This window comes from Aythya fuligula, chromosome 1 (assembly GCF_009819795.1).
Source record: "Aythya fuligula isolate bAytFul2 chromosome 1, bAytFul2.pri, whole genome shotgun sequence".
In the NCBI taxonomy this organism is placed as follows: domain Eukaryota; kingdom Metazoa; phylum Chordata; class Aves; order Anseriformes; family Anatidae; genus Aythya; species Aythya fuligula.
This window is the reverse complement of record NC_045559.1, coordinates 33,732,038-33,804,126: the sequence shown is the minus strand read 5'-3', so window position 1 is coordinate 33,804,126 and position 72,089 is coordinate 33,732,038. Positions and strand designations below refer to the sequence as shown.

At 38.5% G+C, this 72,089-nt stretch overlaps 1 protein-coding gene across 1 annotated transcript; it reads left to right on the top strand.

Moving 5' to 3' along the window:
- Positions 1–19,957: 19,957 nt before the first annotated feature.
- Positions 19,958–63,222, top strand: LRIG3 (leucine rich repeats and immunoglobulin like domains 3; the record flags this gene model as incomplete). Its single annotated transcript, XM_032206923.1, is given in 25 exon segments — positions 19,958–20,064; positions 27,523–27,594; positions 27,820–27,894; positions 42,455–42,589; positions 43,227–43,370; positions 45,717–45,738; positions 45,740–45,812; positions 45,815–45,860; positions 46,171–46,306; positions 46,663–46,672; positions 46,738–46,879; positions 48,099–48,179; positions 48,855–48,926; positions 49,331–49,402; positions 51,747–51,874; positions 51,877–51,909; positions 55,468–55,788; positions 56,345–56,626; positions 57,237–57,292; positions 57,294–57,690; positions 57,903–58,061; positions 59,102–59,245; positions 59,329–59,604; positions 62,518–62,718; positions 62,721–63,222. Coding segments are annotated over 25 exon segments (3,225 nt in total), but the record flags the coding sequence as incomplete, so codon positions are not given.
- Positions 63,223–72,089: the final 8,867 nt, after the last annotated feature.

Below are 72,089 nucleotides of genomic sequence, written 5' to 3'. Positions count from 1 at the left end.
AAAGCAGACTGGGGGAAAATTAGTGTTCTCTATTTAGAAATCAGATTCCAGTTAGACAGTGAGACACTGAAAGCCATGAATTACAGAATCATGGAATGAATGTACTGCCCAGAAGAAAAAATGAAAGGAGACTCTGCTAATATACCTTTTCAGATGCTGTAATTACCTGTGAGAAACTGAGGCAACTAATTATGCAGTATAAAAACACCTAGGGACACAAGAAGAGAACATAGGAAAAGTATTAGTCCCAATGTGCATGATATGTACCTACAGAACAACTAGAACTGAACTGTCCAGAGCAGCACTAAAACCTAATGAAACTCCCAGGCCATGTTCTCTAGAGAAGTATGAGTGGGGTGTGGTGCCTCACTGCAAGCACTGGTAACCATTTCAAAGAAAACACTACATGCTGTAAGACTAAGCACAGTTCATGTTACTGAAACACTATTGTATTGCAAGGATAAGGAAGAACTCAGTAACAGCATTCCTAGTGACAGAGGCACACATCAAAGCATGCCTTCTGAAGTTAAGTATTCTGCCAGCTCTATGAAATAGAAAATATGTGCAAAATGCAATTCCCTTTTTTCTCTTTTGAGAGTAGTGAGGATGGCAGACAGTAGGAGAGTTCATACTCCAGAGCTAGCCATATGTCAAGGAGAAAATGCCTCAGGAAGTTAGTCTCTATTATAGACAAAGCTACAAGATGGACTTCTGTTTGAAAGGGAGGGATAAAGCAGCAGTTCCAGAGTGTTGTGGTTTAACCTGGTTGACAGCTAAACACCACAGAGCCGTTCGCTCACTCTCCCCCCTCCCTCTCTGGGATGGGGGAGAGAAATAGGAAAGTAAAGCCTGTGAGTTGAGATAAAGACAGTTTATTAAGACAGGAAAATAATAATAACAATAATAATAACAACGATGATAATACTACTACTAATAATAATGCGTACAAAACAAGTGATGCACAATGCAATTGCTCACCACCTGCTGACCAATGCCCAGCCTAACCCCAAGCAGTCCAGCTCCCTTCCCCTGGCTAGCCACCCCTATATATTGTTTAGCATGACGTCAGATGGTATGGAATACCCCTTTGGCCAGTTTGGGTCAGCTATCCCGTCCCAGCTCTTGCTGCACCCCCAGCTTGCCTGTTGACAGGACAGAGTGAGAAGTTGAAATGTCCTTGGGTTGGTGTAAGCACTGCTCTGCAACAATTAAAACATCAGTGTGTGTTATCAGCACTCTTCTCATCCTAAGCCAAAACATAGCATTCTACCAGCTACTAGGAAGAAAATAACTCTGTCCTAACTGAAACCAGGACACAGAGGATTTGGCAGTTGGCACAAATGCATTCATCGCATGTAGAGGAAAGGATGTTTGAGATGAGCTGGAGGAACAGCTACTTCACAAGCAGAAATGCTAAATTAGTAGCATACGTGGTTCTGTAAAAAATATTCATAGTCCATCAGTCAACAACAACAAAAAATGAGATCTGTAATACATTTTTTCATTATAAAAAATTACAGAAATTACAAGATAGCAACAGATTAGCACTCCATTTACTAGGAAGTGGGCTGAATGGAAGGCAAAACTGAGGTCACAGCCAAAACGTCTGTGACACCTATAAAGCCTGTCAACAAGTTGCTCTGATTGTGCTGAGACCGCTAACATCATGCTGACCAAGAGCTTCTTATTGCTTCTTTGCACTACTCTATCATCATTTCTACTTGTGTGCATGGATTCTCAGCTTACACATAAATTCACACAGGGACTCCCTTTTTGATCTTTGGAAGATGTGTGGCAAACCTGACTTGTTGAGACAACAGGCCTCCATGCCCTGCAGTAGAGCACAAATCAGTCAGTGTCAATTGGGAAGTTAAGCACAACTAATCATGGAAAAGGTGCTTTGAAAGCAAATGAAGACAGAGCTGCAAGACATCCTAGAGTGTCACAGTAGTTATCAACCATACAAGAAGGGGCCTTAAAAAAGGATGCATCAGAGAACAACGTTTCCGTTTCACACTCTAACAGAAGAATGAATGACAGAACAAAAAAGCAGTAAATGACAGGGCAGAATAATGATCTAAAGATCCAAAGCCAATATACTCAGGTCAGCAGATATGGGTACAGCTCTCAAGGACTGGGCAAGAGCCCTGCAATAGGCAGACAAGCACTGGAGAATTGCAAGTGATCAGTCATTATTTATGTAGTTAAGCTGAGGACAGGGTCTGGACTAAATAAGAATCTGGACCATCAGTGACACCAAACACTTCTGATTTTCCCACAGGACTTGCAAACATCAGATAATAGCAAGCAACGTCAGGAGCAAGCTGGAGGCAAATGCAGTAAAAGCTACATGAACTAGAAAGCAAACAAGAACACAGAAAAAGACTCGCAAATCCATGGTGACATGAAAGGAAAGGGTGGGTTCATCAAACATCTGCACACTACTGTCTGGCCCCAGCAAGTCAAGAAAGGCTTTCACAGAGCACACACAAAAGTTATGGTACAGCTGTTCAAGAAGTATACACCCACCATCTAAGTGTTGAGCTCACGCTAACTGGGGATAAGCTATAAACTGTATGAAATGAGGACCGTCTATATTTTCTCTGAAAAAAGGATCATGATTAAGATGTGTTTTCTCCAAAATCAGCATCTCAAAAAGCACCTCCAATCCAGAGCTCATGCTCTGCACAGTAGAGGATTTTCTCTGGGTCTGCCGTGAAAATCTCTGGACAGTTTTGATGGCTATGTTCAGAGGGAGTTGAAGGCAGTCACTGACTTCTCCATCCAGAAGCTACAACAAACAGTGTGAGAGCACCATTATTAAGAATAATTTTAAAATAATAGTAATTAATATATATACATGTTAGTATTAGGACTTACCTTACAATGAAGCAGATTTACAGCAACCAAATGAGATCAGTGAAGGGAGTGCTGATTGCTGCAGTGAAATGGTTAAGAAAATCATCACAAGTTTTTTTTTTCAAATGCTGGCTGCAGTTGTTAGTCTACAAATAATCATGTTCTTTAAAAATCTATGAATCCGTGCTTGGTTAGTGAACTGCTTGGAAAATAAGTAACAGCTCTTAGCATGCAGTTCCTGGCAGTATGCAGTGCGCACTGTGCAGTGTGCCCTGGGGAGCTCCAGCAACCAACACAGAGACAGGATTTTGATAATTGCAGTCTTGGAATCAGGAACTTAATTTTAACCTACAGTACCTGACTGCTTCCGTGGGCCAAAGTCACTCACTCAAATGTGCATTGGGAGTCAATGGCAGAGTTGGAAACTGAGTTTTGCCTTACATGCCAGAACTCAGGAACAGCACAGGGAGGACACTCTTACTGACACTTCCAAGAGTGGTTGTAACCCACTCACAAGGAGCTTCAGTCATAGTCTATGCCCAGCAGAAAACTATGTCCTCCGTGTACGCAGTGGACTCTCCAGCCACAAGAAGTGATGCAGATGCCCAGACAGAGCTCCCAAAGGAAGAAGAAGGGGAGATGACTGGTGGAATCATACTCTAGTGTCCTTGGAATTGATGTGTCAGCCAGCCACAACACAAGAAATTAAGTATTCCCTACCCTCTTGCCGCCAGGCAGTAAATGGGGACCTAAGAGACGGGGGGGAACAGAAGCAGGTTTCTGCTCAGGGAAGCTGGCAAATCCCTTTTTTTTTTTTTTAATTTATTAACAGCAAAAGGAGGACAACATTTATTTATCTATTTATTTATTTACTTATTGACAGCAAAAGGAGGACCGGAGATGACATTGGTCCATTACTCAATGAGGATGATCACCTCACAAACAGGGACATAGATAAAGGAGAGAAGTTTAATGCCTTCATTGCCTCTGCCTTCAACACTGATGAAGACAGTGTTGAAGACAGCTCTGGGATCCCTGGGGCCCTGAGCTGAAGGAATGTTACTGAAGTAATGATAACTCCCAGACAACCCCAAACTCGTCCAGGATTTGCTGCTCCACCTGGATGCATATAGTTTTATGGGACCTGATAGGATTCATCCCAAGGTACTCAGAGAGCTGGATGAGATTGCAAGACCTCTCTCAATTATTTTTCAACAGCTGTCAGAATCTGTAGAGGTTCCAAGTGGGCTGGAAGCTGGCAAACGTTGTTACAATTTTCAGGAAGAGCAAGAAAGAAAACCCTGGTAATAAGAGGCCCGTCAGTCACACTTGGTAAAAATATGGAGAAGATTATTTTGGGAGTTATTGACAAACACCTAAAAGACAATGCAGTCACTGGTCACAACCAACATGGGGGTCACAAGGGGAAAGTCCTGTTTAACAAACTTAATTTCCTTTTATGACAAGGTCACCCACCTGATTGACCATCGGAAACCAGTTGATGTAATCTTTTGGATTTCGGCAAAGATTTTGATACTGCTTCTCACAGTATGCTTCTGGACAAAATGTCCCGCATACACCTAAACAATGCATAATAGTATGGGTGAACAATTGGCTGATGGATTGGGCTCAAAGGGTTACAGTAAATGGGATTACATCTGTCCATCACTAGCGATGGTTCTGGAGGGCTCCATTTTAGGGCGTGTTCAATTTAATGTTTCCATAAATTATTTGGATGCAGGACTTGAAGGTATATTATGTAAGCTTGAGGATGATTCTAAATTGTTAGGAGCTGCTGACTCTCTTGACTCTCTGGAGGAACACTGTGGAGAGATCTTGACAAATTACAGGGCTGAGCAATCACCAAAAACATGAAGTTTAGCAAGATCAAGTGCTGGATTCTGCATCTGGGGCAGGGTAACCCCAGATATATGTACAGTCTGGGGGACAAAAGGCTGGAGAGCAGCCCCACTGAAAGATCTGGGGCTTCTGGTCTACAGCAAGCTGAGCATAAGCCAGCAATGTGCCTTGGCAGCCAAAAGGGCCAACCATATCCTAGGGTGCATCAAGAACAGTATTGCTAGCTGGTCAAGGGAAGTGATTGTCCCACTCTGCTTTGTGCTGATGAGGCCCCACCTCAAGTACTGTGTGCAGTTTGAGACACCACAGCATAAGAAGGACATAAAACTACCAGAGAGTGTCCAAAGGATCACTACAAAGATGGTGCAGGGTCTAGAGGGGAAGACGTATGAGGAGCAGCTGAGGTCCCTTGGTTTGTTCAGCCCTGAGCAGAGCAGGCTGAGGGGAGGCCTCATGGCGGCCTGCAGCTCCCTCACGAGGGGAGCGGAGGGGCAGGCGCTGAGCTCTGCTCTCTGGGGACAGCGACAGGACCCGAGGGAACAGCATGGAGCTGGGACAGGGGAGGGTCAGGCTGGGGGTTAGGGAAAGGTTCTGCACCTAGAGGGTGGTCGGGCACTGGGACAGGCTGCCCAGGGCAGTGGTCACGGCACCGAGCCTGCTGGCATTCAAGAAACATTTGGACAACACTTTCAGACATACAGTCTGATTTTTGGGTGGTCCTGTGCAGAGCCAGGAGTTGGACTCAACGATACTTGTGGGCCCCTTCCAACTCAGTGTATTCTATGATTTTATGAACTCTGTGCTGAGGCTACTCTTATGTGACTGAATAGAAGCCGAACTTACCAGGTTTATAATCAAGAAATATATGTGGAGCAGTGTCCTTGCTCATTTAAAATCAAAGCAGAAATAAGCTTTGTCTTTTTTTTTTTTTTTTTTTTTTTCCTGAGATTAAACAAATTTAAGTATGTACTTGAATTTATTTTATTTTGGGTGGAGGGGGGCAGGAGAGATGATGACTTTGGCAGTTTCCTTAAAAAAAACAAACTTGCAAATATAAATTTTAATTTTTTCTCCAGAGAAGTTTGATGAACTTTTAACACTTTTTGCCCAAGGCTAAGACAGTCTTAATTGCTTACATAAGGGAGAGAACGGAGACCTATTGGACCTGTCTAGAGATATCTTGAGTCTCTCCAGCACCTTATGACTCTTCACTCTGTGGAAGCTGCTGGCTTTGGATAACACATTTAAGAGATGGAAAGCAGAAGATGAGAGAGCCCATCTGCTAGCCACAGGAACTTCCCCTGCTATCCCCATGTATTTCCTGTTGGAGATCCAAGCAAGAGTTAGCACCTGCTTCAAAGCCTGAGGCGCAAATAGCTTCCCTCCTGTCCTACCTAGCTGTAGCTGAGAGCTGCTGGGGGCCTTGGTTCGTGGCAGCCAACTTGGGTGGTCACACTGCAGGGACTACACTGGGCACATTAAAGAACGGGCTCTAAACTGGACCCTAGCTTTCCTCATGTCTGTGAATCCAAGAATCACAAAATACCCACCTACATTTAGGGAGGAACAAAGCACAGCCTTCTGTTGTTACTGAAATTTAACAAAATTATTCCAGAAATAACCTTGCACCTCCACAGGCTACGTGATTCCCAGAAAGTGCCATCATTCACTGAACTGAAACACCTGATTTATTATACACAGGTGTGAGCTAATTATTACATATTTATTACTTATTATTTTATTACGTGTTTATTTTGGAGAGGCAATAGACTTTCTGTAATTAGGCCTGCACCCATTATGAAGCCCTATTTTAAGCTGCTTTGTACCTTTGACTTGCCTTAGCTTGAAATTTACCACATTTATTCTGTAGGCAATGGGGAAAGGGTCTTGTATAGTTTGAAAAATGAGCATGACCTACTGCTTCAGTTACTGGATTTCAACTCAGAAACAGCAAAGTTACTTTTCTTGCGTATTTCATTAAAAGGTAAAGGGTATGTTTGATGGAGGAATTACATCTGTTTTGTTCAACTTTGACAAGTTACCTATGAAATCGCCGGCTCTAAGGCACATGTGCCTTAGTCCTGCCTTTCACTAGTCTGATCAGTCTGAACATTCACAAAAAATGAGTGAGTAAAGCAAACAGGTGTCTACCTAATCACAATTAATCCTCCAGATTCAGGAGTTTATGATCTGTTTTCCATTTTTCACATGCATCATCCTCTGTCAGATCAATAGCATATTTGGTCATGAGACAAGGAAATAAACTACCTTCAGTTTGAACTGGAACATTTTAAGTTCCTTACTGGTATCCATTGTTGCATCTAAACAGCTTTTGTGATTTATTTATTTATTTATTTTTAATAATAGGTTCTATTACCATAAGTGCCCTCTTTTCTCATTATTTAAACACGAATCTGTGTCCCCCTAAACAAGGTCCTCCCCTTTTAGTGGTAAAATGGAGGAAAGTAAACCATTTGATTAATGCAATGGTAAGTTCCCATGACTGCAACCAGGGATAGGGTTGCTTTTTGTAACAATAATCTTTTCCCTCAGTAATTCTTGCTTGAGGTTCCCTTTAAAACCATCAAGGTCAAGCCCTTGCAGTCCTCAAGTACAATCGGTTTAATCATGCTTCCTTCCCTTCAGCAATTAAATGGTTTCACTCCCTTTTGCTCTACTCCTTAAGGAGAAAAATAAATATTTCTTAAAAAATTTAACACTTTTATAAATTATAACACGGAAAATAATTCTGTTATATGTTGGAATTTTTCTGGGTTCAATTTCCTCATTCTATTTGCTTTAAATATTTTATAGTTACAACTGCACCGTTACATTTATACGTTAATAGTTATAAAAAAATATTTTAAGTAGAAATAACTTCTGAAGAGACAAAACAAAACAATTGAATTGATAAATTACATTTTTTAACACAATAAACAGCTTTAGACTTCACATCGAGTCTCTCCTTTGTTTAGCTAACATCTTTAACATCTTTATGGCCTCTTTCAGCTGATGCCCAAAAGGTGCAAACTTTTCAGCAGACTAAACGGTTTTTCCGTGTGAAGCAAAGCTGTCAGCGATGGGCTGAAAAAGTAATTACCAAAGGCCTTTCTATAAGGATTAGAATCCTTTAATATGCTGATTAATCAGCTTTTAAATAATGACTACCCTTGAGTAAGCCTTTCCACGTAAATGAAATGTCTTTACTTGCTGGTATATGACAATGCTATTTGAAAAATCAATAGTGATTAATACCTGAAGTGCATTAAGTGTACAAATATAATTATTTTTAGAAAGGAAAAAGTGTTTGATAACATATTTACTGTTTATCTTTACTGCCTAGCTGATGCTTTATTCAGGGGATTTCTTTTTCTCCCAGGAGTAGGCAACAAGCATCCCACTGACTTTAAGCCTTGCCAGGTAGCTGATCGTCTCCGACTCCATCCACAGTTATTCTACACATCAGGAGGACTGCTTTGTATTTGCACTTGGATCCTCTTAACTCCACTAGCTCAATAATGGACCTAAACAACTAGTTACTGAGGGCATTCAGCATCTCAAATTACTTGGCACTTTGAGAAAGTAAGTGATAATAGGCCTGCTCTTTCGAGCTCTAATTAGTGCTATGCATTGTAAATGGCTTCTGAAAGCTACTTCTGATGTCTCAGGAAAAGGTAACCTCAAAAAGCAAATAAATAGTAGATGATTATTTATTATTTCTTTTAAAAGACCAGTTATAATTATTATTCAATGTAATGTAGGAATATTCTACTGCTTCTTTACAAGGAAACATTATCACTTGTAAAGACTTCTAAACTTTTAAGTAGCAGGCCACTCCCATCCACATCTTTGCAAGTATTTACCAAGAAGAAAATGTCAAATGTTCTGCGTGAACCAGGACTGAGTCTTTTGTCTGTGCTTCCTGGTAAGCTCAGAAATATGCTTACTGGATCTTTCACTTTTACACCTACTTTTGTGTTAACTTTCCTGCCTTCCAATTATTCTCCTTTACTGCAATCTACATTTCAGGATACAATTCCCTATTGATATCGATTTGGCTATTTAGATTAATTTTCTTCTGAAAACAAACCCAGAAGCCTGCCTTTGGAATTAAAACATCATTCACACTTCTAAAATTAAGCATGTGCATAACTGTTTGCAGAACAGAGCCTGAAATTACCTCTTGTCTCTGTTTCTAATATCTCCAGGCTGCATTTATTTGCTGTCCTCTCATTTTTGTCCATTCTTTGAGATCACCAATGAGAACAATAAATATAAGCCTTGACATCCTACAGGACGTTTCTCTCTGGTGTCTCCAGTCCCTTTGTTGTTCTTTTCTGAAGTTTCCAGCTGCTGTGACAGATCAATTACAAAACAAAACAAAAAAATCAGATTTCATGGCACATATGTACTGACTGTTCTACTTTGTTCCCAGAATGGACCAAATACAGAACAATTCACTGAATCCATGGCAGTAGTAGGACTGTTTTAAGGTCACTGCTAGATACGATGAGATATCACTGTACTGTTAACTATGGGATACAACAGCATAATTCTCACTAGTTCCCTTACCTACAAACTTGGACTTTATATAAACATTGTTTTAGAACAAAATTTATAAAAGCTGACAGTTTAGCAACCTTGGGGAGAAATGGCAGCCTCTTTAAAGCCAGGTAATAAAACTCCCATTAGTTTCAGTGTTATACCCCTTATTTGAAGCTTGTTTGGTCTGTGTGTGGCAATAACATATTTCAAGTCTAGCAAAAAGACTGAAAATTCAGTTGTGTAACAATTTAGTGAGTTTGAAAGAGTGAAGCAAAGGTTCCTTCTTTGGGAACTTCTAACGCCCCAGCAGAGATGGTGCTTCTATCAGTCACAGAAACCTGTGGGATGCAGCAGGATTTGCAGGTTTTCCTGCCAGGCTGTTGAGCCTGAGGCTGCTATAGAGTCTCAGCTGAAGGCTGCACTACCTGTGCTGGGAACTGACTTCTTCTAACAAAAACATACGCAGCATATGAAGTTAAATATGTGTGATCATGTGTGAAGAAAGTTAAAGTACATATAAAACATATTTGTATATGTGTATAAATGTGTGTTTATATATGAATTTACAGGTATAACATACAAATGGGGGTCTGAGCTTTAACTTCAAGTCAAGAAGGCAAGATTAAAAATGTGCATTAGAGAACTGTAGCATACATGCAAACTTTGTGGCTTAGACAAGCTTCTGCAACACTAGAAATGGAAGAAGAACTTACAGTACAAGCACTGATGTACGGTGTCTGGACTCTTTTCAACTATTTTGCAATTTTTGAGCCTCTATACATTTTTTGCTGGCAATATGAATGTCTATCAGGCTTATGAAAATGAGGTTGTTTTTCTTGTAATTCTGGTTTCATGATCAGTAATACCCGACCTCTGCATTTCTGGAGTAAATGGAAGTGCACAATGGAGCCAGATCAGGTGTGACCATGTAATTGTGTTCTGCAAAACTGGACAATATACAGTTTAATGCTATCTTTAGGATGTTATGCTAGATTTGTGTGAGCTATGGATAGATCAGATGTGATCCAGCACAAAGTTAAACCAATGGAGGGGGACAATATCTGAGCCAGCACCTTTTCAAGGGCAATGATACTAATGGAAAGAAATTGAATGCATTTAAGAAGCAGAGTGAAGTTTGTAGGTTAAAAGGACTATGCTGTTTCTAATCTCAGACTCGGTGCCCAAAACCTGGATTTACCACTATAATAAATCAGATTCTTCAGGCCACAGTTGATTTCATATGCTGTTTTCAGCAGTAACAACAGCCTAAGGTACAGTCAGGACCTCTTCCTACTGGCTCCCTGTTCCATATCATGACACCTGGCACTTTTTGTGGGGCTGCATGACAAGCTACATGAATGAACAAAGCCAGGTTAAAAATAACTTCAGAAAAAAAAAAAAAGTAATATCTAGCTTCCTGCAAGGCACCACAGGCAGCTGTGCTCACGCTGTGGAAAGGGTAGCAGGGGCAGGTCTGAGCAGGTAGTGGCACTGAATGGGAAAACCTGCAGCCACAACTGCTTGAGAAAACGGTTGTGAGGAACTGCTCACAGGGATACTGTGTTTGCACAGCATTCCCCCATCCTCCCAACTTGAAAAGTTGTCCATGGATCTAGAAAAGTCCTCTGGTGTATCAGATGTGCAATTTGCTGAAGAAGAGGTGCTGGAGACAGCTTCAGACTTCCCGTGCTTACTGAACAGCTGCAGCTACGATCATTTTCCTGTCGACTGTAGTCAGGTCTATTCCACCAGAAATCTGCATACTTAGATCCTAGTTCATGAAAGAGTTCCGGTAAGGAGGCATGCTCACCATCCATCCCAACAGGCTTTCAGTTTTGTATCCAAGACTTATTCTTAAATACATGCTCAAATGCTTTTCCGAATCAGGGCTTTTTACAAGAGTCTGGAACTCAGACAGCTCTGGAGATCAGTGTGTGCCATTAAATAACGACAGCAAAAAAGGGTTGTTTGCATTTGCAAAGTAGTCAGTAATAGTTTCTTTGGTAGAATTATTCATTCATGTGAGCTTCTCTAATGCATTTTAAAATTAAGTAGATACATATAATTCATTAAAAAAAAAAACACGTTTAAGAAAATAAATTAGAGAATGAAGTATTTGGAAAGCATTATAGTAAGTTTAAGAGACAAAAAATGCAAAAAAAAAAAAAAGTCAGACAGCTATGCTTAAAAAAAAATCCTACCACTTAATCTTTAACTGTTGCCATTTTTTAAAATAACAACATACATTCAAAAGCCATGCAAGAGATTATGGGTTTAGTCTTAACTCTGAATATCTCTGAATACCCTTTCTTGTTGATTTCATTTTAACATAATTTATGGTTTATTTTTTATGACACATAGCCATATATATGGGTAAAAAGCACATATTTATAATTTAAGAGTTTAATTTATATACGAACTGAAATATACACATGACTAAGTTTCTTGGCTAGATCTCTTTTGATAGTATTTTAAAGTTGTATTATTTTACTAATAATATGGAAGTCCAAGGGTTTAACATTGCCTCAGGAGAATTAGACTCTGAGGAACACATTGCTCGCAGCTGCAGTGAAATATCCATCACTGAAAATTTCAGCACTTCTAATTCCATCTCAGTGACATCAGTCGGATAACTGAAATATTACTCACATGTGGTATTCAGGGAGTGTGTGTATGAAATTATCAAAATTCTAGGAAAGTAATTTTGTGTTTATCATTAGCAGCCTTTTTCTAACAACAAAAAATCAGAATGAAAAATAATAGTGCAGTGGATTTTTTTCATTATGATTAAAATAAGATGTAATTTTCCCTACATTTAAAATGATCAGCAAGCCTCTTCCTGTTTATTTTCTAGCTTTTGTTTCACAAAAATGGGAAAATTGTACTGTAGAATTAACTTAGCCAAGCTTAAGAAGACATTTTTTGATTTATAAATCATTGAAAGAATAACTCAATTATAGAGTATCTGCAATTCAATGAAAGCCAAAGCCATGGTTTCTTAACCACTGTTGCCAGATTTATGCCCAGCCTGATCAGATGTTAGTATCGCTTTGATTTTGACATGGCACACATTGGCAAAGGCACCTAAAAACCTATATTGTGTCTTCTTATCCACCTAGGTTGTGGTAGGATGCTGTTTTTTTTTTTCTCTATAAGGTTGCTTTTTCTACTGCTCAGGTCAGGTACAGTCCAAAAAGAACAGCCCAGTGAGACACTTTAGCTTGTAACACTGCTAAAGCATTGCACCCTTTTAGGCTATTTAGTTCTTCTCCATAGGCAGCAACAGCTACAGAGGACAAAACTGCACAGACAGTCCCTGAACCAGAAGTTTCTTGTCTGGCAATGACAGCAAATAACCAGAAAAAACTGAGATTCAACATGTGCAACTCTCCACACTCCTAAATATTTTCTTTGATAGATCAGAGAGTACAAAGAGGCCTAGGAAAGGGAACAGTGAGTGAGAGGAGCTGTCTAGGCTGCGGACCCGGGATGGAAAACAACAAAGGAAAAATTCACAACAGAAAACATTTGTGTAAATGTTTGGTAACTGTTCTCTTCACTTGTCCTGGAAGAAAACCCACCTGAGAAAGTCACAGAGGGCCCAAGCCAAGAGAAGTGTCATGGCCATTAGTCAGTGCAGCGCACCTAGGATTAGAAAGCTGACAGCTAGCAAGGCTATTTGGAAGGTATCATCTGCATTTCAGAAGATTCTCAAACCATGTTGCCCTAATGTGAGAGATGCCAAAGAGGTCACACAAAGTTTGGCTTGTGTAAGATTCATAAAAGGTGTCAGAGTGACGAAAATGGTATCCTTTCCAGTTTCTCCCCATTTAATACTAAGAAGATCAATACAAAGAGAGTTTTGCAGAAGGTTGTTCACCAATCTGGCCAGCTGGTGCACAGTGCTGGTGTTTTCTGCAGCTCCTGCTGGGCTCTAGCTGGCGCCTGGCCCGTGCAGATCAGCACGCAATATTTGCTGCTGTCAGATCCAGCCTGCTCTTTGATGCTCTGGCTCACAAAGTCAGACTTTATTGGTAAACATGGCTATTGCAAGTAACTGCTTGAGCATCTGAGTAAGTGGTGCAATGTCTGCTTGGCCTACTTCTTACCAGGTCAGTGCTTGCTTATTTTGCTTTATATAATAATTGGGAAAGCAACAGGCGGCAGACAGCTGAAAGGGGGGAGCAAGGCCAGATGACACACAGTCTGCTATAACTCACCAGCTTCCCAATGATAGCAACGGGATAGCTGTGCAAAATCTCAAGTGCTACTTGCTGTGCTGCAACACTGGGTATTCATTTTTGAGAGCTATAAACTGTGTCCTCCTGAGCCGTTATCAGCTTTCTGTAACCCTCTCCACTCCACTCCTTTCCTCCCCTCCCCTTATATCTGACCCCAAATGGGATATGATACTTCACCTCAGCCCTCACCAGTCCAACTGTCATTATTTAGTTCCCTCACATAGAAAACTCCAACTGATATATCCTAAATGCCTTCTGTGATGTTTCATTGTTGACACATACTTGTTTAGTTTGTGATACGCTACTTAGATACTTTTCACAGGGTCCCCATTTTGTATTCGGATGATACTTCTCTTAAGTATAGCACTGTCCCTTAGTTTTACTAAATCTCATTTGATTTAATGTTAATAAATCCTTAATAGAACTTGTTACACCAGTAGACCACAAGCAAACTATTATATGGGTATAAAAAAATTAAAAACTACACCAATTCATATTTGCGAGAAATTTTGCTTGTTACTATTATAATGACACTTAAAGATACCTACAGTTTAAAAGGTTTAAGAAATATATATACGTATTAGTCTATTTAGCTATTTAATTTGTATGTGTAAACGCACACAGTGGGAATCATCTAAAAATACAGGATCTAATCTCAGCTAGTCATAAGGCTCTTTCCACTCAGTGGAGAGGGAGAGAAACCTCCAGAGGCTGATTCATTCGAAATGCCTTGATTGCTCATTTTAGAAAGGTAGTAATCACTCTCTGGAGGTGTCTTCCTCTATCCGCTGACTACAGAAGGAGCCAAGACAACTGCTTTAGAATAGATACCAAACTTCTAAATTGCTAAAATTACACAAGATGAATCCCAGCTGCAGCTCATTCCCTCTGGAACAGTCAATTAAACCTAAATTCTTCAAAGATTTAGGCCTTGAGTCCCACTGATTTCACACTGTGAAATTCGTATAGCCACTGACTTCAATGAGAGTCACACATCTAAACACAGTGCATACTTAATTTTGGAGGCCTCAGAACACTGACAAAAATTGTACCATATCTGCCCACGATGATTTAAACAAATATTGCCTTCAAACATTCACGCTTCTCCTCTGGCACACATTTCCATCTCCGCTGCAGAAGGGAATGTGTTAGTGCTTCAGCTGCAGTAACACACACACTGCAAGGAGGGGAGGAGGGAAGAACTGGAGGTGGTTGTGTCTTGGAGAGACACAGCTACATTTGACTGAGCATGTCTTTCAGATTCCCCTTTTGGCCACTTCTTGATCTTTCTTACCACAAAACGATTATTTATTTTAAAAGATTATTAAAAAAAAATAATAATAACGTACTAAAACAACTAGTAGAACAGACCTGGCAGGTGTTTTACTACAGTAGCACTATCCTGAAATTACTTCTACTTATTTTTATTCAAATTGACAACATTTCAACTTGAGTGCTCCTTAATGACATAAAACTAACTCTTCTTTTTTCCCCTTTGAAGTCACATCATTGTAGATGTTGATTGTTTAATTGTCCTTCCAATCATGCACTTAACTTCCCACTTAGCCCCATGCAGGACATGACTTGAAGACATTAACAATCGTCACTAATGTGGATTGCCTTAGGATGTTTAAGTTTATTTGTAATGGAGGCAAACAGTGTTTGGATGAATTCTATAAATGTTGAACATTTTCTGCCTTAGGCAAAGTTTTCAGAAAGAGTTCATACGGTTTTTCTGGTTGTAATCAGTACATTCAAATTATGCATAATTTGGTTTTCATGGTTTCAGTGTTGGATCACATAAAGTCAAGTTTAATTACTACCAAAAATAAATTCCTTTATGCACCTTGGGATATTCACTGTGGACTTATGATGCACTAGTAGGAGATTCACAATTGCTAGGAAATTATTTAAGAACAGTATATTGCTTTTCCGCAAATGCAAGTGAAATTACAATGGTTAATCACAGGAATTGAAATAAATGGTCATAAAGTTTTAATGCTATTATTAACTAAAAGTAATATCAATTCCTATACCAAATTGGCAGACGAAAAGGAGGGTGGGAAACCTCTGTATTTAGAAACATTTCCATGAAAAATATCACATGATGTGGGGTGAGATTCTTGTTTATATACACAAAGAGAAAAAGTGAAAAAGGTCTTCTGCTCCAACAGGGGAGGGACTCTTTGTGGGACTCTCTAGCAACTTCCAGACAGGTGCCTGAGGCAAAACCTTCTATTGCCTATTGCAAGCTATTTCATGTACACAAGCAGTCTTCACCAAAAAAAAAAAAAAAAGTTCTGCATTCTGCTCTACTTTTTTTTCTCTTTTCTTTTTTCAAAGCAGAACGATCTCAACAGTCAATTTCTCCCTCCAGCTGTGGCCTTAGAAAAAGTTTTACTAGCCTTACAATTTCATTTATTTTTTTTTTAAATGGGTTAAGTAAGGGGAACCTGCAATAGAGTGGTGGTTGTCTGAGGATGAATTCTTACTTCCTTCTCCCAAATAGTCAGTCATAAACATCTTCAGCTAGAAATAAAATGTCACTAGGAAGATTTAGGAATGAATAGACAGGACACTAATTCTGCCAATACTCCTGCAGGGGCATTTATGGATAGGAAGGTGGATAGATGGGCCACTGATTTCTATCTCACTTTATCTGAACTGAGATGTGTCAAAGCATAAGTAATGTTCTGTTTTGCTTTTGCTTCTTGCTGCTGAACACTACCTAACTCACTTTATTTACCCATGAAAAGTAGAGTATCTGAAACAAATAGTAGACACAGTTTTGGATTACCTGGTAGTCAAGGAGTACACAAGGAGACTATGATGTCCTTAATGAACACAATCATTCATTGGATGTGGAAGTGGAATCATTCACTCCTTTTGACCTTCTGACATAAATTCTGCAAATTAAACTTCACATAACTGAATAGAACTATATGCAATTGTCTCTTGAAGTGGCTTGACTCCTTTGAAAACTGACTAAACAAATTGAATTTAGATTAATCAAATTGTTAAAGTTCCTAGTACTGGTAAAAGACATTCTAACTTTAAGACATAACAGAAAATGTATAGGATCTTAGTTTGGTTTTACTTTCAGTCATCTGCTAAACCATTTGAGGCATTCTTCTTGTAGAGGTAGGTTACTTGAAAGCAGTGCTTATTTTCATTGTGCTAATGATATGTAAAAAAAATCATACTTAGCTTATGGGTGTGTCTTTTGCCCGAAGTTAATGCATCTTTTAAACAACACATGTTTGGACTTGAATCTGTAAATGCTCGTTTATCTGATTTAAAATAATCAAGGAAAGAAAAAGACATCATCAGTCTCATCCCATAACACCCATAACATCCCAATGAACGGTTTACAGTTCACTGTGTAACTTCCTTTCCTCCACTCCCAACTCACTCAGGCTACCACGCTGGTAGTCTTGTGGAGAAAACAAATCTCATTAGCCAAACAGAGAGCTTGAGGGTCTAGTTTTACAAGATTTTTTCTCTGCAGCCATGCTTCCCCTTTTTCAGCAGCGTCCCCTCAGGCTGACCTATATTCTGGCTGCCTGGGAGAGGGCCGTCTTTGCCTAAACAACCATCACAACTGATAAGCTTCCCTGTACAGTTACATGGAAAACTGGAAGAGGGAATTATTCCAGCTCAGAATGGAAGGTGGTGGTGGTGGGTGATTGTTTTTGTTTTTGATGGGTTTGTAGTCAAATCATTCTCTTCATCATGTTGACTTTGCAGTTACACTAATGCCAATGACAAACAAGGGTCGCTAAGAAGCCTTGTTACACGTAGAGATAATAGGGTGGGGGAACGTGAGACTTTTCATTTTGATAAAAGCTTACTTAGGGCAGATACAGCCCAGCCAAACCCATGAAGAAGACATATTGGAAGTCTCCCATTAGTATTTGCTTATGTACAATCATACTGCACTCTCATTAAAACTAATGATGAAGAGACCCCTGGGTTTGGGGGCTGCCAGCCCTTGCAGCGTTCGTATCAGTTGCAGAATTGGTCCCTGAGATTTCTGGAGAGAACAAATCTCCCTGTGGAAAGAAAGACTTCCTCTCATGGGCTCTGAAGGCATACAGGCATTTCAGAATTCATAATATAATCAGTTTTAAAATGCTTTTCTGAGTATACAGATAAAAGAAGCTGCAAAGACAAATGGCTTAATTTTCTGAATTGATTTACCTTTCTTAATTTAAAACAGCTTCATATATTACTAGCACTAAATATGCATTAGGTTGTGTGTTATAAGGGCACAGTATTCCATGAATGCATGAATGGTTTTCAAAATAACAAAAGTTCTTGCCCTTTTCAGTATTTTCACTTTTTCCCCTGCTTTTTCTCAGACTTTTTCTTGTTCCATACTTCACATATATACCAGATATATTATTCACTGCTATCATAAACTAAGTACAGAATGCTTTGCTTGTATTTTTTCTTACCCTTGTATGTTAAAACTGACAGTTTAATGACTCTGTTGCCACTTACCAGTGAATCACTGCCCTTGCCAACACTCAAGATAAGACAAGCTCGCTTTTCCCAAGTAAGAGGCACTTTGCTGTGTACTCCGGAACTGTAGTACAGAGCTTGGTTACTTTAAATCAATTTTAATTTTAGTAAGGTGTGCAATAATTCTCTGGTGCGACATAAGGATCATCATCTTGAATTTTGACTACTTTGCAGAACTAGCAAATACAGCCTATTTTGCCTAAGCAATGAATGCAACATGTTCAAGTGTCTCCTGTATAATGGTGTGAGACAACTGCACAGTTAGAACAAATGCTAGCACTTTTGAAACAGAAGATTGCTAATGATGTATAGTTTTGAAAATCTGAATTTGGCACTGTCCACTTTTTTCCTACTGGATACGGAACAGCTCACTGTTTCACAGGCTTTGTTAATCTAATGTCAACCTAATGGCTTTGAAGGGAAGAAAAAGGCTGCAAAAAGAATGATTATGGCATACCAATGTTCCCAAGATAGTTTTCATTTACAAGAAATAAATTAGAATAACTTGCAAATATACACTAGTTTTTATCCTGTGTTTCATTTGTTTGCTTCTTTGCTTTTACGTGTACAAAAATGTTTATTTCTGCAGTGTTTGTTTGCTTTTCTGCAGTGATTTCCTTAAGGACCACCAGCGGTCAACTGATCAGATGCTGAGAAAATACCACATCGCTCTGTGTACCCTGTGCACCTGAAATAGTTGCACTGACAGCGGCACGTGAGTGTTCTTAGTTATGGCATGCCTGCTTGGTTTGCAAATTTGGGATTTCTGACTTAAAATAAAATGTAGTTTTGTTTCTGTAATGTAACCTGTTCCCTGGGGTACTTATGGGAAAAATAAAAAAGTTTCAGCCTTACATATCTTGGGAATGGAGGTAAGGGTCTCTCAATGCTGCAGGACACGATGCCATCTCCCATCTCTTAGGTGCAATGTGCGTATGTACAGGTGGGACACAAAGTGCAGGGTCCATGCAGTTTGATGCTCTGCTGCTGCTGAGCAGGGGCGTGCGACGTCTCCAATAACTGCATCCACTACAGGGTCCGGGCTTCCATATGGGACTCGAACAATAGGTATTTACTTAAATTACATAGATTACCTCAGAGATGTGGAATCTGTACGCCCTGCCTACTTCCCTGAACCTCTGGAGCTGGGATCCTGTGGGGAACATAATGGGCTTAATTACTGTGTCTGGACTAGCCGCGCAGGACCCGGAAGGCAGGAGTTAACCTCACCTCACCTTTTACATGCCAGTGACCCCAGCCTTGGCTGGGAACCTGCCGGGGCCTCCGGAGCAGCTCCGGGACCGCTCCGACCGGCGCTAAGCGGGCTCGCTGGGAATCCCGGGCGCAGCACGGCCTCGCCGCGCTCCCCCTCAGGCCCCGGGGCCCGCCGCGCTGCCAGGCCCGGCCCTCAGCCGCCTCCCGGGGCTGGAAGGGGGACCCGGGCACCCCCGGCGGGACCCGCCTGCCCCCGCCGCCCCGAGCCGGGGCGAGGCCGGGGGGCGGCCCGGGGCTGTTGCTGTCACACGGCAGGGGGAGGGGGCTGCGGGCGGGGCGGGCCGCGCCGCGCTCGGGGCTCCCCCGGCCAGGCGGAGGCGGGCTGAGGCGCTGCAAAGTTTGCCGAGTGGCTGGCGGCGCTGCGTGCCCCCCACTCCCCCCTTCTTCCCTTCACTTTTTTTTTTTTTTTAATTCTTTTTTTTCTTCCTCCTCTCTACCCTCACCGCCTTCACCTCCCTCGGCGGCGGCTCCGGGGCATGCACCCTCGCTGAGAGGCTCTGTGTCAGCCGGGCTGCTCGACGGACGGGAGCAGCGCGGGCAGCGACTCCGAGCCCGCCATGCCCCGCCGGCACCGCGCCGCGCCCGCCGCCCTCCTCCTCTTCCTCCTCCTCTTCCTCGCCCTCCTCCTGCCGCCGGTGCTGGGGGGCAGCCCCGGTGCCCGCTGCCCCGTGCCCTGCAGCTGCGCCGGGCACCTCGTCGCCTGCAGCCGCCTGGAGCTCAGCCGGGTGCCCGAGCGGCTGCCGCGGGGGGCGGTGCAGCTGTGAGTATGGGGGGCTCGGTACTTGGGGGGGGGGGGGGGGCACGTCCGCCATCTTCTGCCCCTCGGGGTGCCTCGGTCTGCGGCCGAGTAGGGCAGGGGGTCGGGGAGGGAAATGTCGGGTTTGCGGCCGAGCGGGGCGAGTGTGGAGAGGGATGGAGGGAGGGCAGGAGGGGGCCGGCTGTCAGCGAGCTCCGGCCAGCCCGAGCCCTCCGCGCCCGGCCGGCGGCGCTCGCCTTGGCCCCCGTGAAGGAGGAGGAGTAAAGTTAAAGTTGTTCTAATGACTTTCTCTAGGAACGTGCAAAAATCGCCAAGTGAAATCGATTTCTGAGTCAGGAAATAAAAACCAAACTTTCATACTGGCCTAGGTTTTATTTGTGCAGCTCTTGGGCTTCGTTCACTGATGGTTTTGGTTTAAACAACTTTATTAGGGCAGGACCTCGCCAAGTTTGGTTCGGTGACACGGGTTTATGAAACTTACTAGCACGTAGTGAAATGCCATGTGTGGAAAACTTACCTGCAGTGACAAACTTTTATGGACAAAGCATAAATCATGAGAGCTTTCTAAAACCTTGAAAAGTGCTGAGGGACTTCGCACATTTGTTTTTAATCTCTTGTCACTCTGGTATCTTCTATATTAGTCGAATTAATTTTCTGTTACATTTCCAAAGCAGATCGAGATAAGGACTTTAAAGTAAACAGGAAGACTTTCAATTAGCTGTGGCTAATTCTGTTCAATTGCCTCGTCTGGAGGTCATGCTGCTTTACTCATGAAATGTGGATGGCTGTATTGACACCATATGGAACTGAACATACGAGTGACTCCAGGAGGTGAATGTTTCCATGAGCAGTGTAGGAAAGTGTGAGGGGAAAGAAACTTTTTTTTTTTTTTCTTTTGGCTTATGTGATTGAAGCATGTGAATCAAATACCGGATCTGCTTTACATTCAACAACTGGTTTTGCTTCTTATTAGATTTCATCCCTCCTGTTCTTTTGAACTATTTCAGTTACCTAACGTAACTGAAGTTAAACTGAAAACTGAAGTTTTCTGACCAAACTTAAGGTATTTTTGATGCTAAGCTAAGCTTCACTGCTGAATCTCATAGTTGAGCCTAGTTTAGTGCTGCTAAGATAAAATTCAGATGTGATGGCCACTAAACAAAAAACAAATGGAAAAGTCACAGAACTTTCATTTGTAGAGCTGTTTTTAAAAGTATTTTGCATTAGCAGTAATTAAATTTGTCTATTCCACTTACTTTACCAAGAGACAATAAAACGCATTGCAGGGCTTTTTTGTTAGCACAGGGGAGGTTTTTCTAATTAGAATTCCCTTGGTAGTGTAAATTGTCCTTATGTAAGTTCACATTCCTTTAAAAGTGTGAGAAAATAAGTTCCACTTGTATAAATAAGCTTTGGTCTGTTGTAAGAAACCCCGCTGTGATTACTCATTGGACAGCTGTGTCACTTGGTCTTAAACTCACAGGAGTACATCTTTGTAGGTGTCACCAAGCCATGTGGTCTGGCTGCTTTTGTGTAAATATTTCTTTTGTTTGTGTCAAATGCCTTAGAAGTACCCTGCTCTTTCTTCTTTCCCGTCTTCTGAATAAGGGGACCAAGAGGAGTGTGGCGTTGCCTGTTACCTCCAGCTACTCAGCTGCTTGGAGCTTTGATTGCACAACACGTACAATTATAACGCTCTTCTTTTTTACATACGCAAAAAAGGTTTGAATAGCCTGTATTATTGTTGCAACAAACTATGCATTTACAAATTGTAAAAGACTGTTTATGAATTTTATTGGTATATGGTGACTGTGTTTTCCATGGGAGTCCGTAGCATTTATAGCCAAAGGCTAGTACTTTAATTGCATTATTTCCAATACTCTTCAGAAAACAACTCTTACACCATGTTCTCAACGTAAACCCACTACAGCCGACAAGGTGAAAACTCTTGTGTTTGAGTAGGGAAAGCTCTTGTGCTTGTGAAGGTGTAGGCCCATGTTGGACTTAACACCTTCCTCTGACCAGCTGTCTACACACCCAGGCAGAAAGGACATCTGATGAAGTTGGCTTTTGAAGCTCTGTTTCAGTCTCCACTTCCTTTTGTATTCATAACCTCTGATGAAATAAACCAAGAGTTTATGATGTGGAAAATGCTGTGTGACATTCTAGTGGGCGAAGGGGGAAATCAGGAGATAAACCTGAATACTGAGTTATGTTCCCCCTTTTTGTAGCAAATGTGAGGCTAGTGCTTTGTACGTAAAAGGCTTTATGAAATGGGGTGTAAACAGGGTATAATTGCCAGCTTTGCTGTGACTTTAGCCATAAATACCATCTTTTCTAATGCTGCCTTCACAGATGATAACAATCCACAGATAAATATTTATAGTGACTTCGTGTACAAATGGTTTTAAAGTCAGATTTCAATTTACTTCTACTATGTGTGTCCTGAGATGGAGAGAACGTTTTGCTGCGTTAGAGCTGCTGATGTTTCATAGCCAGAAGTGGAGGGAGGAAGAGAGTTTGAACACTGGCCAGTGTCCTCAATGTTTGCAAATTCTCAGAGGCATTGTCGTGTATGCCTTGCCAGGTTCACCTAGGAATGCTAAAAACTGTCAGCAAGACAGAAGGGAAAATCTAAAAGATGGCTTTCACTTGTGTTTGTATTACATCTTTAGTATTTACATTTTATAAATCCTCTAGTTCTTTACCAGAATTGCCAGAAAAAAGGGCCGTATGGTTTTCACAGCTGTTTTTCAATATTTTCCAGACTAAAACTTGAACATAGCAAGCTGATTTATGAGTCACTTTGGATCAGTGTCTTAAAACAGCTACAGCCTGGCTTTTTGTTTTTCAGCTCTCCTGATTTCTGCTGAATTAGCAGCTCTATAGGCCCCAGTGGGACTGATTAAGAAGCTGTTGCTGGATTTGCATTTTAAAATTTGACTTGGGGCTCAGGTTTCGGAGTTCTCTAAGGAAGAAGATGATAATTGTAACTAAGTGTTGTAAATTAAGTTAGAGTCTAAAAGTTATATTTATAAAATGTGTGAAGAAACTCTCACCCTCTCCCTTTATGCATTAGGCCTTCCTTTCATTTTTTATCATATAAAGATTGATGTTCAGAGTTATGTTTTAGTTTTTGAATGCAGAAGCTGAGTTATGAAAGGTGTTCATATGAAAGGAATGGTGTATAGAAAATATTTTCTTTCATAAAACAGGTTCTTAAAGGGCCTCAAACTGTGGCATTCTTTTTAAAGTAGGTACAATCCCTTAAAAACTTGATCGCTTTCATTAGAATCTGAGGTGAAGAACAGGCATATATATTTTTTATTGTTATAAAGAATTTCTTAATAAAAATATAGTTTCTGAGGGTATTCACTATTACATCTGTAATGGCTTTTGAAATTCTAGAAGTAGAAGAAATCACAGAGGAGATTTTCTCCTCACTTGTAATGTGGTTTCAACAGACAAGGAAAATTCAGAAATGGAAAATGCGTGGTAATAATCTTAGTACTTTGTTAGTGTTCATTTCTAAGCGAGAGAAAAATACTGATTCATTTTCAAATCTTTTCCTTGTATGTGTTTTAAGGCACATGGAGAAATGCATTGAATTGAAACGCTCTTGTAGCTCTGGACAGGGATGCTAGAGTTTTATATCTTAAAATGCCTCAAATCCATTGCTTTTAAGTCTCAGAAACTTCTTTAGGCTTGAGTTTCACTTACAATACGTGTCTTTTACTAATGTTCTAACTCTTGGTTCACTTTCAGGCTTTCTGATTTAACTTACAAATGTAACTTGTAAGGCTTTTTTTTTTTTTTTTTCTTGAAGCTTCTATGTCAGCAGTACTGAAATAATATTTACAAAAATAAATCCAATGCATCCTTTATCCAACAATTGGTAGACAAACATGTATACAGCTATGTGAAACATGCAGTTCAGTATTGTCTGGAGTTTGTTGTTACAGTTCTGCTTCGGCTTTTTTTTTTTTTTTTTAGGTGCAGTTTGTGTTTGACAACCTGTTGTGAGTAAACCAGGAATAAGGAATTTGTATGGATGTGTTTTTTAAAGTAGGTGCTATATGGAAAATCTGAGAGTGTTAAAATCTTTAGTGTTAAAAGACAAACACGAAAGAATAGTTTGAAACCTAGTGCAAGTTGTTACGCTCACGGTTGCCTTGATAGACTCCAGATGGATGTGAGCTTGAGCTATGAGTGAAAGTGTCTGGCTCCAGTGTGGTGATCATGCACAGCAGTGGTTGTAATTGCAGGATTTTTATAGTTTAAGGACTCTGCCAGATTTTTTTTTCTTTTTTTTAAACATGTTATAACTCCAGCAGAACAAATCTACTCACGTCTGTTACTGTCTGGTGGGTCCTTTAGGCAAACATGTTTTAAATAAACCTTTTGCAGGGTTTTTGGATGAAATGAAGAAATGCAGGTTTTTAGCACTAACGTTGAAAGCTCTTTGTTGAAATAATTACTGATTCTGAAGTCTTGTCTAAAGTATGAAGAGCAGTAACAAATTAGGCACTAACAGCCATGGCTTCACTAAATTTTGGCTGTTTATTTGCATAGTTCTTATAATCCCTACAGGCTAAAGCCAAATACCGAGTGAAGTTGAAGGGTAAAATCGTCTCTACTCTGTCTGCTTTAAAGGAACAAGTTAGATTCCCATTGCTGTTACAACCTAGATCTTTTGTAACAGCGTATTTTTTCAGTATTTACATTTCAGGAGGCAGTAGGAGAATATCAAACCTGTACAGCTGATGTCTTCAAATGTTAAACAAACGGATTTTTCTCAAGTCTATGGCCAGACAAATGTTTGCACTAGACTTTTAAGCAGTGAAAGATGCAGTCCTCTAACTCAAGTGTGGTTAACCTCATTTACAGGAGAACTCAAAATCATAGTGATGAAACTAACACTTGTGGCTTTTTTTGAAAACGTTAACACTGTATTGGTTTTCCATTTTTTTAAAGAGGAAAATCTTGAGGGTTTTAGACACCTGGAAGAAGACACAGGTGTATTTTAGGTGTGGGAGTCCAGAGCTGCATCTCAGAAGGCATCCTTCTGTGGCCACCTGAATGTGGTGAAGGGTGTGCCTCTTCTCTAGGTGGCTCCCCCTGGCACCTGCCCAGCTTTTTTTGTGCTGAAAAACGCCTTACACACCTGCAGCTCTGCCCTGTGTGCATTCTTGAAGTGCCCCAGCTGGGGAAAGGTGACGTTCATCTCCTCCCTGTGCCCGACAGAGCCAGGCTGGGGCGGCTGCGCCCTGGCTCCCTGGGCCTGATCCATTGCTGCAGTGAGTGGCTGAGTGCTGGGGTACCCTTGGTAATGTGTGCATGTGGCTGGGATGGTTTGTAATGCTGGTGGTTGTTGAGTTTTATTATTATTATTATTTAACTTAGACTGGTTTAAAAAGGGGGAGGGACGGGTGGCATTGCCTATCCTTTGCTAACTTGGGAAGTGGGTGACCCGAGTCCTCCCTCATGTGGGGGTCTCAGTGGGCAGTCGCTGAGCCTCCTGCCAAGGCTGTGCTGGTGCCGTAGGTGAGGACTGGGGCAGGTGGCTGGCTGCCTGCATCCTGGGCATAGTAGGGAAGATGCTGCTAGAGTCCTGTAAAGCAGATACCTAGTCCTGGCAATACTGGAAAAGTACTGTGTAAAGCACCAAACGGGGGAGGCTAAAGCACGATTTTGCTGTTTCCCTGCGCTGTTTAAGAAGCCTAAGTACCTGTCTGGGTCTCAGTGTTACATCTGTGTCCAAGGACCTGTGGTGGTGGGTGAAGAGAAACTAGTTCTGTAGATCCACAGTTGCTCAGGGCTTAGTCGTATAGCAGAGTAACACACAGACTGCAAAGCTGGCTTGGTTTAAACCAGTTCTGATCCATGTGCGGCATGGTTATGCTGGTTATCAGGTATCATCACTTCCAAGACTGTAGATGAAGAATAGGCATGTTTGTGACAGTCACAGACTTGCGCTTGGCACTCTCAGCATAGGCGACCATGTACTGAATTGTGTTCTCCAGAAAAAGTGTGGGACTATGGGAGTTTCCCCAAGAATCAAATGGAAATGTGCTTCACTTCTGCATGGCCTGATGAGGCCCTGTCTTGGTGTTGGCCTAGGCATTGGCTTCCAGACCCTTCTAGTGATGCTCAGCACCCTCGTTTCCAAGCCACTTTCAGCTTTTATCACAACCAGGCGCGTTGCTGAGTGCTCCAGATTTCAGTGCTCAATTAGCACAGGGAAAAAGTGTGCAGATGCAATTCTTTGGGGGTCTCACCGAAGTGAGGTTAAGAACTCCTTCAGAATAGTGGAACTTTTGTTTCCTGGCTTGTGTTAAAAATTGAGTGTTAGGATGTACAGCAAGCACTTTGCAGACAGCGCTGTCAGTGCAGATAAGGTAATGACAGGTTGTAGTATGGGAGCAGGAACTTGCAGGTTGTGGGAATGGATGACTAAAAAGAGGAAGGTCTTCAAGCAGGGCTAGCTGTGGTAACGTGGCCAGATGTAAATCTGTACTGCTTGCATGGATCTCTATAGACTTGCAAGTTTGAATTTCTGTAGTTAACTTCTCTGTCTTCTACTGTATAGCCATTTTTTTTTTCTGTGATGTTCCCAGTACTTCCGAGACCACAGCAAATGTTTCTTAGGACTGTGCTTCATGATGGCTTTCAAATGGTCAAGAGGCCATATGGTGAAGATACACAGTGTCTGTAGGGAAGGTAATGCCCTGACAATGGTCAAGAAGGTGTGTTGCACTCTTAGTACCCTAGCCTGTTTCACAGCAAACTGTTGTTGGCAAAGGCTCTAACATGGGCTCTCATAAACTGCATCAATTTGTATTTTGGGATCTTCAGTGTGGAGTGGCACAAGCTGAGAGCTTCAAGGGCAAGTAAGGCAATGATAATGTGAATAGTGCACAGACACCTTAAAATTCAAGATGAAGTTAGGCCTTCCTGTATATATTTTCTTGTTTAAGGTACTGAAGATTTGTGAGTTGCTTTGCAGAAGCAAGTGAGAAGAGTAGATGGTGCAAGTGTAATAATGACTCAAGGCTGAAATGGCAATGAGTCTTTATGAATTTTCCTTGTAGCCAACAGGTTGCTTTAGCCAGATACTTTGCCTGGAAGAGAGGTTTTTTTTGATGTGTATAAGTCAACATTTTGAGGTGTTTTTTCATGCTTCTTCAGTACATAAACATGCAGGCGCACACAAAACACAAAATGAGCAGTTCTTTTAAAAGGTTCAGGAAATTCTTTGACACTGTCAGCAGTGATCAAACTGTTAGCATTTATATACCTTGTAAATTTAAATGTGTTTCTATTCTAGTTCTACTAATATAAAACAAATAACTTTTTATGTACTTGGAAATGAATGATAACATATTTTTGATTGTAATTGTCTTGCTATATGCAATATTTTATGGCAAAACTGACAGGTTGTTTATTTTTGTAACCTCATAGGGACTTAAGTCACAACAAATTATCTTCAATCAAGACCAGTTTCTTGGATCACCTCCATAGTCTTCGGGAAGTGTAAGTCAATTTGTCTTAGTTTAAAAAAATGGTTTGTATATGTTAATTGTGTCACTGGGATATCAGTAACTTGGGATAATAGGTTGACAATTATGCTCTGATATTTTACATTAAGTGAAACTGGAATTAATTTCAAACTTTGGGTTGACACCAGCAATTTAATAAATCCAATGTATATACTTCTGATTTACGTTAAAGCTAACTCACTTTTTTTAATATTAATAGGAAGTTGAACAACAATGAACTGGAGATGATTCCAAATCTGGGGCCAGTATCTGCAAATATAACTCTTCTGTCTTTGTAAGTAGATCTCGCTCTTGTCCCTATGTAGTGGAACTAACTCTCTAGGGTTAGTGGAAATACGTGCATTGCAGAGATTAAAGTAAAATAATTGGAAATAGAGCGGCTTGTGGTTAGGAAGTTGATTATGTCATATTATTTAGCAGGTTGTTTAAAATGTGTATAATTGAGCTTAATCCTTGTAGTTTTTATGCTTCCCTCAGATACAAAGACTGCATTAGAATAAATTTATGTTGTGGTAGTGCCCAGAAGCCTCAGCCCTGTTGTGCTAGGCACTGAACAAACATTAGTAAATGTTACGTAAACTCATACAATGCAGACTTTAATAATAGAGTGTAACTCTTGTTTTACACATCTTGGCTGAAATCCCAGTTGCGTTAAATCATGGCAGAAATCTGTTAATTTCAGTGGGCAGTGTGGGGAAATCCCCTTGACACGCAGCTTTAGGACAAATACCTAGGTTAGAAGATGTTGTGTCAATATCTTTAAAATGTCCTTCTGTGACCATTCTAATGTGTGGCATAAAATTTTTCCAGTTGCGGTTAATACATATGGTTGTGACACAATTATGTACACATTCATTGCTTTGTTTGAAAAAAATAATAGGTTGCCTGATGTGATATCTATAATACAGGCATAAAATTGTAAAAGGTGCATAGGACCCCAAACCAAATTTCCTGATTTTTAGAAGAAATCTTATTCCTGAGCATTTCACCTGAAATAAGTTTTTTTTTTTTTTTTTTTTTCTTGTGTTCTAATTTCTCCAAAATGTTGACGATAATGCTTTTAAAAAAAATAAATAAATGTTTGTATCCTACTGTTAGGTGGAGAAAAAAAGCCAACGTGTTTTCTTGTGTGGGGTTTGAGTTTTATCAATGGGAATCTAAAGTGTTTAAGCCTGGTAATATGTAGCCCTCTGGCTAAATCCCACTCATGAATACAAATTGCAAGTTACCTTTTTTGAAGAAGCCTGAAGGGTTAAAACAATACAGTAAACTTCAGAAAGCTGTTCAGCTAATTAAATTGATCACTATTCAATTGCTTACATCTGGTGATTTATAGGGGTTTGTTTTTACTCTAGGCCCAGGTCAGCTAAGTCAGCTGGTGCAGCCGCTGTGTCTGGACTGCTCTGTTTGAATAAGAACTAAGTGACATTTGATACTGATGTGGTTTCTTACAGATCAGAATCAGAAAAGAGTGAAAGAAAAAGCAGATGGTGTCTGACAAATAACTATTGAATTTAAGCGTATCATCTATTTCAATTTTGCATTAGTGTTGACATTATTTTTACACTGGCATAGCATTCTGTAGTTTAAACATTTCATTGATCTAAAGAATGTATTCCTGTTCATTTTTTTTTACCTTGTTAAGGTTCTTTATACCACAAGGTTGGAAATATTAATAAAGTTTTATACCGTCTTGCCTTATTTGTGATGAATACAAACTTGAGAATTTGTCTTAACATCACCTCTAGTCCTTTTCATGGAAACTTAACTAGTTTAGATGAACCTAAAATCATCCTTCTGCAGCTGTGCAAAGATTCTTGTTTTCCTTTGAGAGAATGAAAATCAGTCGCTGCTGGATTGGTTGTTCCATATCCATAGGTTACTAGCTTGGTTCTTTTGCACAGGTGGTAAAACATGGGGAAAAAAAAAAAAAAAACTTTACTAGATCTGTTTTCTGTACTGTGACCATTCAATGGGGGGGGGGGGGGGGGGGGGGGGGGGGGGGGGGGGGGGGGGGGGGGGGGGGGGGGGGGGGGGGGGGGGGGAAGGTTCAAAAAGTTGTTTTCATACAACCAGTGCGGTTAAAGTTGGTCTGGTTAGGTGATAGCTTGTTCTTATTCAAATTTCAATTACTTCTGTATGGTTTTGGGAGATTACTGAATATAGGTATGCCCAAACTCAGATTTAATACTAATTGTATGACCACTGCAAAGATTCATTGAGATTAAGTACTTAAAGAACTATTTCAACCACATTAAAGTTTTACATTGGCTAACAATTGTCAGTATGTAATAGTTAAAAACAATTGCTTATTCTTTCTACATAATTTGCATATGGCAAGGATAATTAGAGTGGTATTACATTGTTCCAAAAAAAAGCATTTTGTTCCTTTAGCAAAGGTTTATTTTTCAAACTTCTTACAGGTTAAAAATTATAAGGCTTCACATCTTTATACAGAAATTTTACAAAAAAAGGATATAAGTAAATAAGAATAAATATGCAGCAGTTGTCTGGCAAAAAAAAAAAATCTGTAATAAACCAGTTTCGTAAATCTGCAGATATTTCTATCTAATGATAGGTTTTTTTAAGAGGTAAAAAAATGTATTCAGTTATTGGAGGGGTTGTATCAAACTGAGTTAATATGATACTTATGTCAAGCGAAGGAAACGCATATGGAACAATTAGAATATAATTTTTATGCTCTTCAAAGAATAACTGCTTGAAATACACTTCCGATGACTTTCTGCAGTTTTCAACTTTAAAAATCAAAGGAGCTTATGGAACCTTTCCAAAACAAACCACTGTTTCTTTGTTGAGTCTTTGTTCCTGCTTCACATAGTAGTGGAAAAGAGGTGGTTAGTCTTCTGAAACTTGATTTGATTATGTTTCTTATAAGATACGTATAAGTCCATTCATTACTGTCAGTGAAAAGCCAGCTCTTTCTTCCAAGGTCTCCTCAAGAAATGCTGTGAAAATGGTGCCCTCCTTTCTGGCCAAAATCTTTACTGGTCAAGAAACTTTCTTCTGTGAAGTGGATAAAATTATTCCAAGTACTTGTCAACTCAGCAGTGGAGACTTAATTTTACCTGTTCTGCGAGATTTTTTTTGCCTTGCAAAAGGAATTGCACTGATAGTATGTCTACAGTGAATGATACTGCAGGTATCTGGGTACAGTACTGAATGTCTGAATTCTTTTAGCAGTATAAACAAGCATGGGTGGATTATCATGTTAGTGTAGTTTCTATTTCTGGAGCTACCTCACTTCTAGCTATCTAATTGATATTTATCTAGCTTAGATATTTTCATACTGCTGAATTATGAAGGGTAAACATACCTGGAGCAATAGATGTTCCCAGTCTCATGGTCAAAGTCTGTTGGTAATATTAAACATCGATGCCAACTTCTTGTTTTGTATGGATGCCAACAGAGTTGAATACCGTGGGAGAGAAAGGTATTGGGCCCACACACCCCCACCACTTCCCTGGAAAGACTATATGTCTGTGTGAAGGAATATACAAGCAAATGCAGGTAGGCTCATTATATGGCTGGAGATGCATCTAACATGCTCATTGCATAGATAAAATGTGATGAATATGTATCATATCAGACTACATAGGAGAGCTGCTGAGCCTTCTGGGAATCCGGAAACTCCTATGAACTAAATGGGTGGTACTTTGAGCTAAATCTGTTCTGAAGGCCTTTGGCTGTGAAGCTGTCATGGTTTCCCTGACATTAATAGATGAAATACCTGCTGGACAGAGCAAAGAGTAGGACTTATCTTCCCTATCCTAAATTCCTGAGAGTTCAACACGGTAAGGATGAGTTGGGAACTGTAGATCCTCTTCAGAATGAATGGAGAAAACTGTTCTTCCTGAAGTCTTTTCTGAGTTCAGATGACTTGCCCACTAAAGCCCATCCAGGTACCTACTTCAAACTACTTTTTAGGTGTCTGAAATTAGGTTCCTTTTGAAATGTCTGGCAAATGTACTTGGGCATTGCCTGTTTTACAGTGATTGTTACTTGTAAAAGTTTGATAATATCCTTCAGCATGATTGACCATTTAAGTCAATTATTTGAAACTGAAATGTCAGGCTTTCTTTCTGCCTAGACACACAGTCTTTCACTATCTTCTGGGAGAGAAGGCAGAAAGAGAGAAGTTGAGGCATTCGATTCCAGGGACTTCCAGCTCACCAGTCAGAACAGTAGCTGTAGCAGGCAGCCAGGTCACTCCAAGTGCTGGTCAACATCAGGTTTTGGAGGGAATACTAGATTTGCTAACTGATTACCACAAATATAGAGAGTATGGATGCCATCCACAGTAATGTAGCTGTATTAATGTAGCCATATTTACCTATAGAACCTGAAATAAGTTAGATGTTTCCTAACTTGTATTCCTGAAGTGCTTTTGAAATTGGTTAAATTGATGTAGAAATTGCTTTGAATCATAGAATGTCTTGGGTTAGAAGGGACCTTAAAGATCATCTAGTTCCAACCCCCCTGCCGCAGGCAGGGAGTCAGGTTAGAAAATTCTTTACTTAGGGGAGAATGAATGAGTTATTCTCCATTATTTCTGGATAAGTGGATCTCTTCAGTGCCCATTTCTCTACCAGACACAGATTTTCTAGTTCTAGGAAAACAAGCAAAATTCTCAATGTTTCCCATTCTAATGGTATTCCTTATTAGATATACTAATTCTGTCCTGTTGATCATGAAAACCTGCTAGAATCCATGATATTGATACATGGGAAGAAAACCTTGCCTATTAGGTCTTTCATTGCTGTAAAGTTTTGAACCTAGTTTGAATCCGGATTCCTTATATTTGTACTCTGAAGAGTGGAAGTGATTTTTTAAATTTTTTTTTTTACACTTCAGATGTCCATTATATGTACTGGTATAAAGGTAGTATATACTAAAATCAAGTATGTTTCAGCACGATTGCTTTGGTTGTAAGCTAGTAATGTTCAAAAGACTTACCAGAACTTTTCCATAGTGTCTCTGTAGTATAGATAAGCCCTTTAATGATTTCCTAGAGGGAAAAACAAACAAACAAACATGCTAGCACACAGGATCTGAGCTTACTGCAGTAGACTTGATGCCTTCTCAAAGTACTAAGAAGTCTTGGTTCCACTTTTGGGAAGAGATACTTAACCCACATAAGTAAAACAAACAAATGTTGTTTGAGTGTGACTTTTTTATGCTTTAACTTTGATTAATTTGAAATAGGTAATGCTGTTACTATATACCAGAATCAAAGTATGATCATACAAGACTGAGGCTTTGTTCAGTGTTGTCATTTTTGTGTATGCATGCATAAGCATAATGTATGTGATACAAAAAAGGCCTGTGGGTCTAGTATATGTTTTCATGGTGTGTTAAGAGCTCAAGAAATGATTTGGTTTAATAAAAGATTACTTAGAATTAAATTGGGTTACATTCACAATAATTGGGAACCTCCCAACAGTCAGTGATGAAGGGCATTTAAAGATGCTTCGGGTTGCGCTTTAACCTAAGGGCAAAGCGGTGCAACTAAAGCTGAAGAAATTAATTGAAACTGAGTAATATAAGTGCACCATCCTTATATGAAAGTCCTGTATGGCATTTAACTACCAACTATCATTTGTCTGCAGAGTCTACTTCAGTTAATATCTTTTGAAAATTGTAAACTCATGCTCTTTCATATGTAGAACTTAAATAAATAAATAAATTGTGAACATCATCCAGCATCGTCAGTGTACTGTATTTTGAGTGATTTAGAAAATGGAAGGCGGCAGTCAGTGACTTCGGAGAGATGGAACAACTTCATGTATTAGAGTATTCTGCCTCCCCAAATAAATTTTATTGTTCTTATCAAAATATAAGAACTATAACATTAAAAAAAAAAAAAAAAAGTTTCTTATTACCTATACCCAGGTTATGCTGTACAATAATTATCTCAGCAACAGGGACTTGAAAAGACATACATGCCAAAGTCTCTATTGTGTTGTCCATGGCTGTGCGGTGCTTAGCTGCCAGCCAGGTTAAACGACAACATGTATATAGGGAAATTCTAACATTAGGCTAGCATTAAATGAAGTGCTTTAAATAATTAAGAGATTTTCCATCTTGATGAATAGAATTTTTTTGATTTTAAAGCACTAATATATGTGGAACAGGTGATCTAGATAGAAGTATTCCTGTAGCTGATGTTTTAAAAAATGATCATGTTAATCTAGAACACACATAGTCAGTTTTAGTAAGCCAGAGTGGAAAATATGAAGTTCATGACGCAGAACAAAGGAGCAATGATTCAACAGTATTTTTCAAGTTTTACATTCTTACTTAGTAAGAGGCATATAGAATATGCAACACTGTAGATTTTTATTTTTTTTCCTACCCGGGAGGGTTCTTCAAACCCATCTGCACAGGAAGCCTTTAGGGCAGTTGAAACAAGGAACAACATAGCTGTTCAGTTTATCTAAGATGATAAAGAACATCGACAGTATCTTGAAATGTGAGGTTTCTTGAAACGTGTACACTTGTCTGTTAGCTGCTAGATTGAATCCATGGGTTGGTTTTTAGTAGACTTTCAACAGCATTCAGTTTGTAACATCTTTTTGTTGATATATGCTGAGTTTAAATGCTTTGAAGACACATGAAGTCGCATCCTGGATGCTTAAGAAGTAAATGAAAAAAAAAATGTCCAGGAGATAAAATGGGCGAAAAGAACTAGGAAGTAAATAGTCAGTTAACTGTAGGGCATCACAATTTTTCATAGTAAGCAGTTGTTCTAACTTAAATGTAGTTTTCTGGTGAGCCACTCTAAAATGACTAATTATTCAATTTTTAATTTCAGGCCTTTGCTGTTCAAGGAGTGCTTCACTTGCTATATTGAAAAAGTGCCAGGTCCTCATCTTTACAGGGAAAATAAAGCAGCAAAGTTATCTAAGTCAAGAACAAAGGTTTGGAGGAGAAAAAAAAAAAAAAAGGCAAAACAAACAAAAAGTAACAGGGAATGCCTAAAAAGTTTTTTCAGGTGCAGACTGGTATTTGCTCTGAAAGGCTGGTTCTGCTTGTTGCTCACCTAATCTGTGCAGAGGCCGTGGTGAACTTACTGGAGAAGATCTGCAAGTTTAATATACTAGGTTGCATAAGCAAGCTGTGAAGTTTTAAAGCTATATTATCTGAATAACCTAGCTTTATCTCTGTGTCTTACTATATTAGCTTCTTCCCTTTATCTTGCTTAGTTGCTCATTAATCATGATTTCAGTCATCAGTAAAATTTCCTCTGTGGACAGCGCGCTTTGCTCCACTTAAAACACAGTTGTTCCCTGAGATTGGTAAAGCCTTACTCTTTCAGGCAGTGGAGGCAGAGCTAACTCCATTGTGTTACAAATCTTTACTCTGTGTAGTTTATGGTATTGCAATGTCAGGTTCTTATAAGTAATAAAAACGGGAGTGTTCCATACCACTTAACTCAGATATGTAGTCTGAAAAAAGGTGTTTTTTTTTTTTTTTTTCCACTCTTACATGTAACTAAACTAACTCTTTTAAGTTGGAAGTGGCTTCTCAGATCTTTGCTAAATAAGATGGCGAACTATGATGAAAGATCTGTAAATTCGTCTGTATTTTTGGCATCTTCGTGTTTTCTTCCATTCTTTTTACCATGAGAAGAGGGTGTTGCACCCACTTTTTTTTTTGGAGGAGCAGTACATGAACATGTACTGATCACTGTTTTTCATTCTTAATATGTGTGCTATCTCATCCTAGTTTGATTAATTGACGTGCAGCAAAAATACCTATCTAATTTTATGCACAAATGTACTTACTGGAAAAAAGTGGTGATTAATCCTTTGTTCTATTTAGTAGTAGTCTTATTTTAATCATAGAATCGTAAAGATTAGAAAAGACCTTCAAGATCATTTGGTCCAACCATCATCCTACTAGCAATGTCACCCACTAATCCACGTCCCTAAGCACCATGTCCAACCTTTCCTTAAACATCCTCAGTGACGGTGACTCCACCACTTCCCTGGGTAATATTGTTTGCCCTTTTCTGTTTAAAATAGGGAAATGTATATCTAAATACTGACATTCCAGATCATGCTTCATACAGTCATCTTGAGAAGTAGAATTGAATTAGTTGAAGCAAACATGTAAAATAGTTTATACATCTGCTAAACTGCCGATGTGGAAATAAGAGTGATAATTTTCATTGTTTGGCAGTATCTCAGTGAGGAAAGCTTTTGTAAAGTGCCTTCAGTAAAGACATATATGTTTTCATAGCCCTTGTTTGCAGGATTATTTGGAATAAGAATAGGAATGACAAATCAGACTGCCATCTTGCAGTAGGCTGAGAAAAGCACTGTATGTGGAATTCAGAAGAACGCTATCTCAGTTCATATTTAGAAAGCTGCAGTCACAAGAAAGAAGGTTAGATGCAAGTCTTGAAAATGAAAGCTTGCATTCAGTAGGAGTGGATGCCTTTCCCTTCTATGCTTGCCAGAGAAAGTGGTATTGTGTGTTTATAAATCTAGCATACTGAACTGAAGTCTGGCTCCCAATATTAAGAAAATTTTGGTCAAATATTTTACAGCCTTGTCATCTCTTCAGTTACCACTTTATTATGGGAAGGATTAAGATTTGGATGCTGCCTGGAAGAGTTTGTTTTGAAGAAGGATTGAAAAAAGGGATAGAGGAATGCCAGACTGGGCTTCAGGCATAAGGCAACTTGGAGGAAGTCCCAAAAATGAGAGTGGTGGTAAACCATGTGTGACTTGGGCTGAAGTTGTGAGCAAAAAGCTAGAGCAAAGAAACTTACTGGAATTAGTTTTTGCAGTCTTTGACATTTGGTGTGGAGACTAAGAGGAGGTAAATGAAAGAATTTGAAAGGGAACCTGCCTTAGTCAGACCTGCAGACATGGAAACTAGATTTTTATGACAGCAATTAGATTGAATGATGGGAAAGGGAAGAAGTATCTAGAAACTCAGAGTTTGTTGTAGCAGAAATATAAAGTAGTGAGAGCCTAGACAAATGCTTTTGCAATGAGAATGGAAAAGAATGCAAATTCTATGAGCTATTTGCAGTGGAAAAACTGGCATGATTTTCTGAGAAACACTGTTAAAGAAAAAGATGAATTAAAAAGAATAATGGATCAGAAAAACAGAGAGCACTATTCTCATGGGACAAAATGGAAGAACGGCAGGAAATTTTACCATTAAAAGTTGGAATGAACTGAGATGCCAAGTGTTAAGTACTGGGTTTATAGCATAGAGATGTGGGAGACGGTTATTGCAAGGAAGAGTGGTATGTGGTGACTCAGTGCCTTGAGTGAAATAGAAGTGGACAAGGAGAAGATCCCTCAACAATTGAGATTTGGAGTGGACCTAGAAGGGCGGCCAGTCTGAAGTGCCTAGTCTTCAGTGCACTCTAGGAAAGGGAGAATAGTCTCTGAAAGTAAAGGATAGATGTTTTTACTTAATGAGTCCATAAATCAGATCAAGAATGTGGTTTATAACATTGGAGGGTGTTACACTGGGTTTAATCTAGGTCATACTTAGAGTTCTGTAAGATTTTAGCATTAATTAACAATCATGGAGTGCAGCGAGTCTGCAATGGGTTATTTCTATTGTCAGCTCCTGCTGAAATAGCTGTGTTTTCATTGCTTTTGTTTACCTTCATTAAAATAAAGTGATGAGCTTATGCATTCATTTAGCTATCACATGCTAGGTAACATGGTTATTTTGGAAAGGCCAAGAAGTGGAATGGGAAGAGGCCAGGGTATCAAGAGAAGAGTTTGGAAGGAAACTTACATTACATACTGATATTATGACTGGAATCAGGAGAGAATTGTTGTGAAGTATCAAGTGTTTGGAAGTTTGTATTTGCCTCTGTTTTCTTTTGATGATGAAATCATCTCTGAATCCTGGAGTAGTTTTATTCTGCATCTTTCTCTACACCTTTTCTCAGTTTATGTGTGGTTTCATAATTCCCAAGGTTTGGACAAGGAATTGATAGGCTGTAGTCTTCTGAGTTTTGGTTTTATACTATAAAGCTACGACTATATATCAAAAAGCACAAAAAATAAAACCAGAGACTTGCTGACATCTGGCCTGAAAGAACAATAACAGACAAGGAATGTGGAAAGAACGAGGCCTTCAGAAGAAAGACCTGCTTGCTTCAAGGAACATGTGGAGCCTGTGTGTCAACCGGGCAGCAGACTTGTAGACTTACAACTAGGACTGGAAGTGAGCCAGCTCCTGGCTCTATTTCTGGCACTATCATCTCAGAAATATTTCATGGGAAACCTTTTTTTTCACCATATCTAACTGTTGCAAAGATTTTAAAAACTGGAGGGTCTTAATTCAATACAATTAATTGGATGTCTGGTGATGAGAAGTTTGTAGTCCCATTCATTCACATCTGGGAATTTTTGTAAGGGGAGTTTAAGCTTGAAATTGCAACTACAGTATTTTAAGATATGCAATTGTTCATTAAGTTCTGTCTAATTTTAGTAGTCAACTGTGTAGAAATCAGTGGAAAAATGTAATCTTTTTTCTCTCTTTTAGGGGAGTTATTATAGAGACTTTTTTTGTGGTATGCGTTCCTTAAAGTTTTCTAACCTCATTCTAAAAGCCACAAAACATGAGTCTTCCAACACTTTCTAAGGAAATTTATTACAATCTTGATCTTTCATCTTTACAAGATGAAGTAATAGAAGATTATTTCTTATCTTTTGGTTAAGTTTTCTTCTCGTTGTCTTCACATCATTGTTTCTTGTGAGAGCTCCAAAAGTCTGGAGGAGTTTGGGGGGGGTGGAGGGAAGTTCAAGAAGCAATAGTTGTATGACAGCAGTTGTATGACACCAGTGGGTGAACAGAAGGAAGACAGGTTGGAGCAACCACAAAGATTTAAAGAAATATGAAAAAGGAGGCTTTGTGCTGCAGTGTAATGGAGACCACCCTGTACGTGCTCGGATGCGACAGTCATGTCCGCTTTGCCTGTGCTGACATGGCTGCCTCCAAGCCAGCTCTAATCTGAAGCTGTGTAAACACAAGATCATCAAACTAAACATCTATGAACCCCAGCATCTTGGCTTCAGCAATGCTCAGAAAGACATATCTGGCCCTAGCAGAACTTTTTTTTTTCTCCTTATAGATACTCATAGTCTTTAACAAGAGACTCCAGCATGATTGCATTTGCATGTTCCTAAGACAAATTTAATATATCCTTTCAGCCAGGGGTTAGTTGGGGGACAGGAGTTACTCTGAGTCCAGAATTACAAAGGTGTTAAAACAGAGTTGTTTTATACCTAACAACTTTGGAAAACAGTCTGCACAGACAAAGCTCTCCAAAATTGTCTTTCTAGACAATTGCAGTTTTACCAGTTTGCTCCACCTCCAGACTCATACACATGCTCCTTGTCAGGATCATGGTGTAGGACAAAAAGATGAAGAGGTTCTCAAAACACAGCAGATCAAGATCTATCTTGAAGAAAGGTATGGTTGAGAAAGGAGTGCAGGAATATATATATGTATTTGTGCTGAGGTTTTGTTTAGAAAGAAAAGATAGGGCTTCAGGTCTTAATCTATCAGAGTTGCAGCTTCCATGTTACAGAATGAGAGCAATGAGCAGTCTAATTTGTAGGTTTACATAGTTACTTCTCTGAAATTGAACACATTGCATTTTGACAATCAAAAGACTCTTAGTTATACTATCTCAGATCTTAAAAAATGTTTTTTTCAGTATGTAAGAAATGTGTTGAAGTAGCGTTAACTAGATCCTTAACAAAATGGATACAGCAGTTGCTGTCCCGCTTTATATTTCCCTAGAGGCAAGGAAAGTACAAGTCAATATGTCAAATGTGTTGTAGCTGTTGTTTATATGAAATGAATCTTGAGATCATGATTGATAGGGCTGTTATAAATGTTTTGGACTAGTGGTATGGCTAAAGTCATGAATGCAGAGAGGAAAAGCTAGGGTTTCTCATATCCCTAATGAAAAACTGATATTCTGTCTTAAGATGCTATTCACATGGACTTGTGTGAGAATAATTAGATCAGTCTGCATGCACTTATTTTTTTTCTCCTGGAAGTTGGAGTGTAGACACTCAAATGGCAGAGATATATCCAAATTCATGCAGGTATGTTGGTGGTTTTGCCTATATTTCTCAGTGCTCCTGTCTCTTCACCTGAATCAGGAAAAGTTGTAAGGAAGCTGCAGCATGCTGTGTTTCCTGTGCATATGAAGAAACTGATCTGACTCCCACAGGCATGCTTCCGTGAGAACTTGGTGCACTGGTTCGCTTGTTGGAGGGGGATCTCCGTCTGCTCTCATCTTCCCTTGAGGATGTGAAAAATGAAACCCGTGTAGTATGTGCAGCTCCCTTTGTCTGAGCACAGCAACTGCAAATTTCACTGGAATTTTTTTGTAGGGTGAGCAAATGTACGTCATTGTGACAAGACAGGAGGATGCTGTTTGGTTGTGTTGTGACAATTAAGCATGCTTGCATTTTCAAACATGTCCTTCTTGACTAATTTTGATGTGTATTTGGCACTGATGAGGAAGCTGATAGAAATTTTATTTGATTTACTTAAATGATGTCGTGAAGAAAAATCGAATTAGAATTAAATTCTCATTTTAACTAAAGTTGGACCTTAAGGTAGAACTGCTTGGGATATGTTCAGTGCTGGGTAATCTCCTAAGTGTGAATTAGGGTGTTTGAATTTTTTTTTTCAAGAGAAAACAGTCTGGGGCAATAAGAAGGGAAGCACTTAATATTTTGCATTTCAGTACCTTCTACTAGGCAGGGGGGTACAGTGGGGGCTTATTGGATTTTCACTGTGAAATGGATGAGAACTTTGATGCGTAGATCTGTTTCAGTGAACAAAAGAAGTTACTTTTTCCTCGTGATATGACTTTGTCATCACTGAGAAAGAACATTCCCTGAAACAAATAAGCTGTATTTTTTTTTGTTTTGTTTTGTTTGTTTTGTTGTAACCTGGCCTGTGTCAGGTAATTTGCCAGTTAGTTTAAGTGCTAATCTGAAGGCTGTATAAGAGTTTTATTCAGTTCCATTAGGTCCAACTAAACTTTGTAATACAGGGGCTATTATCCTGCCAGCTGTAAGGAATTTCTGTTTTATGAAGCAATGCTGACACAAAGACAGCACTGTGTAAGCCATGTCTATAACTGAACACTTTCACACTGCAATTTAGGAGGCGTGCAGTTCAGGAAATTGCTGGCTTCTGCTGGAGCACACTTTTACTGCAAGGAAAATTTTATTCGTCACTCAAGTAATTGGCAGTTTTAATACCTTGTTAGTAATTACCTTATAAACAAACTAATGCATAAAGGCAACTCTCTATGACCTGTTATCTAGCTCACAGTCTCATTTGGCCAGTGGAACTGACACATGGTGGTGGTGTTTGTTGTTGTTTTTTATTAAAGTAATTTGTTTCCATTTATTATAAATACTTTCAGTTAAGAGTTGAAAAAAAAAAAAAAGCTAAAAGAAAAAAGGTAGCTCTACCAGACAGCCTGAGGAATGAAACACGATACAAGGCGGCATTGGAGGGCTGCAAGATCACTTACCCATTCCCACATGTGGTCAGAAGGCCCATTAATCTAACTTATGGTTTAATTTTGAGTCAGGATTTTTTTGTTTTAAGTAGTAATCCCTCCCTTGCATATGTGAGGATTGTCCATGCTTATCCTAAATGAGTAGTTTACTATTTAATCCAGAGCAATTATTTCCAATAAAGGCAAACACTTTCCAGAATCAATGTTTTTGTTGATAATTTAACCTGAAATCACATTTGCCTGCAATCTCTCGAAGCTGGGGAGAGTGCCTAAATTTTGGTCATTCATTATACTAGGTACAGAGTGTACTGCAGCAAGAACTGACTTGAACTTACAAGGTAGCAAGGATCATTTTGGGTTACATTCGCTTAATTAATCATGATCACTTTTCCTCTATGTACCATTAACCCCAAACGAGTAACCCTGTTCACGTTGCTGATGTATGCATACAATTCTGCACATTATGCAACTGGAATGAAAAGCCTGGTAGTTGCTGTATATGAACACAAAATAGGATTGCTGGAAAAAGTACATTTTATTGGAAGTAAAAGTAGGCGTGTTCCTTATAGTAGACCAGAATACCCATGTCTTTAAGTAGTTGCAGTTTATGTTGTGGAATTGGGTGTGATGCTTTGCTGAAGCCTGACCAGACGTGAAGTCCAGACCCTCTGTGAAGAGCTCTGAGAAGCACAAGTTTTATTCTTTGCTAAGACACTAGAAAAATTTGCAGGATGAAATACTAGATCTATTTGCAAAATTATAGAATGTCTTTCGGGGGGGGTGGGGGAGGGCACACTGTCATTCATCTCATCTAGCTCTATTTTAATGGAAATTCAGACTGATTTTCATGCTGTAGGAATTTTCAGAACAAAGAAGGAGAATATATGGCTACTATGATGTTAGTTTGGTTAAAAAAATAATACCTGATTTCATTATAATATTGTGATATATTGTTCAGTGCAAATACCAGATATTTCTGCATAGTTCAGAAATAAATGATCATAAAGCTTCGTGTCTTGCTTTAAAAGTTGTGAAATGCAGTAATTGGATGAAAGTACTTCTTTACATCCAGTGTCCTGGGAATATTTTTTAAGAACTGTTGATGAACACGTTTATTTATAGCATTCTGGTCTGGGATTTGGGATGACTAGAAATGAATGGTCTGCTTAGAGAACAACCAGGGAAATGAAATACTAACTTTTGTAAGTGGTGCATAGTTAACAAGTTTTACTCTGAAAATGACAAGAGACTTTCAACTACTGTCCTTAAATTTCAGGACCAGTAACAAGATTGCCAACATTTTGTCTGAACATCTGAAGCCATTTCAGAGTCTAGAAACTTTGGATTTGAGCAACAACAACATATCAGAGCTAAAGATATCTTCATTTCCTTCTTTACAGCTCAAGTATCTGTAAGTAAAACCTAGTATTGCATTTTTTCTTTTCAGATTACTTTCAAAAAATCTTGAGGGAAATTTTTGGCTGTGTTTTGAGGCACTAATTTTTTTTTTTTTAATTAGATACCCACTAAATATTCCTACTTTCAAGCACCGATCTTATTATCAGTTGCAAATTTGAATACATCAGTTGGTGCAATGAAGTGTTTTAGTCCATGGTGAAGGTCATTATCTGAAGATGAAACAAATAGATGTGTCTGGAGAGAGATAATTATGTAGCAAAGTGAACTTAAGTTGTGGGGGTTGGTCAAGTCTTGAGTTACATGGGGTCTTATGGACTTTTTGAATTTCTGTTAATTCTTTTTATAGTAATGCAGCAAAGCCAAAGCTATGCTGAGAATAAAGTAATGGGGTTGCAACATAATATATTTTGGCAACATGCTATCATCTGCCGAAATACACTCTTGTAGAGTGGAGCGAAAATACTGGTGGTGAAATACTATTTGACTGTGGATTAAGTTGTCAAGAGCTCTGATTAATGAAATTGAGTTTATCGTGGAATAGGCAGTGTAAGAGCTTTATGTTTCACTATTAGGTATTAAAAAATTATTAAATACCTGTAAATTTAACTTTCTAGACATTGTTTCAACAGGTACATTAACAGTAACCGAATAACCTCCATGGAGCCTGGTACCTTTGACAATTTGTCTACCACACTTCAAGTATTGAAACTGAACAGGAACAAAATTTCAGCAATCCCTCAAAAGATGTTTAAACTCTCCCATCTGCAGCACCTGTAAGTGCAACTTACAATTGGCTAATTGTTTTCAGATTTTCCAAAGCACTGGCAGTGCTTGAACTTTAGCCTTTAATTTAACCAGATGCAGAGTGAGACAGACACAGAAAACATATTACTACAACCCTTGCTAACCACAGCTTTGTACTGAACAAAACTAGTTTTATATATTGGTGAGATGTGAATAGTCTTTGTGTTAAAATTGTTTTTGCTTTTCAAAAGAAAAAAAAAAAGGGCAAGACAAAATGGAGAAAGGGTGATAGTATTTTTGTAAGAAAACACTGGAAAATAGTGAAATATACTTACTTCATTCACTACATCAGTCTGTCTTTATTTTTATAGAAACATTCAGAATTGTAGGATCATTTAGGTTGGAAAAGACCTTTAAGATCATCAAGTCCAACCATTATGGTTAAATGGAGGGAATTAATTTGCTTTCAGAAGGTAGGACAATAAGCAATATGCTCAAGCAAATAGATCTCCATCGATTTCACTGATATAGTGCAGTCTATAAATATTTTGCTTAATAAATAACAGATAAGGCTATTGAATATGAAAGAGGCTGGGGAAACATCTTCTTCCACTTTTTGGAAAACTTGAGTGTAGTAAGTTGACAAGAGGATGGGCTAGAACTGTGCTTTGTTAAATCGTGAATAATTATTTTCCATATAAGTTAGTCAAGAGTTGAAACATTAAAAACCCTGTTAGTTTATAATTTATAATAAGTTTGAAAGTAAAAGGTCACAAGAACAGTGAAGTGTTAGGGTGCTTGGCAGCACTGGGAATTTTGGGAACTGGGAACTGCATTTGCACCCAGGAAAGACACAGTCAAACTTTTTTTTTAAAAGTTGAACTTTTTTTTTTTTTTAAAGTTAAACCTTTGTTTGACTTCAGCCTCTGCAGAAGTGTGTGAAAATAGTCATAAAAAGCTCATGATTTGTTAATGATCTCAGTAGACTTTTTGATCTTCAGATTCAACAGAAATTTTGTAAGTTGGTAATATTCTTATTTACAAAAGTTCTACCCATTCACAATTCAGTCAGTAGGCAGATCCAATTATGTCAGGTAGCTAATTTGCAATGAAAGCAGAAAAAGTGTATTATCACCTGAAAGAGGTATTCAGAGGAGGAGTGGGAAGATTGAAGGTTGTACTTACTGAATGTTCTTTACAGCTTGTGGATGGTCAGACACTGAGGAGTAGGGTTTTATGTTGGGTATTTGTTATTATCAGATAGAGCTTGTATACACGTGAGAGGAAAGTTGAATTATTCCAAGACCGAGACTCTGCAAAATAGCTGTGTAATAATGTAGTTGTATATAAAATAACTGTATAGTAACTGTATAATGATAAGTATATAGAGAGAATTATTGAGGTCTTTATGTCCTGGAGGGAAGAAGAGGATTCTTCTTGGTTTGATGGGATGCAGGTTGATAGACCAAAGACTATCTTGAGAGGCAAATGATCACTCACTGCTATATGAGGGCCTTTTGTTAGTATTGTACAGTCCTGTCTCTTCATATATCAATTGCTGCTAAGAAAAAAGCATCACAAGAAAACTGTTAATTTAGCCAAGAGTAGCTAGTTTAAAATTCACCATTATAAAAGTAGTTAATATTCTCTGTGATTGCATGGGGGTAGATTTCCTTTTTCACGTAGCTCAGAAATCTGCTTGGGTTGATGCCGGTGTTACGGTTGAAACGGACCAAAACCAAGAAAATGCTGTGAAGAGCAGGGAAATGGAAAATACAAGAGTGCTACCGTCACTGCAGCTAGTTCTCCAGCTAGTTATGACTTATAACTAACTTGGGTACATTTACAGTCTCTGACTTAAAAGTGGTGTGTGTATAGTGGTGGGAGGGTGAGTGCCAAAACCACTGAGAACGAGGGAAGAAACTATCCGTAACTAGTTGTGGAGACTGAGGGAAAGAATGCTTGACTCCAGATTAAGAGAGAAAAATGTGCAGCGTATTTAATACTGGCTAGGTTGGATTATTGATTGCAATTACAAGCCCAAATTTACAACTCTACTTCTGGATAGACACCAGGAATTTACTTTCACTTTTGAGAACAGGATTAATCATAACATTCTACATGTACAAGTATTCTTTATAGCTGAACATCAAGGACCTATCAAGTACTTGTCCTCAGTATCGGAAAGGTAGAACAGTATTCAAATAGTTAAACATAACATATACAGTAAACATGTTCAATTTGTATTGCATCTCGTTTTTGTTGTTTTATGTGCAAGACATGTATTTAAATAAGGTTGTTTCCAGGGACGTAGGAAAGGTTGTTGGTATGCAGGTAAACTTGCTCTGCTATAACTGTAAAATTTATTGATGCAGGGAGCTGAATCGCAACAAAATCAAAAAAAATAGATGGACTCACTTTCCAAGGACTTCCAGCTTTGAAGTCATTAAAATTACAGAGAAATGGTGTTACTAGCTCATGGATGGTGCTTTTCTGGGGATAACCAACATGGAAGTCTTGTAAGTATCAACTTTCATAGATTCTGCTGATAGCATATTAAGCGGAATAGAACATAAAGAACAGAACTGCTTGCTAAGATTTAAAGATGTTTTTGAAATAAACTGTTCTGGTGGTGGTTTGAAAAGCAGTTAGTATTAAGCACTACGCGTGTAAAATAACATACTCTGAATGCATGCATACAACTCTAAATGTAAACAGTGACTGCAGCTATCTAGCTGGTGTTGTGAAGTCAGATGTGGACCCATGGCAAAGCACGCACAGCACTGAGTTTCTGAATCTTAGGACTTTTGTCTGTTTGTGTGTGTACAGGCAGCTGGACCATAACAACTTAACAGAGGTAACCAAAGGCTGGCTTTATGGCTTGCTGATGCTGCAGCAGCTCCATCTCAGCCAAAATGCCATCAGCAGGATCAGTCCTGATGCCTGGGAATTTTGCCAAAACTCAGTGAGCTGTGAGTAGCTTTTATTTCTATTCCAGTTTTTGAAACCTGGGTACATGCCAAAGCATGAGCTTCTTACCACTGATCTGTGAATTTTTCATAACAAAGTTTCCAAGGTGACAGCAACTTTTTTGTGTGTAAGACAGTTACATTTGTTGGAAGAAGTTGAAGCCAACCATGACTGCCTTCATTTCACTGTGGCAGTTGTATGAAAGCTGTAACACAGTCATTTTCAAATAAAGAAATTCATCCTGCAGTAATTTGTGAATAATCATAAATGCTACATAAGCTGTATGGTCAAAAATAGTGTAGTGGATTTTGTGATAGTTGTAAGGGAAAGAACATTTTCCCTGCCTGAAAGAATCACCTGGGTTGAACTGAGTAATAAATGCTGCAACATAAACATTAAAGTCCTTTTTTCCTTGAACTTGCAGAGATTTGACATTCAATCATTTAGCAAGGTTAGATGATTCAAGCTTTGTTGGCTTAAGCGTGCTGGTTGGACTATATATTGGAAACAACAAAGTAAACTACATTGCTGATTGTGCCTTCCGGGGACTTTCCAGTCTACAGACTTTGTAAGTTGACAGACTTGATTTTTGATGTAAAACAAACAAACAAAAAATGAAAAGGAAACAAACAAATAAACAAAAACCCCAGTGCACAGAAAGGTTTTGTTTTGTGTGTTTTTAATTAAAATAATGCACAAACTTTTTCTTAATTTTCCTAGATAAGCATACATTTTTTTCAGTAAGTTATTCTTTTCAGAGTAGTTGTGAAAGGGAAGACTTCTTTCTTTAAGGTTGTGCGCAATGGATGCTGGTAGTTATAAGACAAACTTCCTGTGGCATTATTAGAGTAAAGGCAAATTCAAAGGCAGCAGGCAGCACTGCTACCCACAGCTTTTGGGATCCTGGGTCACAGTTGTGTCTTAACTGGATCAGTGTTTTCCATCGTGGTAGAGCTAGGGTGGCACAACTCAACGCTTCTTATGTTGATGCTTATACTGATAGAGCAGTTGTTGTAAGCATTTGATATATATATATATTTTTTTGAAATAGCATTTTTAAAGGGAGAATAAAGAAGTAAATTAATCTAAAAATATTCTGCTTCATTAGATTCTTCCAATTCTGTATCACCAATTCATCTGTTACCTAGATCAATGAAATAGTTACTTTTCCCTTAGGCTTTGAAATGGTTGTTAACATTCAGAGGTATATTCATTCCTCATACGCTTGGTGTGTGCTATGTTTTTGTTGTTGTTGGTTTTTTTTGTTTTGTTTTGTTTTTTTTTAAGTACGTGGAGAGATACGGGTCATAAAAGATGTAGTCAGAGATTTGTCAGTTGCCTACATTGACATGGTAGGAATTAGGTAGTAGACTTATCCTAGACTTGTTTCTCCTCTAGCCCTACCCTGTTGATTCTTTGTTGAGACACCATCTTTTCACAAATCTCTCTAATCTTTGTGCTTCATAGATAATTTAACTACTACTGTAGACATTACAGGATATAAAAATGATTGATTTATTAATAAATCCGTGTGTTCTCTGTGTGTTAATGTTAAGAACTTAAAAAGGCGCAAATGTGCTTTCATTGAAAGGGGCTGCAGTTGATCTGATGTTCCTTCAGTGATAGTCCCATATCTGAAAAACCTTGCAGGGGAATGGGGGAATGTGGGTATGTTTTCTGACAGTTCTCAAAGCTTTGGTTTTGTGATCTTTCTAATTCTCAGTGGAAAAAGGCATAACTGATAGTTCTCATTGATTTCTCTCCCTATACCCTTTTCCTTTAAATAGGGATCTGAAAAACAATGAAATATCATGGACTATTGAAGATATGAATGGTGCCTTCTCTGGTCTGGATAAACTTACAAAGCTGTGAGTACTGCTACAATATTTTGTCTGATTCCTTAAAAAAAAAAAACAAACAAACAACCTTATATTATGCCTGTTCCAAGGGGCCAGTCCAACATGATGTTATATTTTCCATAGCTGAGATGATTTTTCTCCCTTACCGTTTTGTTTGCCTATAAAATTTTCCTTTCTATAAACAGAACTTTCAGACTTCAAGTCAAATTAATCTGAAATATACATTCAAATTTTAAATGCTGTACTATTTATAGAAACATTTTAGAAAGAATGAGGGTTTCCTATAATATAGGAAGTGTAAGTGTATTATCAAATACTACAGAGGCATAGTGACAGGAATAGTCTTTAATAAAGTAATGCAGCATCCAATAGAAAAGGTTTCTGTGCAAAAAAGATATAATTTGCAAATGCACGTCTACAAATAAAAAAAAGATGCTTATGTGTATACTTTTAAGTAACCTACATCACTGAATTCTATACTTTTAACATCTTTTAAAATCATTGTAAAATTGAGATGTTGAGTACAACAAATGGGTATATTTTAAAGGTGAGGACATTTGCCTGCACTGGGGAAGATTGAATGGTGCTAATTAGTCCAAGTTTAGAAACAAATGTCACAAATGCAATTGTTTAGCTCCAAAAATGCTCCCATCTTTTTTGCATTATATTCTTAATATTTTTCAGGATACTGCAAGGAAACAGGATCAGATCCATTACAAAGAAAGCATTTTCTGGCTTGGATGCACTTGAACACCTGTAAGTAGTAGATATTCACATTTAAACCAACATTGGAAAAAACGAATTTTGATACTAATTGAAACAAAAATAGGACTGACAAGCTTTACTCATGACTTTGAATGGAACACTCCTACCCTGGATGATGGAGTATTCTTAAGAGTTTTCTTCTAATTTTGAAATCTGCTGAATATGAGCTTTGATATTAATGCAGAAAGTGTTACGTGTATTAAGCATGCTATAAAATTCTTTAATATTATTGCTTTGGTTTTTGAGCTAGGGAATCATTTGTATATCAGTAAAGTAGCAAACTATTCCTGGAGTCTTCATTCTAAATACATTCAATTTAATAAATTACTCTTTCCTCCCCTAATGATTTTTATATTTATATTTTATTTATTTTATATTTTTGGATTTTTTTTTAGAGATCTAAGTAACAATGCAATTATGTCAGTTCAAGGAAATGCATTCTCACAAATGAAGAAACTCAAAGAATTGTAAGTTTCTGTCTAAAATGTCACATCTATTAAATGTGTATATCCATATAAACATATAAATAAAAAAGCCTTGTGAGACGTTGCCTGATGCAGTGGTGAACTCTTATTTTAACATCTCTGAAGGTGTCAAAGTTTTCTTACTTTTTACTTTTTAAGTGATGAGTGTATTTAAGTAAGATAGTGTAGGGTAGGAAATGTTCATTTTCTGCTACATTTGGTGTCCGGGGTCCTGATTTTAAATTGGCTGATCTCTAATAGATGTTAGGTAAGGCAGACTTTGATGTAATGTGCTATAACATCAGCAATGCTGTGCTGAGCTGAAGCTTACTGGACCAGTGAAATGAAGTAACGTAATTCTTTTGTAAAGACCTGGTTGTCAGTGCTTATAATTGGGGCCTTCTATCCTGTAGTAGCAAAGTGACAGATCTTCACAAAAGTTGTGAAGCGGTCAATGGGAAGGACTGTATTTTTTTTTTTAGTGAGCTTTTTTTTCCCCTCTCTTTTTCTCTAGATCGAGGCATTAGATTTTATAGCTGCATTTTGCTGAAGAGAAAAATTTAGTCATTGTTCCTGGTGTTTTGAGCACAGTTCATACTTCCTTATTCCTCCTCTATTCATATCAGTCTTCTGTAGTCAGATCTGTTGTTCTGAGTTTCTCTATTGTGTACTGCAGCAACAAACTGGAGAATAGCAAAATGATGTAGTTCTTATTATGAGTACTTGGAGCCTCTCGCTTGTGTTCTCCAGTATTACCATTACCGTGTTGGGCACAGTAGAGAGGGTATCAAGAAACCTTACGTATTTGGTTCATTTAAAGTTCAGTTTGACTCATATTGTGGCATAGTTGTAGAAAGCAGCAGCCATATTCCTACACATAGCCAGCCATTTTTTGCCTTCCACTTCCTTAGTTTGGATCTGGTTGTATTACTTGATTAATTTGCTGAACTTAGCTAGCCAGTTGCAGGGCAATTGCTAGATTTGGCAAAAGAGAAGCTGTGGGAGCCCAGGTCTGACGGGTTTTGATGGAGATGATTTGAAGAGTGATCAGATGTGAAGGAATGACAGGCTAAAACACTGCTCCAGGAGATGTAAGATGCTAGAAGATACCGGTCAATGAACACTTCAGTGAAGTAACTACTGAGAAGTTGCTGTTGTCCCCCTATTACTTCTGAAACATTTGGTGCACCTCAATTATGTTAAACAATATGTAGACAATTATATTAAACAATATGTATGTCTACAGCTATGTTTACTTTCTCAGAAGTACAGTCATTTAATAAAAATTCCCATCTAGTTGTTTTATTTTAAGGCCCCTAGAGAGTAAATCTGAAAACAATATGACATGTATCCTGTGCATCAGAATAGCTAAAACTACTGTGCTTTTACTGCCTCCTGAGAATAACAAGAATGCCCTTAGAACTTCAATGAAAGATGACCTGTTTCATTTAGATGTGAAATGGTCGGCTGACATCCCTGGATTTTTGTTTCTGCAGTGTTAGGGTGAAAAGATAGCACAGAGCTTCTTCCTTTTCAAGAAAAAAAAAAAAAAGAATTTTATGTTAATTAGTATGTCTCCATTTACCTTTACAGCTATTTTTCTTGCTGGATCCATAAATTACTTTTCCTTTTTCACCAAGAGTAGGTAATATTGCAGACTTTGATAAGAGTTTCATTACTGACTGTGTTTTAATTATTTTTTTAAATGGTCATTCTAAGTTTTTAGCTGAAACTGAAACTCTCCCTACTTTACCTATTGATTATATATACACAGAATATACCTTTGGCTTATTCTTTTGCCTTTTTTTTTTTTCTTTCTCTGTGAATGTAGTTATTCATGTAAATTAGGTAAGCTGATAATCATTCCTACACTTGTTATTGCACCACTGACTGTTCTTCATCACCACATCTTCTTTTTAACCATCCTTCCCCAAGGAGGAGAAAAAAATGGAAAATGAGGAAATTGCCTCAGATTTTTTTTGATGTTAACTTTCAGAGAGCCTTCTGGACTGTTGTCCTAAGTGCCCATTCTGTGTCTTCCACTGCTGATGGCAGTTTTGTACCCAAGACACTAGAAATGTGCCTAACTGCCTGGAATTATGTATGTAGTAGAAACAAGGAGTTGAGGATAACATATCTGCTTTGTAAAATACTGAAGTCCTGACAATACAGTAATCAGATTTGAACTAAATAGTATTGGTATCTTTCTCTTAAATAGTATTGGTATCTTTCTCTTATAATGTATGTATTTAGGTTGAAGCTTAGCTTTGTATTGACTTGTGTTCATAAGGACCTGTCTAAAAGAAAAAAAGGCAAACTGTCTTTGAATGTAATTGCTTTTTCTTAGGCACTTAAACACATCGAGTCTCTTGTGTGACTGCCAGTTAAAATGGCTACCACAGTGGTTATCAGAGAACAACTTTCAGAGCTTTGTAAATGCCAGTTGTGCCCATCCTCAGCTGCTAAAAGGCAGAAGTATTTTGCCGTCAGCCTTGATGGATTTGTCTGTGGTGAGTATGTTCTCTATTCCTCATTTCATAGAAAAAAAATTCGCTGAATGAATCAATTTTTTTGTTGTGGTTTCTCTGATATGTTTTTATTTCACTAGTAAAATGGAAAGGGTTTAATATTTGTTAACATTTTCTTCTCTGTTCCCAAACTCTGATGTAGAAAAAAAGTTTGTGGCTTTCTACAAGATGGAAACTGACATTTTTCTGACTTTTGTTTCGTGTACAGCTTATATAGAACATAGCATAGTGTACAAGCGAAAGCTCGACAGTTTGTGGTGGTAAATGTATATGCTTTTCTAGATTTAAAGGATTGATATTGTTTAAATAACTATCATTTTTAAGTGAGACATATTTTGGCAAACTTAAGATGCTGTTTGTGGTTTTGTTTATTTGTAAATTACTTTCATACTTCATCAGATTTGATGTTATTCCTAAGCTGAGAAAATTTGAAGGTAAAATAGCCATATTCTGACCTTTTTTTGTGTGTGCCTGAAGTCTACTTTAGCAGTGTTTGGAATCACCAAGTTGTTGCTTGTATTTCAACTGTATTTTGAAACATCCAATTTCCACAGTTGTACTACTAATATTTTGTATTTCAGTATACCAGATAGTGAATGCCAATAAAATATTCTTACTTGACAGTGTGAGAATTTGAGGTGATAGCATTTGCCTTAAAATAACATATCTCTTCATATGTTTAGTAGCATTCATTATCACCTTGATGTACGTGAGGGAGAGAATAGTGAACATACACTAGGAGTTCAGAGCAAAGATACAAGTGTATTTGAATACTCTGATACATTATGTGAGATCTTGGAAAATCACAGGAAACAGAAAGCTAACAGGATGTCATATTTTGTTGTGCACATTTGATTTTTCTCTTAATGCAATTCAAACTTTATATTCTTTGGAGACAACAGTTATCATATTTGTCTTCTCAATAACTTTCATTTTGTTGCAAACCGGATTGCTTAATTTTTGCTATTTCTAAACATATCCTGTTTTTAGTGACAAAGCAGGCACAGAATATAAAATAATACATAAAAAAAAAAAAAAATTATCCTTTCATGTTAGCATTCAAATGTTTTAATATATTAATGTTAACTAATGAGTACATAGTGCATAATTTAGCTAGTGCTGAAAAGTAGAAGTTGACATAGTGCAGGAAATTACTGATTGTTCGATAGTTAATGAAGTATATATGAATAATATATAATTATTTATGAGAAACTCAGGCAATATATTCAGTTGGGGGATTTAAATATATATCTCTTATTTTTTAAACCACAGGGGACAGCGATCTTTCTTTTAGTTGCTGAATGCCATTTGTAATGAATTAATTTTAAAACATTTAAAATGTGTGGCAAAGAGGGATGTATTAAGAGTAAGTAGATACATTTAACACACAAAGTAACTGTGATGCAGAAGTAACTAGAATCTGTTAATGAAATCAGTGGGTGTTTCACTGCTTACTTTATTAAATCTTTAAAAGTGTGCTATCATTAGACTTTTGGATGTACATGCATTATAAGTTTAAAATGACCACGTTTGCTTTATAGAGTTTTCAGGAGGAATAGATTGAAACTGAAACTAAAATAATCTATTACATATTATTTGTTGTAAGTGTATAAATCCTTCAAATCATGTGAAGTTACACTTTTAAAAACAGGAGACAGGAGAGAGTCATCCTGTATTTGTTAAAGGAAGACACATATTAGACAAGCTTCTGTGAAGCTAAAAATAGGAAAACCATATAATTTATATTTTCTAAAAGCATGTATTTCAAGCTGAAACAAATCATGAAACGTTTCTGTACCAAAGATACCTGTGGAAGAAAAGTAGAAGAGATGCTTTGGTGACCTGAATTAATTCAGTTTAATGTTGCTAAAAAAAAATAAAATAAAATAAAAAAGAAGTATAGCCCAGGTGAGGAATAGTTATCCATTATATAATAGCCGAGTGGCTTCTATAAAGTAAGAAATATATTCCTCAAAAGTGAAAGAGTGTATGTTTGTGATACGTCTGTGTAACTGTGTTTGTGTGATACATGTACTCAAATAAACATGCTGTACTGAAAAAAAAAAAAAAAAAAAAAAAAAAAAAAAAAACAAACCAGGTTTGCTATTTTATCCTGAGATGTTATTTTGTATTCTGTAATACTGCTTATTTGAGTGACTTTCTCACAGCTTCCCCCAAATAATTGCCACATTAAATTATATTGTTATTCCATTGATAATACGACTGAAACAGAGTGAAATATGTCCTGCTGTAGTTTCATGTGGCTCATTTAAGTATATACTATGTTTTCTTAAAGTTATCTTTGAGCAAAGTCAATGCAAGTATTAAGTATTTTTGCAAATGCTGTAATCTGTCTTGGGGACAGATTAATACACAGGTATAAAGGAGGTAAAACTAAGTGGCCTGGGAGATTTTTAAGATGCACATCCAAGATCAGGAGTCCCAGATCAGGAGGACTTCCATGTTACCCTGTAGCTGGAGCTCAGCTACAGACTTCCAGGTGTTCTATAGATGGTTCAGGTACGGGCTATCTGTATGTTCTTTTGCAACATGCTATGTTGAGGTTTTTCAAAGAAATTACACTTTGATCCTTTTGTTTGTTGCTCTGAAGCAGATGAGACATAAAAAGGCGAAGGGGTGAGGTAAAGCCTTTAACGCTCTGCAGTGCGAGCAAGTCTGTGGTAAGGAGTAGTTTGGATTTAGGAAGGCTTTTCCTTCACTACGTGCAGAGTTTGGGCTTGAGCCTTTGTTGGTAGATAGGAGACATCATGGAGCTGGGAATACTCTAAGCTTCTACTTCTGGAGACCAAGCATTTAATTGCCCATTCCTTTTGTATATGCGTCTACATGCATTTGACAAAATAACTAGTTCAGAAGGTGACTAACCGTGTGAAGTAACATAAGTGTTGTTAGGGTAACTTACTCTCCATGAAAGGACCTCCAGAAAATAACCGTTTGATATTTTTGTGTGGAGTCTTCTTAGGGATTCAGCACTGCTGCATTTGCAAGGTATACAAAACGCTGCAAATAATCTGAAAAATTACTTTGTGCATGATTTTTTTTTGTGCGTGTGTATGGGTTTTGGGAAAACCCTGGACTTTAACTTGCTGTTTCTGATAGCAGAAGAACTATGCTTTCAATAAAGAAAAAATCATAGCAACCTCAGGTGTTGTAAAGATGAAGGGTAGGCTTCATGACTGACATTTGAAATAGTTCTTACAGATGTCAAGGGGTAGTTCTTTTCAGTGCTTCTGTTGAACAAACTGTACATGCAGTCTGCTTTTAAATGTGCTTTCTCTTCAATAAGAGATGACTTGGCAGAAAAAAATCATAAATATGGCATCTTTAAATGCCCTAAGGTTGACAAAACTTAAAATGAAAGCATTGTGTATCCATTTTATAAATACTTAGTTGACTCTTCTCTCAAACTATAAAAACAAGTCTTACAAACTCTTTCTAAAAAGAGTCCTCAGGGCTCACATATATTTTTCTCTTCCTCGGTGTTACTTTTTGTTTTTCTCCCTTCTCCCCTCCGTGCAGATGATTTTCCTAAGCCACAGATAACTGTCCAGCCAGAAACCCAGTCAGCAATTAAAGGCTCCAATTTGAGTTTTGTATGTTCGGCAGCCAGCAGCAGTGATTCCCCAATGACTTTTGCATGGAAGAAAGACAATGAATTACTGCATGATGCTGAAATGGAGAATTATGCACACCTCCGGGCACAGGGTGGTGAAGTGATGGAGTATACTACCATCCTTCGGCTACGCAACGTTGAATTCAGCAATGAAGGGAAATACCAGTGTGTTATTTCAAATCACTTTGGTTCATCCTACTCTGTTAAAGCCAAACTTACAGTAAACAGTAAGTTATGTTACTTTTTGCTTGTGGATTTGAAATATAATCATTTTAATCAAGATATGTAAACATATTTCTTTCCATTCTCATCATCTGCATCTTTTAGAAGATCCCTTAATAAGCTGAGATTTCTTGAAACGTATCTGGTTCCAAGATCACCGTCCAGTTTTACATCTGGGCCCACTGTGCTGAACTAGTATAGCAAAAAAAAACAAACCAAATTTTTAGTAAATGTGACAAGTCTGTGTAACACAACAGGAAAATACTAATCTAAATACTAATATTTTCTTCACAGGGGGTATGTCTATACTGTTTAAAGAGTTTCTGTGGCAAGATCATGAAGGAAGCTGTTAGCAGAATTAGATTTTGATCTTGGTAGTCCTGCAGACTTCATATCTCCCTCCTTTTCTGTTAGCTGTCTATTGATAAATTCAGGTTGTATGGGTTTACTGCTTTTTTAGGCCTAAGAAGGGTGTTAAAATAATGAATACGCTGTGCTAAAAATAAATATGTCTTTCATATATGATTTATTATTCATTTTGGTATCACTAATTTCCTTTAGTGCTGCCTTCATTTACGAAGATTCCCATGGACTTAACCATTCGTGCTGGGGCAATGGCACGTTTGGAATGTGCTGCAGTTGGACATCCTGTCCCCCAGATTGCTTGGCAGAAAGACGGTGGAACAGATTTTCCTGCAGCACGCAAGAGGCGTATGCATGTCATGCCTGAAGATGACGTATTCTTTATTGTTGACGTGAAAATAGAGGACACAGGCGTTTATAGCTGTACAGCTCAGAACACTGCTGGAAGCATTTCAGCTAATGCAACGTTAACAGTACTAGGTAAAAAAATTGGCAATCCTTAAAGACATAAGTCTTCTCGAAGATCAGAACTATTGCTGAGCAGTTTTAAAATCGTATGCTGACTAAAAATAACATTATTTTTAGTCATAGTAAGAATAGAATAGTAATTATAATCTTCTGAAATATTATGTATTGACACATAATTATAGATTAGAAATATGTATTCCAGCACACAATCACTATTATAATGCACAGTAATAAAGGATAGTTTATGCTTCATTTCTCAGATACAGAATGAAACAACTTATAATATGTAGAAAAAGAAAAATGGGCTGATGTCTTTCTTTAGAGATTTTTTTTTTTACTTTTAATTTCCTGATGTTTTGTTACCATCTTTAACCTATTTCTTTACACTCCTAAGTGTGTGTGATTTTATCTTTGTAAGGAAAACAAGCATCTAATCTGATCAACTAACATGCAGACTGCAGGCTCTTAGTTCAAATTCCTTGAAAGTGTTTTCTCTCAGAACGACAGTAAGCTTCATTAGCCCTTACTGATGCATTTAATTTAGCTTTCCTCTTGAGCTGTGAAGGAAAGGGGCATATTCCCATTCTTTCAAGGTCACATAAAGCCTATTCTTTCTTTTCAGAAACACCATCATTTTTGCGGCCTTTGCTGGATCGAACTGTAACAAAAGGTGAAACCTGCAGTCTTGCAGTGCATTGCTGGTGGTAGCCCTCCACCCCGACTGAACTGGACTAAGGATGACAGCCCTCTCGTGGTAACAGAAAGACATTTCTTTGCTGCAAGCAATCAGTTACTAATTATTGTAGATACAGATGTAGAAGATGCTGGGAAGTACACTTGTGAAATGTCTAATACACTTGGAACAGAACGAGGCAACATTCGTCTTAATGTAATTCCTACTCCCACCTGTGATTCTCCTCAAAACATTGCTCCATCACTTGATGATGATGGATGGGCCACAGTTGGCATTGTGATCATAGCTGTGGTTTGCTGCGTGGTGGGCACGTCCTTGGTTTGGGTGGTCATCATCTACCACACCAGAAGGAGAAATGAAGATTGCAGCATCACAAATACAGGTGTGTAAACTGAAGGTTAGTCTTGGAAGGAAGAAAAAAAAATATGTTTGTGGTTACTTTCCAATGACTTTGTTGTAGGAACATTTATGTGCTTTTAGTCATTCAGAAGAGTGAATTGCTTGTTACTTTCAGCACTGTGCTGACAAATTTAAAATGCTCTACAAACCCTGAAGTATGCTGATGGCTTTTGTGCATGTTTTGCTTCACCACAGATGAAACAAATTTGCCTGCTGACATTCCAAGTTACCTGTCATCCCAGGGCACGCTGGCTGAAAGGCAGGATGGATATGGTTCATCTGAAAATGGCAGTCATCATCAGTTTCTAACGTCTTCCATGGGAGGGTATTTCTTACAGCAGAGGGACAGTAATGGTAAGTATGAAATGTTAAGCAGATTTTCCAGCTCACTTGAGTAGCTACAGTTTGGCTATTGTCTGCTAACTTATTGAAATAGCACTAGTGAAACATCTTCACCGAAGTTGAAGAGAGGGTATAAGACTTATTGCATGTGCTTGCATCAACAAGCTAATAACAGAAACTTGGTTCTGTCCATCCAGATGACACTATGGTTTTGCTTAAATCTTTTTCCTCTAGTCTCAAGGGTAACTTTAAACTGATGTTCACATTTCTGAAACAAGAGTGTTCAAAAGGATTGTGTGGTCTTCCTCTGTTGCAGCTTGAAAAGGATGCTGTAATGCAATGTAGAGATGGGTGCTAATACCGGCGTAACTTTAGTATAATATAATTGGTAAAGTTTCCTGTTAGAAAAGTTGTTAGGGTCAATGTTAACAAGCAGTTTAAGGTGAGTGTAGATTTAAAGATGCAGTATTTTTTATGTATTTGGCCACTAAGAATCTAAAACATACGTCAGTTTGGGAGGAAAATGCATCTTACTGGGAAGGAGTAAGAATAGAGATGCCGTCAGCTGATGTCAATGGAGCAGTTGTGAGGTAATGAGAGGAGCTGCCTCGTTGCAGAGCAAGGACCATGGAGCAAGTCCATAGCTTTCAGGCTGCTGAGCTGAAAGGCAGAAGAGCTGTTGGAGCAGCCAGTGACTCCCTCTGACTTTTCCACCCATAAATTTATCATTACCTCTCTCTGCTCCAAAAGGAGCAGTGTGCTCTGCTATGCAAACAGAAAATGAGCCTGGCTTCCAGTGTTTTAGAGGAAGCAAGTCCTTGGTTACTGATAATATAATGAAGCAAAGTGTGACACGTTCTCAGTCAAGCTAATTAATTGAGTGCTTTCTAGAATTAGCCTTTTCATCAAAAGGTTAGGTTAAACTTAAGCAAGCTCTAAATATACTGTGAAATTTAATTGAAAAGCTTAGGTTTTTAGCAGAATTTACCTAAAAAGCATAAATTGAAGCTTAATAAAAGACCATACGCTGACATGTCAATTATATTTTTAAGGTATTTGCCACCTAGATAATGGCAGTGAAACAGACATGGAGGGTGTTGCAGATCCATTCCTATGCCACTATCTGGGGACTTCAGGGACTTTGTATTTAAAAGGAAACACATATGGTTCTGAGGCCTTTGAAGCCTGCAGCACAAGTAAGTTGGAAAAAAAATATAATTCTAATTCAATTTTACGCAATGATAAATCTTTATAAAAAAAAAATTGTCATCTTCTTTAGGTTGCAGTCCTGACCAAAGAACAGTAAACCTGGACCCATATGAGTCTGGATATTTAAAGAAAAAGGACTGTTACCAATACTCGCCTCCACTGGAAGATCCTTTTGACCAATGTGTTGGCATTGTTGGAATGCAGGCTGCAAGTGGCAAATTGATTACCTCCATTTATACTCAAAATGAAGGAACTGGACTAAAAAGCGGAAGTCTTAACTCAGACAAATTTGATTTAAACAGAAGTTTGGAACCGTCATCTATTATCAGTAACAGCACTTTCATGGGTATGTTTCTCACTGTTTTTACTCAAGCTGTTGGTGTTCTTATCATCTGCCATTCCCTATTTGCAACACTACGCAAATCTGATTTCTCAGTTTTTGTTTCCCCCTCCTACAATAAGTACTCTTCGATAGTGCTTTGCTCATACAGCTAGTGTTGTGAAAAAAATAATTTTGTTCAGTGTTGTATGGGTTTCTTTCAGCAGGTGTCAGCAAATTCAGTAAGATAATACAGCATGTGGAATACAAGTACTATTGAAAGGAAGAGAGGAGAGATGGGAAGTAGCTGAGGAAAGGCAGTTGGAGAGTTGTACTTGACATTTTGCATGTGTTCTTGTGTCCTCTCCCCTTCCTTCGCAAGTAATTCACAATATGGCAGTGTCTATTTTTAAGGCATGCCCAACATGATGAGATACAGAACTGTATGATTAAGCTGTATCTCCACAGCAGTGCACCAGTACAGTTGGATGCTTCCGAATTGGGTGTGCCCTCTGTATCGAACTGGGAGTTTAGGCAGGATATTGGGCCCTCTCCTGTGTTACAGAGAGGGTGGCTTGGGTTTATTCAGAAGCAGAATTGACCTTCTTCAAAGAAGTCCTCAGATACATGGACTTGTACCACAGACGTGGTAGCCCAGTGAGGTGATTCACCCCTGGTTGTAACTGTGAGCCTCTTCTAAGGAGTGTTAGGTACAGCAAAGTGAACGTTTTGAAAGCTCAGGAACAGAAAAGTGATTGCAGTAAAACTGCATAATGAGCAGATCTTAGATTACCAGAATGTCTTAATAGCTCACATTTACACATCTCTTCAGCGGTGTGGGTTTTTATCTTAACGTGCTGGCAGATTTCCATAAATGCTAGGGTTCTTAAGTACATCTTCTCAAACTTCAGGCATAACAGAAGTTTTGCCTACCAGGCAAAAGGTGCACAGGAGGGCTGGGGCAGGTGAGGAGACTGACTCTAGTGTGTGAGGATATATTGTAATGCTGTCAGCCACAACTATTTACTCTTCAATGTAAGGCACTATAGAAAAATGCTCTGTCCACCCCTCCAGTCTCTTCTTTTTCTTGGTGTGAATGACAGAAGAGTTCCTGAAGGGGAAAAAGGTTGCTTTAATTTTGAAGCTCACTAATTTTTTGGGTTGGTTTGGTTGGTTGATTTAAAATGCATATAAACACACGTACTGCTTTCATGCCTGTGATATCTGAGTGCCAAGTGCACTCAGATACTGTCGACTCTTTCCTGGCTCGTGTATCAGCAGACTTGTTCAGGGCCTGGATCTGCCTGCTGAGGCGAGGGAACCTGTGGGAATGTGTATCACTGGGCTCTTTGTTCTCCAGGGGTAGGGAGGGAGGTAGAAGTTCTAAAGCTTCACCCCTTCAAAAGCCAGATGTTCAGAACATAAAACATTGCAGATGCCACAACATCTGGCAGAGGCCTGGGACTGCACACAGCCTCTGGCTGCCTGCCACTATTGCGGTGGTAGGACTCTGCAGATAGGGCTTTACCACACATGTCCTGCAGAAAGAAAGTGGCTCTGCTGTGTGAGGATACAGCCTTGAGGGTTCATACCACCCTTTCTGCCCTAAAAACCTATACAGAGTTACTTGTCAATTTTCTGAGATACTACCAACCCAAGCTGCATTATCACTGTCTTGGATATTCATTATCATTAGACCTCTTCACTCAAAAGATCCTGTGGTTAGATCTTGGAGATGGGTGTGAAAGAGGTCTTGATACTTTTCTTGCCTTTAGTTTTGGAGTTGCTTCTTCAGCATCATTGTCTTCAAATCCAGCCCCCTTTTTACCCCTACAATCACAATGAAGAAAGGCATTAACAGCAGTGCTGGTGTGTGAGGCAGAAAGTTCACAGCTTGGATTTTTTTTTTTTAAAGGACAGTTCATTTGTAGCTTTGGTGCTGAGGCACAGCCTTTATGTTGTGTTAGGAGCAAAATTGCTTTGCAAATCACTGATACAAATATGGATCTCATCCAAATCCATTTTTAGTAACATCTCAAATTAAAATTTCAGTTGAAACTTTTACTTGTAGCAAATAGGTGAAACTAGAAGTATGGCTTCAAAAATGAGCCTGTGACACATTCTCCTCAGAAAGTGTTTTAGGTATCACAGATACTACGCTTTGTGTCAGCTGTGTTAGGGCATCAGAGAAAGCCTTCTTGTGGAGGTGTTAACACTAGCACCTTACTAATAGTGAAGAGCGAGGGGAAACACTGATTATTTTCTGGCTAGTGAATACAGATATTTATAAATAGACATTCAACTGAAATGCGACATTCTCCTTTGGTTTATATCTGTTTCTAGCCAGTTGCAGGCAGAGAAATGAACAGGTGTGAATGAAAGCATAGTTTGGCTGACAGGACCTTTATTACTAATAGGAAATGTTAGCCAGAAGAAAGACTGTTTTAGCATTCAGATTGCATGATGGTGGGTGTTGTATAACCATATTCTAATTATTCTTTTAATTTGTGCTGAACTGCATTGCAGATTTCATGTGTCATTGGTTCACTGAAGAACAGGACAGAGTGACTGTTCTGACTTAGAACAGTTCTGCATTAGAACAATCTTGTGATTTGTTTATAGTTTGGTCTCTGTCCTTCCCAAAGAAAACAGGCATGGGAGTAGTCATGAAAACAAAGGTAATGAAGTTACGTCGTGTGTGGCTGTCAAGTCATTTACGTTGGAAATGTTTTATAAAGTCTCAGGTGGTAGAATCTTGCCATATAGCTGTGATCACACTTAGGTTTTCTTTTAACAGGAAGAATAATAGTTACATAAAATCTCACCTTTGTAAACTTTTGCTTGTGTCAGTCCTTGGCTTTCATTCTAATGTGAAGCCCTCAGTGAAACACAATCTGTCTGCATCAATGTTTCTGTACTTACACATTTGCTATCTTTCAGGAACATTTGGAAAGCCTTTATGGAGGCCTCAGCTGGACTCTCTTTCAAGTCATAGACAGCCAGCATGTTGCCAACCAAAAACCTCCCATACTAATCCTCATGCTTCGTTGGACTTTGATTCAGAGGCAGATGAAGATGGAAAGGAAAGGACAGTTTCTAGAGGAGAAGATAGCATTTATACTTACAAACAGTCATTTGAAAACTCAGGACTTCTACTTTTCAATCCTGTGATTTGGATACATAGCTTCTTTCAGACCTGCCATTGATATCTGGAACCAAAGAAATACTTTGACATACTACTACCTCAGTGTGGAATTTTATTTAAAAAGGGAATAAGGAAAGGAAGAAGGGAAGAAAGAAACCACATGATGCTATGAACTCAGAACAAATAAATGCATTTTTATTCAAATAAAACAAAATTGCCAAAATGCTCTGAGTTTTTTATACAGGGAAAGCATTCCTTATAAAAATACTATATTTCTAATTATTTTATAGCTTTGTTTTATGCAAATAATATCTTGTAAATTAATGGTGTAAATAATACAGCATATGTATTTCTATGTCAGACTTCATTTTATTGAAATGAGTAGTGAGCATTCTAATTTTGTACTGTTACTTACACCTTTTTTATAAATGGAAACTCCATGCTGTTTGCAGGTATCATGCATCTTATTTGCACATTACTTTTAATAAACTATGCTGCCATGTGGTCTCTGACCCACATTACTGTATGAAGAATGAGAAGTGTGAATTCTGTTTATAGATAGAGAAAAGGAGTATTGCATCTGTAGGTGTCTTCTGTTGCATGTTTTCACCTTGATTTGCCTGAAACTTGTGTTTCTGGATTTACTGTGTTAAATGTGTTCATCTTCTAAGAGGGGTGTGGTCCTGCCACAACTCCTGGTGGTTGGTAAGATAGCTTCAATCTATTTGTGCCAAAATAAATATGCAAATCTTCCACTTTCTGCATTCCCACAATCAACTATGTATGCACACATTCTCAGTTTTCATGCACACAAGACTGTATCACTGTCTGTGCCTGCAACTAGTGTGCATGCATCTGGTGGAGGATATGCACGAATCCATATCAAGTACTTAGAAACTAAAAAAAAAAAAAAAAAGGTGCTGGAAGTCTGCTGGTACCATCACTCTTTCTAAGTGGTGTACTGTTAAATGTTTGCCAAATATGCAGTGCATGTCTGAGTCTTTACTTTCCCATACCCTTTCTTCCTATTTTTTGCTTCTGCAACCACTTGCATGCCCAACATGAAAGGTAATCGAAGTACAAGATAATGTTTTCTTTGGTTTAACTCACGCTTCTGTTCCTTTTTCAAGCAGCCCTTTTCTGGTTATAGATGAGATCTGTGCTTCATTCAATTGCTCAGTCAAGTTGAGCAATTGTAAATTGTTTGCTGGATTAAATTTGCCAGTAATGAACCCAATGCCTTTTAACTATACAAAGTCAGAGAAAGAGGTTCTCTTACTCTAAAATGGTAATTAAAACTAAGTGAAAACACTCTATTTTAGATTTCTATTTACAGATGTCTACTATTTAAAAAGGCTGTGAATCCTGTTGTCATCACTGCATTTAAACAGTGAGACTCCAAATGGTTAACATTACAGGACACTGGCTTTTTAAATCTGTCTACTTTGAAGGTGCAAACTTACATGGTTGCCAAATCACTTCTTTTAAACTAAATTAAAAGCAGCTGTTAGAGGAGGCCATCACAGACATGGCTAAAGCTAGAGCAAAGGTTTCACTGCCTATGTAGCTGAGCTAAGGGCTTTTTGTTTTTTTGCAGCCAGAAACCTGGTACCCAGATTGCGATGCAATTTTCCTTTAATTTAGGCGCCAGTATTAGAGACAGGAAGTTAATCCATCCTTAGTCACTGGTGGTCTAAGTGAAGAGAATGGATTTTGCGTGCCTTAGTTTATCATATTGCCAGATTTTCTGACTCTTATTGTTAATTTGTCTTCATTGCTGCCAGATGTGCTGATGTGGTGACAGACATTGATATGGGTATTTGATTATAATTAAGTGCATTTTGAAAGAGATTAATTTTTCCTGAGTTAAGCACAAAGCTATAAGTCAATAAGGCAAGAAATCTTAAATTTGATTTAGTCAGGAACTCGAGATCATTTCTTCCCACCACTGATCCCAGCTTTTTTTAAGGGGAGGAAAGCTGGAGGGGTGTGTGATTGCTTTGCTTTTTGACATATCTAAAAAAGAAAAAAGTTTTTAAAAGTAAGTACATCTTTCATTCCAGAATTAATGTTTATACTTATGACTCCATGTTAAAGGTCCGTCATGAAAAACAAGCTTTAAGTTTGTTTTCTGTAACTGGGGTAAGGTTGGGAACGGAGGCAGCGTCACTTATTTATCCCTTTCATTTTCACCCTTAAATACTTTATTTTTGGACTTTCTGTCCAAGAGTATAAAGATCCTAATCTTCCAGGGACGTGGATCCCTGTACCCAAGTAGAGGTTCAGGGTCAATGCCTGAATTTTAGACCCTTCCCATCAGCAGGTTGCTTTTAGCAACCTAAAAATACAAATGACTGCAATTTTTTTTGATGCCTTAAATACTCAGAAATGAATGTTCATAAGTCCTTTTGCTAGTTTGAGTTTTCATGTTTATTGTGCTTAAATACGGTGGTAATTGTAAACTGCAAGATAGCTGTGATGACTTACTAGTTCTTTTAAAAACTGTTGATATAACCAAACATGTTTTTAAAAACTTGCAAGTGTTACCTTCATTCTCTTTCCTCTGAAGATCCAGAGGTTAGGGAGCTGGTAGATTGATGTTTACACAGCTGAAAACTAAATCATAAGCTGATGTGATGGGAAAATAAATTGCAGCCAACAATGAATAAAGCTTACACTGAATCTTAGAAGAGCCTTAGAATGAGAAACAAGTGTTGCTGAATGGCAGGATAGACATTTTGCAGCTTTTTCAGCAGCAGCAACTGAAATTTTGTTATAGGCTCACATTAATACTTGTAAAATGCTCTTTAGGGGCAGTATGCTCTTAATATATTACACAAAATGTTCTACCCAACAAACTCATACAAACAATTGATGAGGTATAGATTTCTGCAAGCTCTGAATAAACACTTTAAAGAGAGAACTGGACTGATCTGTTTACTGAAATCTCTCTGGAGCAAGCATTTCCTAACTAAACTAGTCTAATGAGGCCACAATTAGAAAAGCAGCCATATTGTTCAGCAGAAAGTTTGGGCCTAACTAATTTTCATTGTGGCACTGTCACGATCCATTTAGACTTGACTACAGAAAAAAAAAATAAAAAAAAAAATCTAAGCCACAGCATTGTGTTCCTGAATTACTGTAGAGTTTTCTTAAGGTTTTATATGTTCAAAATTGTAGCATCCAGTCTTCGGTTCGGAAGCTATGCAGACTCTCACCGCAGAGAATGTGTCTGAACTAATTTAATATTTTTGTTTAGTAGCTGTATGACATTTCTTTATCTGAAAAGTGGTGGGGAGAGCCTCACTTTAGTAAAGAGAGGAAATCTGTGTATTATGAGGTGCACTTCCTGTACATACGGTTCTACTTAGAAGAGGCGCTTACCAGATACCTTCCTTTATTATATTTTGTGGAAGCATTACACCTGGGAACTAAAGCCATATAGTGTCTTTGTGCAGTTATGTGTGGCAAAAAGTGCTTATGCGGGTGGTTGTGCCTTAGGATTAGGACTCAGTTGTTCCACTGCCACAGGATATGGCCCTATCCTATCTTACTGAAAGATATAGGGTGTCTCCAATTTCCCAGGCTGCCTTTTATTCTGCAGTTCGGTACTGCTCCCATGTCCTTTAGGGACCCTCTTTGATAACCCACACTACTCTGTTTCCATTTTCTTGTCTTGCCCTGTCACTGAGGTTGCAAGCTAGAACAAATGTATTCGGTTTGCAGAGCACAGTGTAGTTCAAGGCAAGAAGTCAGCAGTGCTGAGGAGATGAGAGGAAGCATGGGGAGGCAGGCTAGGTCACAGCTTTAGAAAGCTTTTTGTCTGAATATGCAGTAAATGCATAACTGAAGAGACAGAATATAAAATATTTATAATATAATGCATGCATTTCCTTGTTCTTTACCCTACTTCTTGTGTATTTAGTTCCACTCATTCTCCATGCTCTAAAATGCTAAAGGCAGCTATGTACCAAAGGGCGTGTCATCTGGAGAATTATGTTTTACTGCATCTACGTTCCCCTTTTCTGGTCCAAAAGAAATACGATCCATTTGTTATTCCCTCTGTGTGTGTGTGTGTGTTCAAGACTAAATATTGCTGGTGCAATGCATAGTTTCCCAGAGTCATGTGCTCCGTGGGGTCCACTGACTGATGGTCAATGTGACTAAAGAATGTCATGGGATGACAGGACCTGAAAGTAAAATCAGTAGTAATTTAAGTTCACTGCTTGTAAAACAAATTTAGGCATTGTGACTCGACTCCAGGATTTTATTTCCCACAACAGAGAACAGAAGCACAAATTATTCTAGGTTCTGGACTTCAGTTACAGTACTTCAGTTTTCTTGAGACATTGGTACAGTCACTTCAAAGTGCTTGCTTGATTGTTGACTGTGGACTCTTTACCAACAAATGCAATGCAGGAGTTTGCAGTCTGAAAACCTGTATAAAACATGCTCTGAAATGGATGATTAATAACTTTAAGCCCTGCAAATTTCAAATGTGAAATTTTCACACTGGAAATTAGGATTTTACTTGCTTGACCGAGGTAATCGGATCACCTGAATATAAATCAAGCTTTGAGATCATGTAGGCTCTGATGCCCTTACTTTAAAAGACTTGTATGCAGCATGGTCTGAAGAGCCCCTTGTTTGCCATAGCAATGTATAATACACCTTAAATATTGTCAGCTCTTCCTTTGTTGATATGAATGTAGAAGCTGTGATTTATGTTCTGGGTCCACTGCTAGATAATCAAAATTCAGGTGTTGATTGTACAGCCATTTGGAGCAATATAGAATAGAAAGAATGGTTTCATTTGGAAGGGACCTAGAAAGATCATTGAGTCCAACTGAACGTCTCCTCAAACAGTGAGGCTTTGACTTCATTTGAAGCCAAAGCATGCAAAAGCATAAGTTCCTATATAGTTAAAGAAATTACCTTTGGCTCTAATCCTGGTGTCCAGTCTGCTTATTTTAGAAACTACTGAAAAAGACTGTAATGGAGGAATGGGCATTGATGTTGAGCTTTAGTTTATGCCTCTGTCTTCCAGTTTGCATTACTATAACATGGAGAATTAAGGGTTCCATCTTCCATTCATCAACAGTGGTGGGGTTTCATGCTCTTTTTTTGTAGAAGTGCTCACATGTGACAGTAGTATCTAATTCTGCCCTGCTGCCAATGTGTTAGCATGCCACGGTGCTGTAAGTCAGATCTACAGATACCCTCAAGTGAATGTAGGAGAGGAAGACTGATGTTCCTGTTGTATCATGAAGTGGTTTTGAATAATCCTTTGATTCCAAGGGGATAATTTATGCAGATTTTACCATTTACTCCCTTGTAACAAAGGAGAAGTTAGAGCTGCCCTGTCAGCTATTGAACAGGGCAACTATATCATTTTCTGCAGGACACAGAATACGTTTGAGATGGAGATACTTGGTGAGAAAATCTTCTGATGCTCAGTCCACGTATGGCAGAATTGCTGGTGACAAAGGGCCCTCCAGATGGTAGGGAGAATTGCGTATGAAGAGAGATGCACACTTTTTCGAGACTGGTTAGGAGTTTTTGATACTGCTTTTCAATCTCATTTTGATTTCACACTCTCACAAATAACCAGGAAAACTTATTCTTTTATTTTGTATCAAGAGTTCCCTCACTCTGCTCATGGCTTACCTGACTACAAGCAGAAAGATATTGTGGACTATTGACTGACAAAGCTGAAAACCAGAGAGCTAGCACAAAAAAGAACTTAGTCCACTGGTATTGCATAATAATGGTAACGCATCTCCCAAGGAGGCTTTTGTTCAGTAGCAGTGTACAGCTGGGGGTCACTAGTGCAGCTATGAAGAAGCTACTGCTTGGGTAAGTGGTAGAAGACATATAAACAAGCCAGCTCTTATAACTGAAGCTAGTTCCTCTGCTGGCTTAAAACAAGCTGTACTTGTACTGCTACCTGCTGTGGGTTTGTATGCCAGCAGCGTTTAGAGAGCATCAGTGCTATGGCAGCCAACTGCCCAGAGCCTGGCTTCTGCCACGCACTGATCGTATTCTTTATTAGCGTAAACTTCTTTCTGCTATTAACCTTCCCTCAGGAAAGGGGAAACATGGCCCTCATCATAATTAGCTCACACAGCCCTCTGTGTAAGCTGAAGAATGGAAAGTGTCAGGGGCACTTGCAGCGGCTTCGCAGGTATTTGCTGTAAGCAGGGAAAAGTTAATCTGCTCGCGGATTTTGGCACAAGGACAAAGCCTATGTGTAAAATAGTACTTAGGATGAATTAAATTTCACATAACTGTGACCACACAGTAGGTAGAGTAGTAAAATGATGGCAATGATGGAAAATATGACTAATCAGAAAGCTGTATTAACTTAATGAATAAAATTATGCTTTAATGTGAACGAAGGTTCTGAAGTGCAACATTTTAAAAATGTGTTTGTTTACTGCTCTGTAGCTTGTAACAACTCTGCTTCTTTCACCTACCAGCACACCCTAGCAGTTTTATAAGTAATAGCATTTTCACTCAAAAAAGTAAGTTTTATTTTTTTTTTTTAAAAAAAGGGATGAAATTGAAAAGAGAAACTCTGTGGCACTGAGCCACAGAATTCTTTTTGCTAAATTGCTTAAATCAGAGCAAGAAAAATGTCTTGGAAAATGGAAATGCTTTGACTTTTTACTTTGAAATTACTTGCTATTGCAAAATAATTTTCATTTTTATTTTCAAATTCCCAAGAAGCTCTCACCTTTCTGTGCAGAACCAGAATACAGAACACAGAGCCCTGCAGGTTATCAGCACAGCACAGCGCAGGTGCAGTGCTCCTGTGGGCGGAGCTGTCACTTGTCTTCTTCCCACCACACATCCCTCTTTCCAAATCCATTTGATCTGACTTCTGCAGGTCCCTGCGGATTGATTCTCTTTGCTGACAGAGCATGTTTCTTGTCCTGTTTCTTGTCCTGATTTCTTCCAGTTCTGACTCAACAAGTTTCTATGGCCATAGGGTCGGGCTTAATATTTTTCTGTGTGATTAGGTTTTTTTTCAGTCTCCATATGTCTGGAGAATTACAGAAAGGTAGTCCCTGATCTTCCTGTGTAACCCAGCATGGTTTTACTCCCAGCACCAAGTGGCCTCTCTGAACACATCACCACCCCTGCTTGTCTTGCTACAGCACACCACCAGCAGCATTTAGCAGCATTCAAGAGCTGCATGAGCACTGCCCACATCAGCACTCCCATTAAAGTGAAGTGCAAACAAGAGGCTGTATCACACAGGTCTCACTCCTACAAGGATTCTGAGCAAACTTTCTGAAGTCTATGACATTTGATCAACTTTATTTTTCTTAAGTATTACTGTGTTGCAGGACGATGGAAATCATACCCAGCTTTTCTAAATATCATCAGCTGTCTTCCCTGTTTTCTTTACTGTCTCGCAGAAGATATGTTTGATAAGCAAACAGAAAAATTATTTTAGGCACAGAGGCTGGGAAGAGTGATCTGGGAAAGGCACTCCTCCCTCCAACCCAACCTTTCCATCTCTCCAGTAGTGTTGGACCTCTTTCCTCCTCACAAAACATTCTTAAATGGAAAAGCAGAGATTTGTTCATATGGTTCATAGCAATTACAAAGTAACTATTATATAAATTTGGTGGATTTTTTATTTTATTTTTTTATATTTTCTTTTAATGAGGTCTTTCACAAAGGAGTTTTGAGCCTATGTGGGCTTCCTGTTTAAGCTTCAAATTTTCCTCAGGAAAAAAAAAAAGGTCTGCACATTTTTAGGGCCAGGTGTTTTATATAGCTAAGTTAAAACATGCCTAGAATGGCTGTGGTTATTCTTCTGTCTGAAAAGTAAAGCATTTTTTTTTTTATTTCTTGTAGTGTCTAGCATATACATTTTTAAACGTTGTTTATTTCTAGTGTTTTCTGTTTGTGAATCTCCTACCATCATTAGTTTCACTGAAAGACAAAATTCAAGTGTGCACATTAGTTGCCTCCTCTTCTTCAAATGTTCTTACAGATGTTGCTGTAAATCAATTATGGGGCTGACATAGCATTTGGCTGGGTGACAAATGTTCCATAATAATGCAGCTCAGTAAAATGTGGAATTCATGAGGTTACTGCTTGTAACATTTTCAATGTCGTTGTAAATTCCCAGCTATGTCAGCGCAGGTGGAAACAAAGTCATAAATAACGTGTGTGTGTGTGTACACACGTGCATGTGGGGAGGGTGGGCAGCAGAGGTTCTCACGTACTCATTCTTTCTAAAGGGTTCCCTGGGTGTTTCACCGCATCCATGATTTAATTCAGCTACTTGAACCAAATTAGAAAAGAAATGCCTTCATTAAAATCAAAATAATCTTGCTAACTAAGTTTCAGTGAGAATTAAGTGCAAATTGAAGCAAGCAGGCTGCTGCAGCCATGGTAGGAGCCAGCCCTGGTGAGCCATGCCAGGCTTCATGGCATTGATTCAAGTAGCGACAATAAAGCCTTTCCAGTAACCCACTGAGAGCAGCTGCTTCTCCAAGGGCTGAGCGAAGGCACCCCTGATTATCTTCAAGAGCAACCAGCAGTGAGCTGGAGCTCTATCCCGATGGTCCGCAGTGCCCTACAAGGGTTGGGATATGCCTTATCCAAACATCTTTTTCTTTCCTATTTCCTTGTGGGATCAAGTCCCAGAAGCAAGATGTTTGGCAGTTTCCTCCTTGTCCAAGTTAATCATTTTTAATCCCACACCTTTTTAGGCCACTTCAAGGTATGGTTGTATTTAGGAATATGGCTCATCTGCTTGAGTGGCCTGTGCTGAGGAGGTGGCCCTGTCCAGGCTCCCTGAGCATGCCTTTTTTTCTGCCTTCCCTGCAGGAGCTGGCCTTCACTGAACATGTGCTGAGCCTGTCAAGGAGTCAGACCAAAATAAGTAGTTTCTGGCTGTTCCATTTGAATTCACAAGTGCAGGACTACTCCAGAGTTGTTACACAATAGCTGAGGGTGAAACATTGAGATATCTTAGAATCAATGAGCTGTTTCTGCTGTGCTCTAAGAACATTGATTTTGTGAATATTTCCTCTCTTACAATCACTGCAAGAAAGTATTATTGCTTAGCAATCAAATAATAAGCCCAGCCTAAGAACCTCTTTCTTAGCTATTATTTCAATCATCACTAGAGAAACATGATTTAGAACAAAACACCATGTTACAGTACACAATATCTGCAGTACACAGATATTGTGACTAACATAGATCTGCATGCATGGCGTTAAAAGAATTTTTTTTTCTTTTCTTTTCTTTTTTTTTTTTTTTTTTTTTTTTCCAAAAGTTGTAGATTTTAAAATTAGGTGGTATTACTAAAGTTAAACAAGAGCATTTAACCTTTTCAATA